This window comes from Hypanus sabinus, chromosome 6, assembly GCF_030144855.1.
Source record: "Hypanus sabinus isolate sHypSab1 chromosome 6, sHypSab1.hap1, whole genome shotgun sequence".
Taxonomy (NCBI): Eukaryota; Metazoa; Chordata; class Chondrichthyes; order Myliobatiformes; family Dasyatidae; genus Hypanus; species Hypanus sabinus.
Genome location: NC_082711.1, coordinates 134,809,792 through 134,881,880, shown reverse-complemented (window position 1 = coordinate 134,881,880; position 72,089 = coordinate 134,809,792). Strand labels below are relative to the sequence as shown.

Sequence of the window (72,089 nt, the reverse complement as noted above, 5' to 3'; positions counted from 1 at the left end):
CCTTCAGGCTGACAAAGCCACTTTCTCAGTGGGACAGACATGAGGATAGTTCAGAATGCTTGTTGTGAGCTGAGGCAAAGTTGACTTTGTCTGATCAGGCTGTGAATGCAGTGCAGATGCACTGAACTCTGCAGTTCACTTGGACATACATCTTTGATGTTGGCTGACTGGTATGGGTTCATATTAAATAGATGACATCCGAAAATCCATTGTCTGCTTGGCAGCTGCATGGTTAAATAATGAGCTGACACAAATTCAGTCATGGCTGCAAGAAAGCTTACACATCAAAAGTCAACATCAAACATTCATCTTGGGTAGTGCTGATACACAGAGATTGTTTGAACTGGCATTGCTTCGGGTCTATCATCTCATCGCTGAAAGAAGCACACAAAACGTTCATAAAAAGGAAATGGACTCATCATAGCAATACCACAAGAGGAGGAAGTTTATTCAAATATGTTCATCTAAGAAAATAGCCAGCAGTTGTAATATTTCTGGAATAATACTTTGGACTGTGTCCCATGACCAAAGTAATCTATAATTCAGATAATACTTCATATATTTACTGTTTCATTGCATTGAATTTTGGCAGCCTTGGATCTTTTTTGTTAAGTATTCAGATATTTCCTGAACAAAAACCTGAGAACAAAATTTAACAATAGAGTTGCAGATTTAAAAAAGAAAAGGAAGGTTTGAAGCATGTTTTTAATGACAGGCAAAGATTGTAATCAATCTATTGAGGGATTTCTCTGTGCTGTTCTCTTGCTTTAAGTCAGTAGGTTGATTTTGAAAGAGTTGATGGGAATATGACAGGCAATTGATGTTCGGTCCCCTGCTGTGAAGACTCAGCTAACCTTTGTTCTGATGTGGGTTGACAGAGTTCCTCCTTATTTCCTAGGGGTTCATGTGTTGAAACATTTCATGTCAGCACAGAAGGCCAGAGGGACATTGTATGATTGCTGTCTGAGATCAATGCTAGAATAAATAAGGTTATTTTTGTGTGTTCTAATGTACGTGCTTCAAGGTTATTGATCAACACATTTATAGAAGGACTGTAATATAGCAAAATTCCAAAGAAATTCCCCAAGTGCATTAAAAACCCAGATAAGACAATCAATAAGCAAAAGTTTGATTAAATAATATCAGGAGGGTAAAATCGGTGAGGTAAAGAGGTTAACCAGGGGAATTCTTGCATTGAGACAAGTTTGCCTACCATTGGTGGAGTAGCTGTATACAGGAATGGCAGAGCACAGGGTTTCAGACAATTACAGGACAAGCTTACTGTGGATAAGAGGAGCAAGACCGTTCAGATTTCAAGACAAAAGTTTCGAAGTTGCTATATTGTCAGACTGGGGTTCCAGTATGTTCAGGGATAATAAAAGAAAGGGATTAAAATTTAGGCCAGGCTACTTAGATTCTTGTGTTGAGGCATGCATTTTACATTACTGAGCAATTACACTTTAATCAATGTCAGGTCAAGGCCTTGCCTTGCTACTGGTACCATGTAGCTCAGTACTACCTGTCTCTGGTCGGGTTGTCGGTGAATCAACCAGCTCACCTCCTGGTGCACTTCGGTCAACCAGGGAGGAGGGTGTGTAGGCATCCAGTAGAACTAAAAACAAAACCTGTCAAAGGGCAGATGAACTCCTTGTGAGTCAACGGCCACCTACTGTCTGTGTGAGGAGTGGCACACCACACAGTCTTTTGTTTCACACCTTGTGAGGCATAAGGCAAGGCAATGTCAGTGAATGTATGCAGTCAGCAGAGGTATAAGAAGTTGGAATGGTATTTAATGGTACTGAAGAGTTTGCACTGACTGGCACATGGAAGCAGCAAGAGTGGGAAACCATCCTGGAGGAGAAAATATTGTAGATGCTTATCACGCGTTTAGCTTTATTTTATTTAGTCACATTTATAATGAAGCTTCCAAAACATGTTGCACATCTCCCTCTCTCTTTAATATCAGGATTTCCATTTATCTTCCTAGGCAAGATTCTATCAGCATTTTGTATCAGAGCTGATAGTGTGACTGACTAGCACCATTTCTGACACCATTTTGGATGTGGAGATTTAATCTTTTAATGAATCTTATTTATCCAAGATGAGACTGGATATGAAACCGTGTGTGTCCTACTCCCCACTGGTGAAATCAAAGTATATTTATTATCAAAGAATGTATAAATTACACAACTTTGAGATTTGTTTGCTCACAGGTACCCACAAAGCAAGAGACCCTATTAAAGAAAAAAAGAATAAAAATAAAAATAAAAAACCAACACCTGATATACAAGAGAAAGAAAAGAAAAAAACAAATCATGCAAACAATTGAAGCAAACAACAAAAATTTGAACCAAAATTGAGTCCTCAGATCCGAAAACCGGAGTAGGTCCAAATCCTCATTTATCAAGTCAGGTCAAGTCAACTTTTGTTGTCATTTCGACCATAAATGCTGGTACAGTGCAGAGTAAAAATGAGACAACGTTTTTCAGGACCATGGTGTTACATGACACAGTACAAAAAACTAGACTGAACTACGTAATAAAAAAAAACAGAGAAAGCTACACTAGACGACAGACCTACACTGGACTGCGTCAAGTGCACAAAAACAGTGCAAGCATTAAAATAAATAATAAACAGGAGAGTAGGGCAAGGTGTCAGTCCAGGCTTCGGGTTTTGAGGTGTCTGATAGCTTGGGGGAAGAAACTGTTACATAGTCTGGTCGTGAGAGCCTGAATGCTTCGGAGCCTTTTCCCAGACGGCAGGAGGGAGAAGAGATTGTATGAGGGGTGCATGGGGTCCTTCATAATGTTGTTTCCTTTGCGGGTCAGTTCATCATATTAGGGGGCATGGAACACAACATCTGGAACTGTCTTCATAGCCTCAGTGCCATAGAGAGAGAGAGAGAGAGAGAGAGAGAGAGAGAGAGAGAGAGAGTAGAGGAGCTGGAAACCTGAAATGAACCAGAAAATATTGGAAACACTCAGCAGGTCAGTCAGCATCTGGAAACAGAGAAACATTTAGCTCATGTTTCAGTTAACGTTGTGTCATCAGATCTCCTACCATCTCTGATGAAAATCCAATGGCAAAATTCATCTTTCCGCTTTCTCTCAAATTGACAGCTGCTACTTTAAATCTGTCATCCTCATCACCAGAGGTGATGCACCGTCAAATTATCTAATGGAGGACAGATTGATGGACTATCATGTCACCTTGCAACCCCTTTGGGTCACTAGTGTCTGGAGCTGTTGTGGCAGCAACATTACAAAGTTACATTACTACATTAAAATGTTGGTTAGCTTCTTGTGTTGAAATGGGAGCTGAGATAGGGGCATTAATTGCTGCTTTATGGCTGACTATTGTGTGGGCTAAAGGAGCACTTCACTGCTTCCATGCTGGAAAAGATGGGTTCCAAGCCCTATGTAAGTTTATTGATGCTCCTTAACAATGTACTGTCTTGCAGACCTACCAATGAATAGACACTTCACTGTGCATGTCTAGCATTGCTCTTCTGAACCCAGAATGACAAAGACTAACTGTTATAATTGCTGTAAAACAGGGTGTCACGACAGTGTAGCAGTTAGCATAATGCTTTACAGTGCTAGCAATCAATTGGGGTTCGGTTCCCGCCATTACCTGTGAGTATGTATGTTCTATCTGTGACTATGTGGGTTCTGTCCAGATGCTCTGGTTTCCTGCCACATTCCAAAGGTGTACAGGTTGGGATTAGGGTCAATACATTGTGGGTATGTTATGCCGGAGCCGGAAGCATGGTGACTCCCCCAGCACATCCTTACACTGTGTTGGCTGTTGATGCAAATGATGCATTTCACTGTATGGTTTGATGTTTCAATATACACGGGACAGAGAAAGCTAATCTCTAATCTTGCCCTGATGTTCAGTTAAATGAACTGAACGGGTAGGGGATTCCGCAGTCTGCTCTGGTCTCTATTACTCATATTCAAAATGGGCAATTTAGTTCCCTACAAGTCAGTGAGATGTCTGATTCAAAGGGAGGCAAGAGCAGTATTACACCATAAATTTATGCATAAATTTGTATTGGTATCAGTTTATGATTGTCACGTGTACTGAGGTGTGCACGTTTTGCAGGCCATCTATACAAATCATCTCAGGAACATAAGCACTTTCTGGTAACACAAAGGAAAAGCAGAATATGCACTCAGTGGCCACTTTATTTGTTACCTCCGGTACCTAATAAATTGGCCACTGAGTGTGTGTTTGTGATCTTTGCTGCTGCAGCCCATCCACTTCACGGTTTGACATGTTGTGCATTCAGAGATGCGCTTCTGCATGCTGTTTAAAGCATGGTAATTTGAGTTGCTGTCACCTTCCTGTCAGCTTGACCCAGTCTGACCATTCTCCTCTGACCTCTCTCATTAACAAGTCATTTTTGCTACAGAACTGCCGCTCACAGGGTTTTTTCACACCTTTCACTGTAAACTCTAGATACTGTTGTACACAAAAGTCCCAGGAGATTTGCAGCTTATGATGTACTCAAACCACCCCATCTGGCACTAACAATCATTCTATGGCCAAAGTCACTTTGGTCACATTATTGCCCTCCTTCTGATGTTTGGTCTGAACAACAGCTGAACCTCTTGGCCAAGTCTGCACGCTTTTGTGCATTGAGTTGCTGCCACATGATTGGCTAATTTCATATCTGCATTAATGAGTAGGCGTACAGTGTGTCTGATGAATTAGTCATTGAGTGTAATGTTACTGTTACAATTACAGCAGAGGTGTAGTGGTGGTAGGGATATTCAATATATGAGAGATTTATTTAAGCATCTTTTGACAGAAGGATGGAAGTTGTCCTTGAGCCAGGTGGTATATGCTTTGAAGCTTTTGTATCTTCTGCCTGATGGAAGGTTCGGGGGGGGGGGGGGTGTGGTCCATAGAAGAGAGAATGTTGGGGGTGGGAGGGCCTTTTCTTCCCTGCATCAACTATCATGTACTCAACAAGATCACTATTCAGAACCACTAGCCTCTTCACTTGATGGATAGAGCACTTGTAATGCTCTGCAGGGCCCAGACCATCACAAACCAGATCTACAGAGTGCACATCTACATGGGGAATGAGAGGAAGACTGCGGTCGTAACACCTATTGGCCATTAGGAATAGTTGGAAATGTCTTTTGGACTTCCCAACAGTCCAGTCATTTTCCAAGCCTTCATCAATGAGATCCTCCAGGGCATGCTACACAGGTATGTGATTCTACCTCAATGACATCCTGAGCTTCACTTCTCCAAGGCATGCTACATTGGGTATGTGTTTGTCTACCTCGATGGCATCCTCAGCTTCTCCAAGACACACTACAATGGGTATGTGTTTGTCTACCTCAATGGCATCCTCAGCTTCTGCAAGGAAGCCGCAGGACCACGTCTGTCACAACCATTCAGTCCTTTGGTGGCTCCTTGAAAACCAACTGTACAGCAGATTAGAGAAATGCCAGTTCCATACCCAGTCATTTCCTTCCTGGGATAAGTCCTTTCACCCCAACGAATAACCATGGACCCAGAGAAGGCACACAACGTCATTGAATAGCCTCGGCCATGCTCCCTCAAACAGCTACAGCATGTCTTGGGCTTCTCCAACTTCTACCGTGAGTTCATCAGAAATTACAGCCAAATTGCTGCTTCTCTCCTCTCCCTCACCAAGTCACCTACCTCACGGATAACCTGGCCTGCTGCTGTGGCCCATGATTTCGAGGAGCTCAAGAGGCACTTCACCTCCACTCCCATTATTCGCCATCTGAACCCCTCCAGACCTTTTGTGACTGATATTCTGTTATAGCCCAGAAGAAATGAGATTGACCCAGCCCATCATTGCATCTGCTCAGATCCTCACCCCAATTGACTGGGATCTTAAGATCTAGATCTGCCAGGCCCTACTGCATGAGCCTGCTCCAGCTGACACACCCAACAACTTTATGTCTGTGCCAATGGCTGTGTGCTCTGATTCATTCCAGTGGTCCCCCCTCTCACCCCTCTCTGGCCATCCAAGCATTCAAGGATCCCTGGATTTTCTACGATGCCAGTTCTGGTGGCCCACCATGATTGATGTGCTGTATGTCAGTTCTTAGCTGCCTGTCCACCTTGTGTCCAGTCCAACTCCTGCAACCAGTGACCCTCTGGGCTTCTGCAGCCCCTAATGGTCCCTCAAACCCCTGGAGAGCCTTCTGCCCCCACCGCTTCACCTCCGTGACCTTGTTCCATGGCCCTCATCTGCCGACCGACTGTCAGTCAGAAAGAGCCAACCAGTTAATGGAGAAGTTTCTCTGATCATTTGTCACCTCCAACTTTTCCACATGGAAGAAGTATCTGCTCTGGGCCATGTTGTCCCACAATCTACACCCCTCCTCTGCCATGGGTATGTCACCCTGGAAGTGCTTCATGGCTACTAACCCTCTTGTTCTCTGTGGAAGAGCCAACAGTGGAGGTCCCGTTCAACTGTGCTCTGGGTTGCTGCTCACACAAAATGCCGGAAGAGCTCAGCAGGCCAGGTAGTATCTATGGAAAAGAGTAAACAGTCAATGTTTCGGCCCAACTGTCCTTTTTTCCATAGATGCTGCCTGGCCTGTTGAGTTTCTCCAGCATTTTGTGTGTTGCTTGGATTTCCAGCATTTGCAGATTTTCTCTTGTTTGTGTCTGGTTTGCTTGGAAGAGGGCACAGAGGACAATCCTAGCTGCCAATTGCTGGCAGTGCCTAGCCAGACTATTCCGACCTAGAGACCGTGTCTGGCTGTCTACCTGAGATCTACCCCTGTGCACTGATTCCCATAAGCTCTCACTTCGGTTCATTGAATCTTTCAAGATTACCTTTTGAATCAATCCAGTCACTTACAGTCTCCAGCTGCCAGCATCCCGCAGGATAACACCTACCTTTCACGTGTCCTGCCTCAAGCCCATTGTCCGTGGTTCATGGTTCACTCAGCCCACGTGAGCCCACACCTCAGAAACCTAGGACAGTGAAAGCTAGTCCAGTGAATACGGTTCGTCGGTTAGTGGATTCTCATTGTTGTGGACAGGGTGTACAGTACCAATTTGACTGGGAAGATATGGCCTGGAGGAGAGGTCTTGGGTGCCATCTAGTTTCATACTGGATTCTCGGCTTATTGAGGAGTTTGATCGGACCCATCAGGATCATCCTGTCTCATTGATTTGTTGGCCATGTTGGGGGGGGTGGGGGTGGTCCTAGCAGGCCTGCAGAGGAAGACACCTCCCAGTAAATAGGAGTCACCTGCCACTTATTTCCAATTCATTACCTGCAGCCTATTTAAACCCGGCTCTCATCCACACGGCCTTGTTCACTCATCAAACCAGCCTCAACCTGAGCTCAGCATTGCCCATAGTGTTTAGAATCTGTTCTGTGGTTCTTGGGGCTTGTTATTTTGCAGTTTATTATTTAAGATATTTTCAGTGCTGACTCCTCTCTGCTGCTCTGCTTTTGGCCCAAGTCCCCTCAACACTTCCTGACAGAATCGTACTTTAAAAACAACATCACAGGGTGAAAATCTCTGCAGTGTTTAAGTGTGTTATATAAAGGATAATCAATTGTGGTCAGGGGGCATAATAAAGGATGACAAACAGCTGGCGCTGGGCTATACAAAAGGTTAGAAATTACACAGCATGGTAGAGTAATGATACAGAAATGGCTCACTGTATTTGTGGGCACAACCCTAATTTTCATAGTGACAATCTATCTTGTGGAAGCTTGTGTGTGAGAGAGAGAGAAGGAAGGAGGGAGGAGAAGGCAGAGAGGGAGGGGGGAGAGAGTGAGGGAGAGAGGGAAGGGGGGGAGGTGGTGGGGAGAGTGCAAAGGGAAGAAGAGAGAGAGGGGAGAGAGGTAGGGAAGGGGGAGATGTGGAGATAGAGAGGGAGAGGGAGAGAAGGAGGGTGAGAGAGAGGGAGAAAGAGGGAGAGGGGAGAATGAGAGAGGGGAGAATGAGGGAGGGGGAAATGAGGGTGAGAGAGGGGTGAGAGCAAAGAGAGAGAAAAGGCCTCACATATGGAAAGTAACAAGGCCTTTAGGAAGCAGTCATTTGGGCTTGGGTTAATTGATGAAAGTAGGATGAGGGAAATGGTCACAAGAGAAAGATGGTTTTGAAGTGGTAGGTCTAGACAGGTCAATGGATAGATTAGGATTGGTGTGGAAGACTGTTAATCGGGTGAAAGTTGAGTGGAATGTTTGCTGAGAAATCTGATGGGTGGTGGTAATGGTAATGCGAGTCAGCAAGATGACTAACTTTGGTCAGGAGATGATCTGGGGGTCAGCAGGATTTAGAGGAAGGGTGGAAACTCAGCAAAATATGTATTTCAGACACTGCATCAACAAAATAATGAATCAATTGTAACTAATGCTGAAACAAGTCTGAATGCTGCATTTAAGGCAGAGTTCAATGCGTCAAATCTATGGTGGACAATTCTGTGGAAATAAAACCAAAATATTATTAAGCACAAAAGACAAATAAGGAGACTGCCGAAGTGTGGTCGTAGATATTTGATAAGATAATTTGTAAAGTAACCAGAAATATTGCACTGTGCAACAGATTTTCAGTCAAAACTAATTGAATCATGGGTTTCAAAGGATTGATAAATGGATGATAGCTTTGTACAAACAGATTATATAACACTGTTGCTAGCCATGAGAGGTATTGAAAGAGGTTCTTTTGTGTGGATCAGTTAAGAAATTTATTCCATTGTTCTTTTGCATTAGTAGTTTCCTCTTGCATCTCTCTAATGGACAGATGCATGTGATTGTAACTAAATAACTCCAGCAGAAAACGCTTTTTCAGATAGATCGTGCATCTTGCTAATGCAAGGAGCTATTGAGTAAATAACAAAGATGCAGTTAAAGATAGCCTTGACACGAGAGGAAAAGAAGAGAAACATGATGAACATCGATACCAGCACAAAGCTTTTATGCTGAGTAGCCTGATTCCGTTCCTTCAATTGAAGAGATTCAAGAGACAACAGGTGATAGAATCTGGTGCAACGAAACACTTTCCGGATGAGCACAGCCTCTGTGGGGAGAAATGGATTGTTGAATTTCAGGTCAAAACCTTTCACCTAATGTCTGGTTGTAATATTTTTAGTTTTGTGACTATGCATTAAATAGGATCAGAGTCTTAGAAAAACACAGCAAAGAAACAGGCCATTCAGCCCATCTAGTCCATGCCAAACCATTTAAACTGCTTGTGGTGATATCACATACAATGATGTGCCAGTTGGAGAACACTGAGCATGTGCGAGGTTTGCCAGAATGATTCAGCATGTAGCAGGGTTAAGATGCGTTTGTTTATTTCTGTAAATAAAAGTTCTCTAATTCTTCCAGAATATGATTCTTTTTTGTCAATCCATGTATGTTTAAAATGAAGTAGTATAACACTGCCGACTCCCATTGACCTGCACGGGGACCCTTGCCCTCCATACCTCTACCCTTGATGTACCTTCCAAATTTTTCGAACCTCTCATAAAAGTTGAATTCTAGCTGGCATGCATCACTTGTGTTGGCGGCTGGTTCCACATTCTCATGACCCTCTGAGTGAAGAATTTTCCCCTTGTGTTCCCCTTGAAATTTTCACCTTTCACCCTTAAGCCATGATTTTACTCACTGTCCACAATCTCCGCTCATCTCTTCTGAGCACCAGAGCCTTTCACTGTTCCGTTGTTTTGTCAATTTGAATGCCGTCCTGGATAGATTGAGAAGGCAGTGTGTCAGTCGGGACAAGAGGTGATTCTTTCATTCTCTGCAATGTTCATCTCCATGGCACTAAGTCTATGAAGACTGCCCCGGCAGCTGTACTCCATACCCACTAATAAATAATTTGACTCCAGGCTGCTCCAGGATTCAGATCTGAGGACACAGATCTGTTTTGGAATGTTGTTGTTCACTTCAATTGTTTCCATGATTTATATTTTCTTCGCTTGCACGTTGAGTGTTGGTCCTTTATTTTTATTTTTATTTTTTTCTTAAATTGGATTCTTTTGGGTTTCCTGCTTTGTGGCTACCTGTAAGCAAACAAATCTCAAGGTTGTAAAATGTATACGTTATTTGATAATAAATGTACCTGAATCTTGAATCTTAAGACTTGACCTCTAGTCATAGCCCCACCCACCCAACCTCAGTGGAAGTTACCCTACCTATACCCCTCATAACTCTGTATACCGCTATCAAATCTCCTCTCTATCTTCTAAATTCCAAGGAATAAAGTCCTATTCAATCTTTACTCATAACTCAGGTCCTCCAGGCCTGGCAAGATCCTTGTAAATTTTCTCCTTACTTTTTCAACCTTATTTACATAAGGAGATAATGCAGCAGCAAGTGAGTTATATAAAAAAGAGTAAATAATTAAGGAGTGTGTTAAATGAAGGCCAATAAACAATTGAAAGGTGGGCTATGTAATAAAAGATTGTGCAGTGGGTTATAAAAAGAGTAGTAGGGAGTTTTCAGTGTGTTATTATAAAGTATAATAATAATTCTGGCATCAAAGATAATGGACAGTAGACAGCGAGTTTATAGGGTATAATGTTAATCTGATCCATGAAGGGTGAAAACTAGTTGCTAGTAAGTTATAATAAAAGTAATAAGTAACTATCAGTCAATTATATAAAAATCTAATAATTTTTTGCAGCCTGTTTTATTTTGGACTGAGCTGTCAACACAATGGATTTTGTGTGCTAAGAAGCTGATCGGTGATCGGCCAGCGCACGTTGATGGGTTGGTTACCCGGTGACAGGGTTTGCCTTTTGTGAGCTCCGTTTTGACCGCTCCCACTCCAGTCATTCAAACCCATGACCCAGCACCAACACCATGAGCCTGCAGATTAGTTATGTCCTTGTATGTCTTTCTCAGATGTCTCTTGGATTTTTACTGTAATTGATCACTTTGTAGAATATTTGAAATGCATCACTTCTGTGTATGTCTGTCAAGGGCATGTGCTGAAATAAACATCATTTTGATATTGATAATGTTGCACAGCTGAAGAACAGCAGGGTTTGGAATCCTGCCCTGGTACATACATCACTTTATAAAGGCAGTGCTGATGAAAGCTGTCAAGATCTAAAAGTGAGGCTGAGAAACCCTGAATACCATTACTATTAAACAGTGTAGGTGATATCTTGTAGACACCAGCCTCTTCATTTGGTCAAATGCCAAAATTGGCACTGATTTCAGAAAGCAAGCATCATTGCATTCAGTCCTGGTCATTCCATTACAGGAAAGAATTTGAGGATTTGGAGAGGGTGTGGAAGAGGTTTAACAGGAGGCTGCCTGATTTAGAAGCTGGATAAACTTGGGTTGTTTTCTTTGAAGCACTGGAAGCTGTGGGGAGATCTGATAGAGGCTTATAGGGTAGAGGCAGAATAGTCAAGGAGTATCTGTTTCCCAGGGTTGAAATGTCTAGTACCAGAGGCACGCATTGAAAGTGAGGGGAGGTAGGTTCAAGGGGGATGTGAGGAAGAAGTTTTTTACTCAGAGAGTGGTGGATGCCTGGAATGTGCTGCCTGGTATGGTGGTAGAAGCAGATACATTAGAGGCTTTTACGAGATGTTTGGATAGGCACATGGATGTGGGGAAGATGGAGGGATTTGGACATGGTGTAGGCAGGAGGGATTAGTGTTTGGGTGTTTTTGATTTGCTTTTTAGCTGTTTCAGCACAACATTGTGGGCTGAGTGGCCTGTTCCTGTGCTGTACTCTTCCATGTTCTATGTCTGAAGTTACCATCAATGTTGACACTACAATTCCTAGACAGGAATAACCTATTTTTTCATGAATTGTTCATAATCATCCTTTTGACAGTAGGTTGAAAATGAATTTGAGCTGTATCAGATTGACGAACAGCCTAAACCTTGGGCCTCCTTGAGAAAAGGGATCTGGAATTCTTCCTGCACTCACACTTGTAAGGCAATCAGAACACGGTCATTGGTGACATGAATAGCAGACCTCAAATAGCCCCAGTCAGCCTCTATAGTGTGGACATCAGTTATTGGTTTGTTTATGATGTTACTAAGTGCTTGTTATGAATAATAGATGGGGAAATGAGGTTTATTCTGGACAATACAGTATGAATCATTTTTAGAAAAGCAAATGTAAGAAATGTATTATTTTAGAGCACAGCTAGCTGAAGTGATGTTTAGTTCAAAAGGTCAGGGTGACACAGTATATAGAATGGTAAAAGAAAGACGTTAGAAGCATTTAAAATAATAAAGGTAGAATATGAGAAAACTTAGCTGGTCAGTTGGTGCATGAAATCTGTTCAAATGAGGAGGTACACTGTACAACTCACAGCATTGCCTAAGGGCACAGTTCTGTTGGACACTTTCTACTGAGGGGAATATAGAGATGCACAGTGTAATTGTCCTCCCTAATCATGAATATTACCCCTGTTGTTCACTCATCGATGCCTCAATAAATCTGACGTATCCATTACATTGAAGTATTTACGTTTTGGTATAGCATGAAATGAAGCCATATTATTTCAGGCTTATGTGGTTAATGATATTACTTTGCTTATTTAATATTAATTTGAAGTCTGTCCTAAAACTATCAATAATTACTTCCCTGTCATAATCGTCCTCTTTGATTTAGTGCACAAAGCCCTGTGCTGCTGGTGGCTGTGATCATACTAATCTAGTGCTGAGCAGGAGGGAATCTACAATATAGCTCAAATCATAATTGTCAAACACATTGTGCTGCCCTCGTCCAGACAATTGGATTAAGCCCTCTGGAAAATAACAGGAGGCTTAATTTTTCATGAAGGCACAGAAAAGAAGTATTGGCAGCCCCACAAAGGGTGTTATTGCAGGGATCCTGATGTGCACTTATTAGCTAAGTTGCAGAACAACTTCAAGACAAAAAATGTTTTCATTGGCTACAATGCACTTTGGGGTTTGGAAAGGTAGATTTTCTTTCCTTGCTTTGGTTAAACCAGCCAGCACAGAAGAGGGAGTTTAGGCCAGCCAGTCATCACAGCTCAGCTGTAGTGAGTGGCTGTCCTAAGGTTTGGAGAAAAATCTGAGAAAAACATAAGACAAGAGAGACTCTGCAGATGCTGGAAATCTTGAGCAACAATCACAAAATGATGGAGGAATTCAGCAGGTCAGGCGGCAGCTATGGAGGAAAATGAACGTTCATCATTTTGAGCTGAGACCAGTTGTGTCATTCCTGATGTGGACCTCTTAATGTGTCTGGTCAGGAGGGGGACCTCATTTTACATGGCTGTTTCATAGATTTTAAGCCTGACACAGTACTAAGTATAAGTGTGGCACTCTACATAAAGCAGCAGTTTGATAGGAGGGTGGCGGCACTAAAATCTTTTGGTTGACCATGTAAAAATATAGCACAGCTAGTATAGCTGTCAGACTCAGCCACTTGTTCAAAGTTCAATCCATATCTTGTTCAAAGTACATATATCATCTAAGTATGAATGAATTTTACATTTTACAACCTTGAGATTCATCTTCTTGCAGGCAGCCACAAAACAAAGAAACCCAAAAGAACCCACAAAAAAGAGACCATCAAGCACCCAATGTGCAGAGAAAATAAAACAAATCATGCAAACAATAAAAGTAAGCAAATAGCATTCAGAATGAAAGTGAGTCCATAGAACTGAAGCTCGGAATAGCTGGAGCAGGCCTCAGCCTCAGTTCAGTGCAGAGCTGAGTAAATATCATGGAGCCCGGAGCAGGCCACAGCCTCAGTTCAGTGCAGAGCTGAGTAAATATCATGGAGCCCGGAGCAGGCCACAGCCTCAGTTCAGTGCAGAGCTGAGTAAATATCATGGAGCCCGGAGCAGGCCACAGCCTCAGTTCAACATAGAGCTGAGTAAATGTCACGGAGCAGTGAGCAGAACTGGCCGGACCCTTGCCTCTGGTCCTGACATGCTGCCCTTTCAATTTGGCCCAGAGTTGAAATCGTCCAAACATTGGGTCGTTCCTCACTCTGTTGCTTTGATATGCTCTGGGCCTTGACCCCTCTGCCACATTTTGGCCTGTACCCAGATCTTTCCAAATCAGCCTAGCGTTTAGATTAATCAACCTTGCTCTTGGTTTAGATGAACTCTTCCTCTTGTCCCAAATTGGCCTCCCCTTGAATCTGCTTCTACCTCGCCTCAACTTCACCTCGCACACACTTGCTTTGACCCTTGACTCTGCCTCGCCTCTCCATTGCTTGCAGTGATCATTTACCAGGAATTTTGCCATAAAAAGTGTTATTAATTAAGTATTTAGTTGTGTTCTTTGTTCTGTTCTGCATCGATAAGTAGTCGCTGGGCATCACCAAAACCATCTTAGAGCAGAAGTTTAAGATGGTGCCGGTGCAGTTCCAACAACTCTAAATCAGCACTTGGAAACTCTCCTGTGGATTCAAGTTCCTAAAGCACTTAAATATTACAGCAACGTTTTCTTCTATAATGAGAATTCAGTGATAAACCCACAGAAAACCCCTCAAACAAGCCCCGGCATAAATGGTGACGAATGTTCAACTCTGATTAAATGCCTCCAAGGAATGTCACTGTCAGCAAAGAGAAAGAACAGCTTATCTCCTACAAAATGGTGTTATCTCAAAGCAGCAACTAGATTAGCTCAGCTCATGGCTGTTGTTTAGGGTGCATTTAGCAGCTGACTTATCAATGTAAACGGCTGTCAGTGCTACAGCAGGAGCCCTCCTTTCCCCTCTGATTTACAACCTCCCACAAGCTTAGGACATCCTTATGCAGTTTAGATCCAATTAAATGCTTCTGAAATATAATTAGTGTGCTGAACCAATTTGTACACAGGCATGATATCTCCTTCGCAAGCAATTACAATATATTACTTCTTTGTTCCAGTCTAGTATGCTGAGAGATAGATTTCTGAGCAAGGCTCTGAGACTTCCTTCTTAGTTGCACTTGAATGATCAATCTTCAGACTCAGGGACATGAGGCTCCCACTAGCAGCAACCGAAGTACAATGAAACAGCAAGACAGTAAATTATCACAACACATAAACAATTCAGCTGTTAAGGGACTAGTGTTCAGTATTTCCAGAAGATGTTAACTGAGAATTAATGTTACACAGGGACAAGCACTTATGGAGCCTCTGCACCAAAAAGGAACTGATGATCTTGTAACTCTTCCTAAAGAAATGGGCATCCGATCATTTCACTGGAAGCAGACCCATGATCCTATTTTCAGTGTGCAAAGTTATATATATTAGTAAAGTGCATTTGGAGATAGTGTCTGAATATAAGGGAGAGTGCAGAGGAGGAACGGATGAGGTGAAATGTATATTTGGTTTGTAAATTTAATTTAGTGGCTCTATGGAGTACAACAGCACTGAACATTTGTGTGACCTGAATAAATTCAGGATAGTCTAACTGCATGGAAAACAACTCTGGATTCTTTTGAGGCTCAGTGCCTCCGGGCTATGCACTGAGAGCTCCAATGCTTCATAAAGACCAGCATTTAATGTAAAGCAATATTCAGCACAATCTGAGGACATGTCCTTTCATACAGACAAATTATCTCCCAGAGCAATACTTGCAGGAGGTTCTCCCTTCCCTCCAACATAACCCTCCATTTTTCTATCATCCATGTGCCTCTCTATGAGTTTCTTAGACGCCCTTAATATATCTGACTCTACCACCACCCCTGGTAGGGCGTTCCATGCACCTACCACTCTCCATGTAAATAACCTGCCTCTGATTTTCCCCCCCCCAGACTTTCCTCCAATCACCTTAAATTATGCCCCCTTGTAATAGCCATTTCCACCCAGGGTAAAAGTCTCTGACAATCCACTTTATCTATACCTATGATCATCCTCAACACCTCTATCAAGTCACCTCTCATCTTCCTTCGCTCCAAAGGGAAAAGCCCGAGCTCACTCAACCTATCCTCATAAGGCATGCCCCTCCTGATAAATCTCCTCTGCAGCCTCTCTAAAGCTTCCACTTCCTTCCTAATATGAGATGTCCAGAACTGAACACAATAATTAGGGTTTTACAGAGCTGCGATATTACCTCATGACTCCTGAACTCGAACTCCAGACAAATGTAGGCCAACAGACCTTACACCCCAAAAGCAGGGGTCCCTGAACATATCCCAGTGAAACACCACTGCTCTCTGACCTCCAAGCAGAAAGCAGTTCATCTACAACCTCCTTCTGCCTTCTAAAGGCAAGCTAATTCTATATCCACACTCCCAAGTTTCCCTGGATCCCATGTTTCCTGACTTTCTCAATGTGCTTACCATTGGAAAATTCATCAAACACTTTACTAAAACCTAGCTACACCACATGCGCTGCTCTACCATCATCAATACGCTATGTCACATCCTCAGAGATTCAACCAGATTTGTGAGGCACAACCTGCTCTGCACAAAGCCAGGCTGACTACCCCTAATCAAACTATGCTTCTCCAAATGCTTGTAAATCCTGTCTCTAAGAATCTCTTCCATAATTTTCCCACCACTGAAGTAAGACTCACTGCTCCATAATTCCCAAGGTGATCCCTATTCCCTTTTTTGAACAAAGGAATAACATCTACCATCCACCACTATCCTTGTGGCCAGGGAGGACGTAAAGATCATTGCCAAAGGTACAGCAGTCTCTTTCCTCACTTCCTATAGTAACATGGCATAGATCCCATCTGGTCCCTGGGACTTGTCTATTTTAAATGTTTTACAAAAGTTTCAGCACACCCTTTTTCTTAATGTTGACATGTTCTAGCATATCAGCCTGTGTTATGCTATCCTTGCAAATGTCAAGGCCCCCCTCACTGGTGAATACTGAAGCAAAGTATTTGTTAAGGACCCCCCCTTCCTCCTCCAAGTCCAGGTACATGGTTCCTCCTCCATCCTTCATGCTTCAGTGTCACCGTTTACAGCCGCCCAGGAGACAGTGGGTGCCAGAAGGCAGTGTGGCACAGCTGGGGTCAGTGCTGCGCTCCAGAGCTTGCTCCGTGGAAGACAATTTGGACTGCGTTCACCTGTAGACTATTGCAGACGTGCTCGTGCCAACAACATCCCTGTACTCAGGGGCTTGGGCTATATTGTATTTTTCTGTGACGGTATGATTATGCTATCTTATATGTGCTATACTTGCCTCGTGTTCTGTATATCTGTTGGTACTGTGTCTTGCACCTTGGCCCTAGAGGAATGCTGCTTCATTTGGCGGTATTCATCTATGTTTGAATGACAAATAAACTTGATTCTCTCCACATCCACACTACAATATTCAATATTTTCAATATTCAATAGATTTCAGTGAGGTCCCCCATTCCTCTAAACTCTAGGGAGTACAGGCCCTGACCATCAAGCACTCTTCATGCGTTAACCCTTTCATTCCATGGTCATTCTTGTGAACTTGCTCTGGACCTCTCCAAAGCCAATAAGTATTTTCTTACATAAGGGGTCCTAAACTGCTTTGTGTGGTATGACCAAGTACAATATCCTCCAAGATTTCCCTAAATGGACTGGGAAAATGAAACGGGTATTGCTAAATTAATAAATAAAATGAAACAAAATATTTGTGTAGCCCTGATGCAAATAAGCAAGCTGTTTTATTTCATAAGTAACATACTAATGCAAAGTAAATATAAGAAATTATATTTACTCAACTCAATTCCACCTCCTTCAAAAATATTAAAAAAAATAATAAATCATAATGATAGTTAAGTTGCTTTCCATAGCATGTCTTCCTTCAGATTTTTGAGTACAATGACTGAACTTTCACTTATTTTTGTAATTTATTTTTTTATTGAAGTTCATCAAACAAACATTTCCATAAGATGTATTTCAGACATTGTACATATACATCATATAATCATATATATCACAAATTTTCACAAAGTATTTATCTGGGGTATACACTTATAGAAAAGAGTGGAAAGAAAAAACAAGCAAAAGGAAAGAACTATGTACAGGTAGGGAGAGATCTTTTTATTTACAACAGATTCATTGATTTGTGAGAATAAAATCAGACCTATGAGGCATTATGTAGTTAAACCATTTTTCCCAGTATGAATCAAATTGTTCCAGCTTATGATTAACAGATGTTGTTATCTTCTCCTTTTGTAAATGTCCATTGTAATTTCCATCCCTGTATTTAAAGTTGGGCTCTCCTGTGATAACCATTTCCTAGTAAGAGTCTTTTTACCAGCCACCAACAGTATATTCATTAAATATTTATCTCTTTTCAACCATTCTTGAGGTATATATCCAAAATATATGGTGTTGCTCTCCAATGGTATTTCACATTTAAAGATGTCTTGTAGGACATTGTGTATCCCCCTCCAATAGTTTTTGATAACAGGGCTGTCCCAAAAAATATGATAATGATTTGCATTTTGATTTCCACAATTTCTCCAGCAAACAGGGAGGTTACTATCATAATGGGATTTCTGAGAGGATGTAATAAAATATCTTATCAAGTTCTTCCATTCAAACTCCCTCCATTTCTGTGAATTGATACACTTCCATTGATATCTCCATATTGTTGTCCATTCTTCCTCAGATATAATTATCCCTCCTTCCTTCTCCCATTTTGTTTTAATGTATGAAGTCGAATGTGTTTTAAGATTTAGCAGCCCCTTATACATGCTTGAAATGATTCTACTACCATTATCTGAATTATATGCTTTTCTATTTATTTATTTATTTATTTATTTATTTGGTGTAAAATCCGAGTCATATGCACACCATTTAAGAATTGCAATATCTCCCTCTAGGTTATATTCTTTTATAGTAGTTTTCCATATTTTAAGAGTCAATTTCACCCATGGGTTATCAATAGTATTTATGTACCTTTGCAGGTTGTTATCAGCCAAAATTGCTTGTACGGGGATGGGAAGTACCCGCTCCTCAATGTTTTTCCATTGAGCGTCATATGATGGGTTGCACCAACATATCACAGCTCTCAACTGTGCTGCAGAATAATAATCTCTAAGAGAATGCAAGCCCCATTCCCCCTTTTCCTTTGCTAATTGCAAAGTTTTGAGATGAACTCTAGGCCTTTTACCCTGTCAAATATACCTTGATAGCATCTTGTTCCATTCATTGAATTGATTTTGATTAATCTCTATCGGTAGGGTCTGAAAGAGATATAACAGTCTGGGCAGTATATTCATTTTAATAGACTCAATCCTTGAACTGAGACTGAAAAAAGGAATCAGGCTCCATCTTGCCACATCTTTCACTTCTTTATGCATCATCTTCAGTTCTACATCTTACCAGAAGATGCTTGATATCACCTGCCTCCCCCCCCCCCCCCACCCCCGTGGAGTTTCCTGTCTTTTATGTTACAGAAGTTTCAAGGTGAAGAGGATTGTGTCTGTAAAGCCTTGCCTTGGAAGTTGCTGGAAAGCCAGTCAAAAGCCAAAATCATTACCTTCGGATTAAATCCTGAACACACTTTGTGAAGAGTTCACAGAAAGAATTTATCTTCAACCATGGGCGTGAATCCTTGGTTGGCGCAATGATCACTGGACCATGGAAATTGGCAGAGTGGATAGAAAGGAGAAAGCATACAATGTCCTCATTGGCTCTCCTTAGGTTTGGCTACCAGTTCGCCCAAACTGACTTGTCTGGCTTTAAGCATCTGTGTCTGTGCCCTCTTTAAACCGTGTAAATCAGTTTGACCAACTCAGTACCAGGTTCACAGAGGAAGTACGACTTACCATCCCATAAACATAAAATATTCGGCAAATGCTGAAAATCTTGAACGCACGCAAAATACTGGAGGAAGTCAGGCGGGAATAAACAGTTGATGTTTCAGGCCTTTATCAGGACTGGAATTGAAGCGGGAAGAAGCCAGAATAAGAAGGTGGTGGGAGGGGAAGAAGTGCAAGCTGCCAGGTGATAGAGGAGACCACCTTTTTTCCTCACATGTCCATTGCTTTCCTTTGGTTCCCCTCCAATATCCCTTTCTTCCACACCCACTGTCCTCTCCTATTAGATCACTTCAACTTCAGCCCTTTAACTCTTCCATCTTTCCCAACCCAGCTTCTTACTTCATTGCTCCTTCCCCACCCACCCACTCTCCTCCTCACCTCATCTCAACTTCTACTATGGTTAAAAATTGGCTGAATGAATAACTTGTGTATGGTAATTCCACACCCAGAGAGTGTCCCAGGAAATTAAATATATAACCGGACAACTTATGTATGATTATGTACCTGCTATGTGTGTGGTTTAATGTATTTTTTCAATTTGCATCTGCATCTGAATTTTGGATACATCTGCTCACCTGCTATAGATGCATGTATGTATGTGGGCATGTTTATATGTCTGTGCATGTCAGTGTTCCGAGTGTATGTGAGATGCTGACTTGTTGGGGAGAAAGCTCTGGATAAATCATAGATAGCTGCAGGTGGTAGAATTGAAGGTGTGCTTTGTACTTGGGCTTTTAGATGAGTTCAGTCATTCAAGATTTCCAAAATTCCCATCTCAGTCTTGAATTTAACATTAATCATCATTTAATATTAATTGTGAAATAACCTATTTTTGAAGAGGTAGGAATATTTTGTATTCTAACTCTACTTTTCAAGGATTGGTTACATAACTTCATCCCGTATTGCTTCAGTACTTGAAAGAAAGCAATTAAAAAGTTTTCAAGAGTAAACTCTGGCCTGGTGAAAGGAGTAATTTCTCGACAGCTCTGCATCCAGTAAAATATGCCAGGTGGAATATCACTGCTTGTGCTTTCAGGGTAGAATTGTGCGTCTCACCTTTGCAGATTCCACAAGGACTTTTTGCATTGTGCTCTTGGCGCAAACAATGGCAGCAGTTGGGAACGGAGCCCTCCCACGTCAAAGCAGCTGTCAGCACAAAGGCTTTTAGCACCTGCTCTAACCAGTTGATTTCAAGGACTTGGCTTTTAGGTTGACTTTTAATCATATGATGCTCCTGAGTGGATAATGAAAAAGTTGAAAGAAGCCTGATTGGCTGCTGTGCTCTGACCACATCTGTCGCCATGGCAACTAGATCTTACATTGACTGCCCCTAGGTTGATGTTTTTCTCGTACAAATTGATTCTGGAAAAATATTAACCCTATGAAGTCTTTTCTTTATTCATTTTGATTTACATGGTTGAAGTTTTACTTAGGATTACATAAGATTTGCACAGAGAAATAGACGATTTATTCACCAATACATGCTTGTCCATGCAGAACATACGTCTCAATTCATCTAATATCACCGTTATAAACACGAGAATTTCTACCGATGCCGGTAATCCAAAGAAACACACACAAAGCGCCAAAGGAATGCAGCAGGCCAGGCAGCATCAATGGAGAAGAAGAAACAGTCAATGTTTTGGGCCGAGCCTCTTCAGGATTGAGAAGGAAGGGGGAAAATGCCTGAATAAAAAGGTGGGGGGGGGGGTGTGGAAAGAGGCTTGTTGGAAGGTGATAGGTGAAGCCAGGTGGGTGGAAAAGGTCAGGGGCTGGAAAAGAAAGAATCTGACAGGAGAACAGAGTGGACCTTAGGAGAAAGGGAAAAAGGAGGGGACCCAGGGGGAAATAGTAGGTGGGTGAGAAGAAGTAAAAGGTCAGAGAGGGGAGTAGAGGAAGGGATTTGGAATTAGTGTACCAAAAGGAGAAATCAATACTCATGCCATCAGGTTGGAGGGTACCCAGGTGGAATATAAGGTGTTGCTCCTCCAGCAACAGTGGCCTCATCTTGGCACTAAAGGAGGCCATGGAATATGAATTAAAATATTTGACCACCTGGAAGTCTCACTTGTGACAAATATTACGGAGGTGCTCACCCAAGCGGTCCCCCAATTGACGGGTCTCACAAATGTAGAGGGGACCTCATCAGGAGCTCCGGACACGGTGGACGGCACCAGCAGATTTGCAGGTGAAGTGTTGCCTCACCTGGAAGGACCATTTGGAGCCCGCGAGTGAAGGTGATGGAGCAGGTGTATGGAAAGGATCAGTTCCTTCTGTTCCTATTTCCTTTCACACAAATACACATAGTATTCAACGAAAGAGGTAAATTTGATATAAAATTGAGACACAGGAGACTAACAAATAAGATGTTGATGGAACTAGGGGAGTGAGGCAGGAAAGTCGTTTCCACTTGTAGAGTGGCAGAGAAGCTGTTTCCATTGGTAGGTGAGACTAGAGACTAGGTGGGACATAGCCTCAAAGTTCAGGGGAGTAGAAATAGGATGGAGATGAGGAGGAACTGCTTTTCCCAGACTGTGGTGAATCTGTGGAATTCTCTGCCTAATGAAGCAGTGGAGGCTACCTCAGTAAATATATTTAAGACAGGGTTGGATAGATTTTTGCAGAGTAGGGGAATTAAGGGTTATGGGGAAAAGGCAGGTAGGTGGAGATGAGTCCGAGGCCAGATCAGGCATGATCTTATTGAACGGCAGAGCAGGCTCGACGAACCAGATTGCCTACTTCTGCTCCTATTTCATATGTTCCTGTGTTCTTATCAGTGGAGGGAAATGGATTGTCAATGCTGGGACCTTTCATCTGGACATAAAGATAAATGGGAGATAGTCAGTGCAAACAGGTGAGGAGAAGCAGTGGAGCAAGAGCTGGCAAGTGACAGGTGGATCCAGGTGAGGAGGAGTAGGAAAATGCGAGGGGCAGTAACAACAGGGAAGGCTGAGAAGTGGTAGGTGGAGGCAACCAAGGTGGGATCTGATAGAAGGGGAGTTGGGTCATGGAACAATGAAGATGAGCAGGGTCGGCAGATGAGAACTGTGGGGAAGGACCCATTGGGAAGATTGTGTGGGTTCATGGGGAGAGGAGGGGAAACTTGGAAAGAAGCAGGGTGATGAGGGGCTGGGAGGGGAGAGAGAAAGGACAGAGAAAACTGGTGCAGGAGATAGAGTATGAGACTTCTGCTGACCGGAGAACAATAGTGCGGGGACAGGAAAAGCTGTAATCCTGAATGAGCAGATTCAAGCCCCAGAGACCCATGGCCACACTATCCTACCCCGCCACAGAATGCTGTGAATCTCCAAACCCTTTCAGTCACTGGAATCCACAATGATAGTCAGACCTCTCACTGGAGCATCATGCCTGTGTTGCAGTGATGATGTGACATCAGTCTTTGTGTTCACGTGAAGACGGCAGGTAAGTTTGAAAATGGACTCCCAGAAGTATTGTACAGGCTTTCTCGCAGACCGGCCAATGTCCCGTGTATCTCAATGCTTATTAACTCTGTGTCTGTCCATTGCCCAGTATGGCACAGTTACAGACTCTTCAGCCCATTGACTCCATGCTATCAAACAGCCATTTTACACAAACCTCTTCCTTTTATCACTCTCCTTGCTTTACCATCATCTACCCCAGATTTTACTGCTCAACACTCACCCACTAAAAATGACAATGCAGAAGGATAGGGTAATAAATCACCTTTGAGGACAAACCCTTCTCGTTACTAGCACTGAGGAGGAAGTAGAGGAGCCTCAATAATTTAGGAATCGTATCAGATTTCTGAGCAGTCCATGAATCCATGAACAACACTTCTTTTTGGAGCAAAGGAGAATGAGAGATGACTTAATGGAGTTGTGTAAGATTATCAGAGGCATAGATAGAACGGACAACCAGTGCCTTTTTCCCAGGGTTGCAATATCAGTCGTCATCATTAGGTCACATCTTGAATTTTCCAGTTGGTGGACGATTTCCCTCCACGCCGATCTGACATATTGGGAAATCGTGTATGTGGCAAGGTACAACAATAGTTTGCCTTTGCCTTCTGCCGGGTGAGTTTTTTTTAAGAGATCACCAGCTCTTAACCCACCACGGATGGAGAGCGTGCAAGGGAGCCAGCTGGATTCGAGCTTGGGACCTCTCATCCCAAAGTCCAGCACTGATGCCAGGATATCCAATTAAGGTTTGTTTTTGCAGGGAAATGTACTATGGACATGTGGTCGATGTTCAGGGATCTCTTGCAGGATGTTAGGGATAAATTTGTCCCAGTGAGGAAGATGAAGAATGGTAGGGTGAAGGAACCATGGGTGACAAGTGAGGTGGAGAATCTAGTCAGAAGGAAGAAGGCAGCATACATGAGGTTTAGGAAGCAAAGATCTGATGAGTCTATTGAGGAATATAGGGTAGCAAAAAAGGAGCTTAAGAAGGAGCTGAGGAGAGCAAGAAGAGGGTATGAGAAGGCCTTGGCGAGTAGGGTAAAGGAAGATCCCAAGGCATTCTTCAATGATGTGAGGAACAAAAGGTTGACAGGAGAGAAGATAGGACAGGTTAGAGATAAAGGTGGGAAGATGTGCCTGGTGGCTGTGGAAGTGAGCAAGGTCCTCAATGAATACTTCTCTTCGGTATTCACCAATGAGAGGGAACTTGATGACGGTGAGGACAATATGAGTGAGGTTGATGTTCTGGAGCATGTTGATATTAAGGGAGAAGAGGTGTTGGAGTTGTTAAAATACATTAGGATGGATATGTCCCAAGGGCCCGATGGAATATTCCCCAGGATGCTCCACGAGGCGAGGGAAGAGATTGCTGAACCTCTGGCTAGGATCTTTATGTCCTCGTTGTCCACGGAAATAGTACCGGAGGATTGGAGGGAGGCGAATGTTGTCCCCTTGTTCGAAAAAGGTAGTAGGGTTAGTCCGGGTAATTACAGACCAGTGAGCCTTATGTCTGTGGTGGTAAAACTGTCGGAAAAGATTCTTAGAGATAGAATCTATGGGCATTTAGAGAATCATGGTCTGATCGGGGACAGTCAGCATGGCTTTGTGAAGGGCAGATCATGCCTAATGAGCCTGATAGAGTTCTTTGAGGAGGTGACCAGGCATATAGATGAGGGTTGTACAGTGGATGTGATCTACATGGATTTTAGTAAAGCATTTGACAAAGTTCCACACGGTAGGCTTATTCAGAAAGTCAGAAGGCATGGGTTCCAGGGAAGTCTGGCCAGGTGGATTCAGAATTGGCTTGCCTGAAGAAAGCAGAGGGTTGTGGTGAAGGGAGTACATTCAGATTGGACGGTTGTGACTAGTGGTGTCCCACAAGGATCTGTTCTGGGACCTCTACTTTTAGTGATCTTTATTAACAACCTGGATGTGGGGGTAGAAGGGTGGGTTGGCAAGTTTGCAGATGGCACAAAGGTTGGTGATGTTGTAGATAGTGTTGAGGATTGTTGAAGATTGCAGAGAGACATTGTTAGGATGCAGGAGTGGGCTGAGAAGTGACAGATGGAATTCAACCTGGAGAATTGTGTGATGATACACTTCGGAAGGACAAACTCCAAGGCAGATTACAAAGTAAATGGCAGGATACTTGGCAGTGTGGAGGAGCAGAGGGATCTGGGGGTACATGTCCACAGATCCCTGAAAGTTGCCTCACAGGTAGATAGGGTAGTTAAGAAAGCTTATGGAGTGTTAGCTTTCATAAGTTGAGGGATATAGCTTAAGAGTCGCGGGGTAATGATGCAGCTCTGTAGAACTCTGGTTAGGCCACACTTGGAGTATTGTGTCCAGTTCTGGTCGCCTCAGTGTAAGAAGGATGTGGAAGCATTGGAAAGGGTACAGAGGAGATTTACCAGGATGCTGCCTGGTTTAGAGAGTATGCATTATGATCAGAGATTAAAGAAGTTAGGGCTTTACTCACTGGAGAGAAGGAGGATGAGAGGAGACATGATAGAAGTATTCAAGATATTCAGAGGAATAGATAGAGTGGACAGCCAGCGCCTCTTCCCCAGGGCACCACTGCTCAGTACAAGAGGACATGGCTTTAAGGTAAAGGGAGGGAAGTTCAAGGGGGATATTAGAGGAAGGTTTTTCACTCACAGAGTGGTTGGTGCGTGGAATGCTCTGCCTGAGTCAGTGGTGGAGGCAGATACACTAGTGAAATTTAAGAGACTACTAGACAGGTATACGGAGGAATTTAAGGTAGAGGGTTATATGGGAGGCAGGGTTTAAGGGTCAGCACAACATTGTGGACCAAATGGCCTGTACTGTGCTGTATTGTTCTTGGTTCTCCGTTAAGGTGAGTGAAGGGAGGTTTGCAGGGATTATCAGAGATAAGATTTTTACACAGAGAATGAGTGGTAGGTTTTAGTGCATATTCTGGACCTGGGGTATATAGCAAAATATTAACTTCAGTAACCAATCTTTAGACCTGAGCATGGACTGTAGTTTAAATTTAAAATGCAGCCCTGGATAATAGGTTCCTAGAGCTGTGAACAGCAGTTAATTACAAAAGCAGATAATGCTGATTAACATTCATTTTTAGTCTCTGGAATGTGGGTGTAAAGAAGGAGGTGAAAAAGTTATATGTAATTCAAAGGAAGCATTGTAGTTACATTGTAAATATAGAATTCTCCTTTGATCTTCAGCATTTAAAATGTCATGCAATATTAGGTCAAGTAGGCCTCTCCTCCAAAACAGTCTCATAATGATGTCTGTGGCTCATTTTTGTTGAATAAACCACTTCTGTATCCATTAGCTCAGTCTCTCTCTCTCCGGTGACTGTTCACATCCAACAATGAGTGCCTGGAATGCACTGCTCAAGCTGGAGGTAGTGGCGGATACAGTCAGGATATTTAAGAGACCTTTAGATAGGCACAAGGATGTAAGGGAGGTTTATGGGTTATGAAGGAGGGAAGGGCTGAATCGATCATGAAGTTGATTGATATAGATCAGCTCGTACTTTTCCATAGTGTTTTACGTTCATCATTCCTCTTAGTGCACTATTTACTTTTAATTTATAGTCTTCTTTTGTATTTGCACTGTCCTGCTGCTGCCAGACAAAAAAAAATTATTACAAATAAGTGATGATAAACCTAATTCTGATTTTGAATAAGGTGCACAATTTGATTGCCTTCATGGGCAGGGCCATTGAGGATGAGAGTTGGGCCATCCTGTTGCAAATGTACAAGGCAATGGTTAGACCTCATTGTAATACTGTGTCCATTTCTGGTCACCACAATGTAGGAAGGATGTGGTAGCACTAGAAAGATTGCATTAGAGGTTCACCAGGACATTGACTGGAACGGAGGGCTCTAGTTACAAGAAGAGATTGGATAGACTCAAATTGTTCTCATAGGGGGATGAGGGGTGACCTCACAGAGGTTTATTAAATTATGAGCTGAACAGATAGGGAAGATAATCACAATCTTTTTTTCCAGGGTAGCGTGCCAAATATTAGATGTTTGCAAGAAACTACAGGATGTAAGTTCTTTACGGGGAGTGGTGGGTGCATAGAATGCCCTGCCAGCGGTGGTGGTAGAGGAAAGTACATTAGGGGCATTTAAGAAACTCCTAGATAGGGATATAGATGGCAGAAAATATGGGGGGTTGTGTAGGAGAGAAGGGTTAACTTGATCTTAGAATAGGTGAAAAACTCAGCACAATATTATGGGCTAAATGGCCTGTAATGTTCTACCTAAGCTTAAAATGAGAGGGGAAGGAATTAAATGGGATCTGAGGGCCATGTTTTTCACTCAGAGGGAGTTGGGTATATGGAACAAGCTGCCAGGGAAGGTGGTATAGACAGGTACCATTTATAAAGCATTTGGGCAGGTGTGTATATAGGAAAGGAATAGAGGGATATATGCTAAATGCATGAAAACTGGATTTTGTTGATAGGTATCTCTATTGGCATAGATGAGCCAGATGAATCAAGCTGAAGGACCTGTTTCTGTGCTTTACATTTTTATGGTCTACAAGGGGGCAAAGCACAAAGGCAAATTAACTTTACAATTACAATGTACTTGGGTTTCCAGAGGAAATTGGAGCAAATCCATATGGTCACAGGGGAAAACACACAAATTTCAAACAGGCATAATCAGAGGTCATGTTTGGACCTAGGTTGCTGGAATCATGAGATAGTAGCATTACGTATTGAGGCAGAATGTCATTCTCTGATCTCCACCATCCATAGAATGTGTACCAACTTATCCCCCAGAGTAAAGCATGACTTCTGCTTTGCCTCTAACCTGTCATCTCATTCTTGATGTCTCATATTGTCTTTTAAAACAAAACTTCCAGAGACCAGGTTTTGAAGGATTGTTAACGAGCTCAATCTTGTGTTAACCCTTCTGACTATGCCAATGTATGGAAATTCTGATAACAGTGGAGACATTAATGATAGAAATATTACCTTTTCAATTACAGGATTGTTGGAGTTGATGCAACTCAAGATATTGCTAGTTGTATTTTGGAAAAACTTTGTATCAAACCCTGGAAGAGAAACCCACTTGTTTCAGATGGAAGAGCTTGAAATAGAAAACTAAAAGAAAGAAAAAAAGCAGGAAATTGTCCAGAGTTCAGCTGGTCTCTGAATGTTAGCTTGGTGCTTTTATGATAGATTCCCCTTTCAGATGTGAATAGTTCTTAGAACAGTCACAGATAAAATTATTAACTATATCAAATATTGTACTAATACAATGATTGTTTTTTCTTCATCATTAATTTTATTAATAAAGTTCAATGCTGATTCAAAAAAATATCTTTGTTAACAGATCTATATGATTATACCAAAGCAAAAAAATACACAAGGGCAGCATGGAAACATTGAATATGCAGAGTGAACATGATCAAAAACCGCTGCCTGTTAGGGTGGTGCTAAATTACTCAGAGCTTCTAAGGCACTTGAAAGAAAAGAATCATCTCTGGTGTTATAAGGTTTATGATTCTAAATTTGTATAATTGCATCTTTTTGCTAAAGTTAAAAATATAAACAGAAAATATCTTATAATCTGACTACATTAAGTATGACTAGCTCAAAGCTAGTTAATTGCATTGGGTTTAGGTTGTGGTGATGCTTATCTATTGTGGTATTAATCTGGTTATCTGGATAGCATTTTTAGCATTGTACTGATAACTTTGGATCTGGTCAGTGTGTTCTGGTTAATTTGATGTAGTGCCTGCTATGAGTGCATACTTCTTTGCTACTCCAGTCATTTCTTTGTAGCTTCATTTGCCTTCTTTGAATCTGGCACTCCGATCTGGGCTGTAGACTCGTAGGTAATTGGGATGGTGACCTCTGAAGATTGCAGAGCTGGCTTGGCCAGTGGCGCTTCCACTGTCAGCACACCAGCGGGTGACAGTGTTGAAGAAACTACACCGGCATCAATGCCTTGTGGGAGGCTGAAATGATGAGGAAAGAAAGGTTAGACAGAACAATATTATTAATGGCACCAACGGAGAGAAACATAGATTGAACTTAATGACAAACATTCAGGTGTTAAAATCATATTTTGAGTAAGGTGTCATTTGGTTCTGATCATTTTTTGTTATGTGCTGTGTCATGACGTGGGCGATCAAGGTCTTTCCATGACCATGATCGTTCCTGGCAAATTTTTTTACAGAGGAGGTTTGCCATTGCCTTCTTCTGGGCAGTGTCTTTACAAGACAGGTGACCCCAGTCATTACCAATACTCTTCAGAGCTTGTTTGCCTGGCATCAGTGGTCGCATAACCAGGACTTGTGAAATGCACCAGCTGCTCATATGCCTGTCTACCACCTGCTCCAATGTCTTCACGTGACCCCAACTGCAGGTGCGTGGGGAAGAGGGAGTAAGCAAATGCTATTGCCCAACAGTGACCTTTTTTTAAATTCTAATAGCTAAACCTTTAAGCCAATTTTTAAGCTTTCCCTTAAAAGAGTTCAAGACTCTGTGGAGACATTACCATTCTGATGATTATGGATTAGAGTAGACTCCATTCCTACAAATAAATAACTGCTCTTGTGAGCCAAAAGGGAATCTCTGGAGAAATAAAACTATGTCACAACTATTTCATGAAAAAAACAATCAAGCAACAAAACAAATATTCTTTATTGTAAATTATGGACCTTCTACATTGAGTAGCACGCATAGAACATAATTGTTTGGAGAAATCCAATACAAAGATGTTCTGGCCATTCACCAACTGACCTGCATCCACAGATTGATGGAACAGTTCACACAGTTGTAAATAAAGTTTGAGAGAAATGTTTCTGGCAAACACCCCAAACCCAACATGCAAAGGGTTGGCTTTGTTCCTGAAATAATTGCAAAAAATCTGGGATAGCCTAATGGCATAATGGTTGACATAATGCTGCTACAACTCCAGCAACCCTGGTTCAATTACCGGCACTGTCTGTAAGAAGATTGTATGCTCCCCTGTCAATGCGTGGGTTTCCTCCGGGTGCTCTGGTTTCCTCACACACTCAAAACGGCACTTGGGTTAGTAGGTTAATTGGTCATGTGGGTGTAACTGGGCTAGAAGGGCCTGTTACCCTGATGAATCTCTAAATTAAGCAAATAGAATAGAGAAGTGGATGTAGATCTTAAAATGGAATTGGGGCACAAATGAATGAGTGAAGTCGAAATGAACAGGACACATCGGGCTGAGCAATAATGCTCTTCCCCAGACAGAAGTGGAAGCACTTACTTTCAAAGGCTGTTTAGAGAACAGCTTGTGGAGGTCACTTCAAAGACCAGTAATTAAAAGGTCTGCATCCAGTTCCAATAAAGACACAACTGCTGGAATGAAAACTGACTGCATCCCCATTTCAAAAGGAAGATGTATTTTCCAGGTTTGAGGTTTAAAAATCAAATAGTGCTTGGCCTGAAATAGTGCAGGGGGTTTATTTGATTCAGCCACCCCTTTCGCAGGAGGTCTGACATTACGGCAGAGGTTAGAAAGCAAGGCAGTTTGGTGTGTTCTGGAAGAACCATGCTTTGAAATCTGAAATGAGTCCTACATGTATGTGTAAGTTTACATCTACAAGAGTTTTCATAGTTAAGGCTCTACACATAGACAAGTTTACATGTGGTCCTGATTTTAAATAATACAGACAAAACCCTGAAATGGGAATGACATTTTAAATTTGGCTGGTAAAGTTTATTTTTGAGAAAACTCCAAAATGCACAGGAATCTAGTGATTAGAAGTGACTTAATGTTTTCAGGAGAAACATAACATAGTAATTCCATTTGTTAACACTTTGGATTCTGAAGACCTGTGATTTTAGCTTGAACTGAAAGTGCAGCTGCTGAAAAGCCATGCTTATTGAGAAACTTAAATGGGGCTGTGGTTGAGTGTTAAGTTCACGCTGGTCTGAAATCATCTGGTAAAAAAGGATATTGGAATGACACTAACAAGAAGACTATTGGTTTAAAGAAACTCCTGTTTAGATGGAGGGAGCGTGACAGTAGGTCCAATTGAAAGTCTGAGTCAGTTTCAGCATCTAATGCAGTGGGGTGGAGTAGGATGGGCAGACAGTGGAGGGGGAGAAGGTGGTAACAGAATCTGTGGCTAGAATGTGGGACTGTATGTTTAGGTGGTCATGGGGTAGATATTAATTGTGGAAATGATGCACATACATTGGTAATGAGATGCTAGTCAGATGCTGGTCGCAGATATTTAGTAATCATTGGGTCAGCGTTGTTGCACAGGTTGGCATCTTGGTGTTTGAGGCTTAAGAAAGGTGAGCTTAGGAATGTGCTAGAGTACACTGGAAAAGAGTAAGAACTTTGATAGACACCCATAATATTTCAATTCCCCATGTACCCTTTAAGTCAAGCAGAAGCAGTCCTATAACTTGGCAAACAAGAGAAAATCTGCAGATGCTGGAAATCTGAGCAACACAGACACAAAGCGCTGAAGGAACTCAGCACGCCAGGCAGCACCCATGGAAAAAAAGCAGAGTTGACAATTCAGGTTAAAACCCTTCGGCAGGACTGGAGAGAAAAAAAGCTGAGGAGTAGATTTGAAAGGTGGGGCGAGGGGAGAGAGAAACACAAGGTGAAAGGTGAAACCTGCAGGGGCAGGGATGAAGCAAAAAGCTAGGAAGCTGGTGAAAAAGACAGAAGGCCATGGAAGAAAAAAAGTGGGGTGGATGCATCAGAGGGACACAATGGGCAGACGAGGAGATAACATGAGAGAGGGAAAAGGGGATGGGAAATGGTGAAGGGGGGGTGATGTTCATACCACCAGGTTGGAGGCTAGCCAAGTGGAATATAAAGTGTGGTTTCCAAGCTTCCCAAGACTTGGCATATGTTTATAATAGAATGATGTATAACATAATTTACTTACAGATATTTTCGAGTAAAACACCTTGAAATAAAACCATGTTCATCTTGTCTTTCCTCGTGTTTGCCTATGAAGGATAATTATTGAACCAATATTAATAAAATAAAATCTTCAATGATAAAACATAATTTTAGCATGCCAGATATTTTGTGATATTGTTGATACCCACTTAGATAATTATCAGCAATCATGTGTTCATTAGTTGTTATCTGGGTGATGACTTCACTTCAAGAATGATGGATGCAAATGCAATAAATTCCTGCATATTCATTTAACTTCATAACTTCCAGAACAAAACTACATTTTAGTTTCAGAAAAATAAAAAAAACATTTTTGATGTGCCTTCTGACACTGAAGGAAAGATCATCTCTGGAATTCAATATTGCAGAATATAGCACCTTTACTCCAGGGACTAATGTCTAGGAAAGGTAATGTGCCCAGAGCAGTGATGCTCCAATCCCATGGACTCTAATGCAGATAATCTTCAAACCCTGTACTGTGCAGGATAGGTATAGCCTGGGAACCTGTCTATCACTCAGACAATTTGCAGTCAGGCAAATCCAAATATTTTCATGGAAGTCTTCAATGGTGGCACTCTCATTATTGAGTCAGAGTGTTGTGAGTTTGTGACCTAATCCAGAGTAAAAGCCTCTGTTAAAACATCAAAGCTGTTGTGATGAGTTGCTGTTTTGAAGGAGTTGCCCATTCTTCTCTCTCCAATGGACACAAAATATCCCAGGACACCTCACAGGCAATGTCCAGCAATTCCATCTAACGTTCTTGTTAATATTCATCGACTTATTAAGGATGGGTTATCTGGACACCTTTGTATCTGAGAGATCTTGATCTGTGTGGTTATTCTGTTGCATTGGGCTTTTGGGTTTGTGTGAAATTATGAACTTTGGAGTCAAACAGTACAGAAACATGTCCTTTGGCCCAACTCACCATGCCCCAACCCAAGCTTGGCCCATTTGCCTATGTTTGTTCCAAAAAGTCTTGCAAACATTGTCATTGAACCCACCTCTACTATTTCCTCTGGTAGCTCAGTCCATGTACCAATATGGCTCATATTAGAGACTCTGTGCTGTTAAGAAATCCACACAGAAATCCCTTGTCTATCGTGAGACGCATTATCAACAAAGTTATTTCATGTCATATTTCACCATTTCATTTACTTATCACCTGGGGAAGGAATCACTGAGAAATCATTGGAGTTAAAGACATGAAAGAAAACATGTATTTATATTGCACCCTAGCCTATCTTAAGACATCCCAATATGCTTTACAGCCTTATAATTGTCACTTCACCATTACAGTGCAGATCTATGGCAACCAGTGAATGATTCTGCATTCTGTTTGTCTCTTATGCACTGCACACATTGCTTCCCCTGGCTGGAATCAATAGTAGAATCATCTAAGGAGAGGTGTTGATATCGTGCTCTGAAAGTCCTCACAATCTGAAAGGACCTTACAACCAATTAAATTATTTTGAGGAAAATAAAGAAAACCACCAGATGTGAGTCTGAGATCAAAACAGAAAATGCTGGAAGAGCTCAGCATGGTGTTTTTCAAATGTTGGTATATTGGGAACAGTGAAGGCAGGGCTGGGAGGGAAATGAGTGACTACAGCCTGCAGTGCTAGGCGCCCGGAGCTGACTGCCAAAAAGAATGATTCAGTCTGGGACTTTGACAGTGAAACAGAGTGAGGGAGGGGTAGGAAGTTTCAGCTTTCTTTATAAATTCCTGCTCTGCATTCACCAAAGGCACTTACAAGAACTTTTTTTTTCTTGTGAATACAAGCCAAACAGCAAAAACTTTCACAGCGCCTATAACGAATGTAGCAAGAATTTGCTCCAATCAGCTGGACCCCTAACTTTTCAGAATCAGAATCAGGTTTATTATCACTGACATACGTCGAGAGACGTGTTCTGTTGTGGCGGCAGGACAGTGCAAGACACACAGAACAAAAACTCCAAACACGAGGAAATCTGCAGATTGCTTAATCCAAAGCAATACACACAAAATGATGCGGGATCTCCGCAGCTCAGGCAGCATCTATGGAAAAGAGTGAACAGTCGACGTTTCGGACCGAGACCCTTCTTCAGGACAGTGTGGAAAAACTACTGTGTGACAATACAAATAAATAGCGCAAAAGAGGAACAGCGAGGCAATGATGATGGACCATTTAGAAATCCTAACTAACTCTGATTAAAGTTTCCCCACTCTTTGTCCCCGTCGCTCACCGTGGATCTCTACATAGCCATCCTTGGTTTTGACGGTGATCTCTTCAGGGGCGAAATGGTTGACATCCAAGCTGACCTTCCACTTGTCAGAAGTGACCTTGATTTCCGAGATACCGGTGCTCTGCTGGCGGTTGAGGGCGGCACTGGAGGCGGTGGCTTGGTCGGTCGCTTCCGTAGCCCCGGCTGCGGCTGGGGCGCGGACGCTGGGCAGGTGAAAGGGGCGCAGGTAACCCGGCCACTCGGGACCCCAGTCGTAGGACAGAGCCGGCGGCATGCCAAAGAACTGGTCGAAGAGCCGGCTCGGGTAATGCCAGTCCCGAAAAGGTTCCCAGCTGGGGCTGCGCAGGAAACTGAAGGGGATCCGCCGCTCGGACATCCCGGGAGAGAGAGGCAGGCGCAACGTGGGGAGGACTGGTTGGGACGCGTGCTCTGCGCGGCACAGACTGCGGCTGGACTCTTGGATTCTTATATCTGCCGGATCGTCTATATATGGAACGGGTGTCCCATTATAGGGGAACAGTCACCACTGCGGAATGTAACAGTCTTCTAGAGCATTCCCAGTGGGAAGTCGCCAACGTGCTCTTTAATTGTGTGGGAAGGGAGGGGGAGAACATAATCAAGCGCGCCTTTCACTTGAGCAGTATACTATTTTTAAATAACCCCCGTGCTTCTTGTATGAATGCTGTCCCGTAACTTTTGGATCTGCTGTAATAATTATTTTCATTTCCCCTCCCCTGAGGTGGGAACCAGGCTGAAATCTTGATCAAAAATCGAGCTGCTGGAAGAGCGGGTTCCACACGGTCTGAAAGGTCGTTTGTCCGTTTCCCTCCGGCAGTGCATGTTTGCTTCCCACCCCCACGGTTCTGCTTGCGCGTCCTGCCGTCTCAGCTTTTGTTTGCTTCCTTATAATTTCGCTTCGCCCACCAAGCAGCATTGCTACCCTACCCCCTCCAACGCCTCCCTCATCACTGCACTAGTCTTTGCCCTGATTCTGAGCTTGACAATGAGAATTGCAGAAATCTAAAACAGTACGAGAAAATGCTGGAAACTTTCAGCGGTTCTTCATCTTGACCATCCCTATCCTACTTCTGATAAGAGTTCCTCAGCGTGTTTTGGGGATCTAGGCGGGGGCTGCGAACAAGACCGACAGCCGAATTGCTCTTGAGAAAGTGTGGGCGAGTCACGCCCTCCAGCTGTTGCAACTCTTCTGGAGAAGAGAATCTCGCAACGATGTTTGGTTTGGGATCTAGCCGTGATGATAGACTTTCAAATTAGAGTGCTGTGTGACTTCACGTAGAAAATAGAGGTCAGAGGAACCTGTTCCGCCCTTCAGCATATTCCTGGCCGATTATTCTAATTCAGTACCCTCGGGTTCAAGTTTAATTCTCATTGAACCATACATGAATACAGCCAAACTAAACAGCGTTACTCCGGGCGCAACGTGCAAAACACAGGACCAACAGTCATACACAGCGCAAAGCACCTATAGCACATATCAAATATAAGTAAAATACAGACCATACACAAAAAATGGTCCAAGTACCTTACATCATGAATGCGGCAGCATAGAACATAAAAATCTACAGCGCATTACAGGCTATTCGGCCCACAATGTTGTCCCACCATATAACCTACACTAGAAACGGCCAAGAATTTCCCTACCGCATAGCCCTCCATTTTTCTAAGCTCCATGTACCTAAGAGTCTCTTAGAAGACCCTATTGTATCCACTTCCACCACCATTGCCAGTAGTGCATTCCATGCACCCATCACTCCCTGATATCCACTCGGTACCTATTTCCAGCATCTTAAAACTGTGCCCTCTCATGTTAGCCATTTCAGCCCTGTGGAAAAGCCTCTGACTATCAACACAATCAATGCCACTCATCATCTTATACACCTCTATCAGGTGACCTCTCATCCTCTGTCACTCCAAGGAGAAAAGGCCACGTTCACTCAACCTTTTCCTGTTAGACATGCTCTCCAATCCAAGCATTCTTGTAAATCTCCTCTGCACTCTTTCTATTGTATCCACATCCTTCCTGTAGTGAGGTGACCAGAACTGTGGGGTCTGACCAACGTCTGTAACATTACCTAACAGCTCTTGAACTCAATCCCACTTTGATGAATGCTAGCACACCATATGCTTTCTCAACACCATTGTCAACCTGTGCAGCAGTTTTGAGTGCCGTACGAACACGAACACCAAGATCTCTCTGATCCTCCACACTGCCAAGAGTCTTACCATTAATACTATATTTTGTCTTCAAATTTGACCTACCAAAATGAACCACTTCACACTTATCTGGGTTGAACTCCAGCTGCCACTTCTTGGCCCGGTTCTGCATCTTATCAATGTCCCACTGTAACCTCTGACAACTCTCCACACTATCCACAACACCTCCAACATTTGAGTCATCAGCAAACTTACTAACCCACCCTTCTACTTCTTCAACCAGTCATTTATAAAAATCACAAAGAGGAGAGGTCGCAGAACCGATCCTTGCGGAACACCACTGGTTACCATCCTCCATGCAGAACATGAACCATCCACAACCACCCTTTGCCTTCTCTGGTCAAGCCAATTCTGGATCCACAAAGCAAGGTCTCCTTAAATACCATGCCTCCTTACTTTCTGAATGAGCCTCACATGGGAAACCTTATCAAAAGCCTTACTGAAATCAATATACACTACATCCACTGTTCTATCTTCATCAATGTGTTTTGTTACATCCAGCTGTCTGCAGTCAAACACAATACAGCTTGTCTTCTGCTGAGCGAACACTGGAGGGCAGCACTGATCCCAGCATGGGTGCCGCAACTCATCGACCCTGGCACTCCGGTGGAGTGGCCAATTCCCGACACCTCCTTCTGGGCGATTGCAGATAGTCACTCACTGTTAGACTACACACCACCCCGGTGCAAGGTTGGAGAGGATTGGTCCACACAACAGCAATGGCAATAACCTGGCATCCAGAGGGCCTTGGTGCTGGATTAGCCAACTTTACAGACTACTGGATCTTATTCCTACTAATATTCAAGCACTTTTAATTCACTTATTTTTAGGTGTTACACAGTATTATAATAATATTTCCAGTGAGCCAAGAAGTTTAAAGAGAGCACAGGAGGTCGGATCCTCATATGTTTAAAGAACTACAGTAAATTTGATGAGAACAAGGTACCAGCTTCCAGTGAGTTTCCAGGGCCCAAATGACTTTTCCGGATGTGTGGGAACTAGGGTGCTGGTGGGTGTTATAGGGGACAGGAACCAGGGGCCCAGTGAGTTTCAAAAGAGGTGGGAATCAGGGGCCTGGTGAATTGCCAAGATGCATGGAACCAGGATCCGGGTGAGTTTCACAGAGAGGTGGGAACGGTTGGGAGGGGGGAGGTAATGATTTTACAGAGGAAGGGAACCAGGGTTCCAGTTCAACCCAGATAAGTGTGAAGTGGGTCATTCTGGTAGATCCAATTTGAAGACAGAATGTAATATAATTGGTAAGAATCTTGGCAGTGTGGAGGATCTGAGAGAGCTTGGCGTCTGTGTCGATAAGACACTCAAATCTGCTGCATGGGTTGACCTTTGTTAAGAGGGTGTATGGTGTGTTGGCTTTCATCAACCATGGGATTAAGTTCAAGAGCCGTGAGGTAATGTTACAGCTATGTAAGATCTTGGTCAGACCCCACCTGGAGTACTGTGTTCGGTTCTGGTCACCTCACTACAAGAAGGATGTGGATACTATAGAGAGAGTGCAGAGGAAGTTTACAAGGATGTTGCCTGGATTGGAGGATGCACCATATGAAAATAAGTTTAGTGTACTTGACGTTTTCTCCTTGGAGTGACAGTAGATGAGAGGTGGCCTGATAGAGGTGTATAAGATGATGGATAGCTAGAGGCTTTTTCCCAGGGTTGAAATGGCTAGCATGTAGTTTTAAGGTGCTTGGAGATAGGTTCTGAAAGGATGTCAGGGGTAAGTTTCTTATAAAGAGAGTGGTGGGTGTGTGGAATGCATTGCTGGGGGAGTTGATGGAAAAGTGGCTACAATAGGGTCTTTTGAGAGACTCTTAGATAGGTACGCGGAGCTTAGAAAAATAGAGGGCTATGTGCCAGGGAAATTCTAGGCAGCCTCTTGAATAGGTTACACAGTTGGCAAATTTTTGTGGGCTGGAGGGCCTGTAATGTGCTGTAAATTTCTATGTTCTATGTTCTTTGTTTCTGAAACTTACCGGAGGTTGGAACTAGGAACCTGCTGAGGTTCACTGTGGCAAGGCACCAGTTAGTTTGTAAACCATAAGATGAATTGTCACGTTTTCTAAATATTTGGTTTATGGTGCCCACTGGAGTTTAAAAGAGGAAGAAGTGATTTCATTGAAATTTCAAGAGGGGCTGATTCTTCTGGCTGGATATTTTAGAGTCAAAGTATTGCAACACAGAAGGCAGCCATTTGGCTCATATCTACGTGGCATAAAATTAAGTTGCTTAGGGTCAATCCGTGTCTTTGCAGGCTAAAACACTACAGATGCTCATTCAGGGACTTCAGAATCAGGTCTCAGACCACATAACCATAAGACATGGGAGCGGAATGAGGCCATTCAGCCCATTGAGTCTTCTCCACCATTCCATCATGGCTGATCCCGGATCCCACTCAACCCCACACACCTACCTTCTCACCTAGCCTTTGATTCCTGACTGAGCAGGAAATGATCAACTTTCACCTTAAATATACACGCCGACTGAGCCTCCACTGTAGTCTATGACAGGTCATTCCACTCTCTGGCTAAATTAATTCCTCCTTGTCTCTGTGCTAATGGGTTGCCCCTCAATTTTGAGGTGATGCCCTCTATTATTACAGCAGACGATGCAAAATGTGTTATGTGGCAACAGTGCTAGACATTACTTTGTTACAATCAGTAATAGTGCCATGAGGGGATAATGAGGGAGTGTTCATGGTTTCATTGACCGTTTGGAAATCTGAGGGGAAGAATATGTCTGAAGGTTCTCACTCATCCAGGTCATTGTATATCAAGGCAACTGGACTTGCTGTGTTGTCTGGAAGATTTTTGGCCACTTATCTGAGAGTGGCAAGCTCATTACCTCTATGACTGTTAAAGACCCTCATTTGATTAATATACCTTTAATCAACTCTCAGAGTTCATTAGCCTGAAAACTACCCACCATGGATTGGAACTGAAGAAGCCTCTCAGATGAGTGGTGAAACGTACTCTAGACAACACAGCATGTCCAGTTGCCATGATTTGCTACAGCTGGATACACGGAGGGGTAGAAGTTGCTTCTGAATGACTGAGTGTAATCTACAGACTCCTGCACCTCCTCCTCAATGGTAGTAATATGAAGAGGGCTTGACCTGAATGGTGAGGGTCCTTAATGACGGATGCATCCTTCTTCAAGCATTGCCTTTAGAAGATGTCCTCCGTGGTGGGGAGGATTGTAGCCATAGTGGTGTTAGCTAAGTCTACAATGTTCTGCAGCCTATTTAAATTTGAAGTGGATTCCTGCCTCCAACATTCTCAAAGGGAGTAAGTCACAAACTACTATTACTTTTGGGGTGTTTTTATTCTTCCCCCCCCACCACTAATTGACAGTTCCTATGTTTCTTTGTTACTGATTTTTCTGCAGGGAAGTAGTCCATTCCTGTTCACCTTGTCTAGACCTATTATAATTTTACAGACTTTGATTAAATCTCTCCTTTGTTCCAGAGAAATTAGCTCCCACCTAATTGGCCTTGCCTCATGACTATAATTCTCAACCCTGGCACAATCATACATCCCTGCTTCCATGCTAGTGCTGTAACATCCTTCTTGTAGTGTACTGGGCAGCACGATAGCACAGTGGCTAGCTTTAGAGTACCAGCGAAGTGGGTTCGATTCCCGCTGCTGTCTGTAAGGAGTTTGCACGTTCTCCATGTGACTGCGTGGGTTTCCTCCCACAGTCCAAAGACAGACCAGTTGGTAGGTTAAGTGGTCATTGTAAATTGTCCCATGGTTAGAGTAGGATTAAATCGGGATTGCTGGGTGGCGTGGCTCGAAATGTCAGAAGGGCCAATGCTGCACTGTTTCTCAATCAATCAATAAGTAAATAAATATATAAATAAAATGAACACAATGTTGTAGCTAATATTTTATCCTTTTTTAATGTGACACAATTAAAGCTAGGGAGCACAACCTTGGGATAAGTGAATACTTCTTTAAGCCAAAGGTTTCAAATGTCTGAATTCTCTTCTTTAGAGTGCTTTGGCTGCTCAGTCAAGGAAATTTTCAAGGCTGAAATCCCTAGATGCTAAAGAAATTGAGAAGAAGTGGACTGTGATGGAGGACTAGCAGAGATGTGGAATGGTGGATCACGCTTGAGGACTGCTTATGGCCGGCTACTCCCTGTGCCTATGTTCTCTTGAATTTGGGAGAAACATCTCTAACCAAAGTGCATGTAGGATGCGGAACTTTATACCATGAGGTACGTTTGAGGTAAATACCTTGGATTCATTAATGGGAAAGCTGGAGAAACACAGGAGCTAAAATTGACGGAGGCTGCTGAGCCAGCTGATATAAAATTATGCATTTATATATTAAGGAGAAGCTTTCTGTCCAGAAAACATCTTGGGCACCTCTAGCCTGTTACTTCAATACAGTTCTTCACAGATTTTCATTACAATGGTGCATTTAATATGCAGAACTGGTGTTTTGAACCATTCCCACTTCTCTAATGCATTACTAAAGATTTGTGGATTCATAAATGCAAAATCAAAAATTAAAAACCCATTTCCCTGAAAGGGTTCACTCCCAGTGCATATTTGTACTTACAGTTTTTTAAGCTTCATCTTACAGTCAGTCATAGAGGATCCTGTAACTGATGCATAGACAATTTGTGGAGCATCCCTAGAGAAAGGGGAACAGACATCGGACTCCCAAGTCAAAGTACATCTGGTTCAGAAATCAATGCTAGTACATAGTTATCAGTTTTGAGTAATACAAACAATTAATAATTTTTTGTTACCAGGCGACACATACAAAATGCTGGAGGAACTCAGCAGGACAGGCAGCATCTATGGAAAAAAGTACAGGCCGAAATGTCAGCTGTTCTTTTTTTCTATAGATGCTGCCTGGCCTGCTGAGTTCCTTCAGCAATTTCTGTGTGTTGCTCGGATTTCCAGCATCTGCAGATTTTCTCTTGTTAATAATTTTTTGATGTTTGTTATTCCTTTCCACATCTTGAGGCACATCAGGTGGCAAATGCTTTAGCATTTTTGTCTGTTTTTTTTTGTGAGACTGAACTGCTCGCTTGATGCTCAACCCAACACAGATGGAAAGGCTGCAAGGAGCTGGTTGGATTCGTACCTGGGACCACTCGTCTCAAAGCCTGGTGCAGATGCCACTACACCATTGGCCGAAATTAATATATTTTTCCTTTGTCACTGTTTTTCCTGTGTTATTGATTTTTTTTATTTTGTAAAAATATAATAATATATACAGTATTCTAAATACAATTTTAAAAATTACTAATTAAAATATATTCTAAATATATGATATTTTACTTAAACAGTATAACAGAAAAAATATCAGTAACACTGGAAAAGCAGTGACTCAGGGGAGAAAGATGATCCATCAGGTTTGCACTGGTTATCCAAAGACCTATCCTACCTCTCCCATCACTCTTTTATTTCCCTAAACCCCCTCAACTTATTCCCTTTTGCACATCAACTCGGCTTTTTTTGTGGTCTTGCTTTGAAGGGTTCATTTGTAATTAACCTACCAAATAAGATGACAGTTGTCACAACTGGAAGTGGGATTTGTGTAAGTTCAACCAGAACAGAAATCGCAATCTGGATATTTTGAGTCAAGTGCAGTCCTTTGCTTGTGGAATGATAGACTACTCAATTAATGATGAGTTTCGTTGCCCCACCTCTTATTTCCTTCCGGAGATCTGTGATGCATTGCCGGTGATAATAAACCTGATTCTGATCTACGGCCATTTTACAAGATGTGGGTTTTGCTTGCAAGTTCATGAGTTACTGACCGAGTCACCATTGATAAGCCATCTTTTTGAGGTACTGAAGTCCTGTTGATGATGGTACTTGCAGATAGTGTAAAGGAATCTCCAGGATTTGCAACCAGAGGATGATAAATGCATGGCAAAACATATTCTAAGTAAAATGATGTGTGACTTGTTGGAGAACCTGCAGATGATAAAGCGCTTTTTGTGTCCTTCTCAGTGTTAGAGGTCACGGTTTTAGAAGGTGTGAAAGCAGCTTAGTCGAGAACTTCAGTGAAGTTTGTAAATGGTACACATTACATCTATGGTGCCAGGGTCTTGGTAATGAACGTTTAAGATAGATGGATAGTAATCAAGTAGGCTGCTTTACGCTGGACGTTGTCATGTTTCTTGTGTGTTGAGCTGCATTCTGAGATGCAAGTGATAGGCATTCCATCACATTTCTGCACTCTGCTTCATAGATACTTTTTGGAGTCAGGATATGTGTCCCTCACTGCTGGCTATCTGTTTCCTGACCTGCTCTTGCAGTTAAAGCATTTCTATTGGCAGTACAGCTAAGATTCTGGTCAGTGGTGATCCCTGTATATTGATCGTGGAAGACTTTCTGCTATTGCATGTCCCAGATTGGATTTCTTCTTCTCAGTGATGGTCACTGCCTGGTATGTGTGGCATAAATGTATTTGCCTCTTCCCCACACATGCCCAACGTTGTCTCGATCTTACTGCATTCAGGTATGGAGTGATTCATTTTGTGAGGAGTCATGAATGGAATTGAATATTGCTCATCGTACTTTTTCTGCGCCTCAGACCTTACAGTGGAAAGAAGGGCTTTGATGTAGCAGCTGAAGATAGCCGGCCAAGGAAACACTTGCAGTGAAGTCCTGGGGCTATGCTGAATGACCTCCAACAAGCATGAAACCTTTTTTGCCGAGTTTGACTTTTCTCAGTTGAGGATTCTCCCCTTGATGCTCACTGCTTTCAGTTTTATGTAATGAAAGGTTAGTGCTCACTGGCTTGTGTGTTCTATGATCTGAAAAGCAGGGCTGTTTGCTGGCTGTGAGGTGGGACATGAGCAACTTTAGTCAATTATAACTCCACCTCCTACTGACTTAAGACCTGTGCTATTGTAAGCCAGGTATTGTGTTAGAATCAGTGCGTTATCACAGCATACCACCTCCTTACAAGCCAGTGTCACTGAAGAGCCACTCAATAGAAATGAAAACTGCTTTATTCTAGTTTTTTGTGGAGCATTCTCCCTGAACACAATTGAAAAGATGTATGTAGCAATTAAAGGTTTGGAGCTAAGCTTCTGTACACATTCAATTGATTAATTAGATTTTGCTGCTGAGAATTGCATATCAGTGCACCACACAACAGCCACAGTGGCCACCATGGGGTATCTAGGATTTTGACTGACTGGTGCCTCTGTGAATAGCATAGCTATGATTCTTGTCATTGGATTATTTTTGGCTTTGCACAGTAAGTGCATAAGTAATGGAGCACTTTAATCCTTCTGTCCAGTGGGGGAACCAAGTCAGCGAGTCATTTTTGAATATCTCAATAAAAGGCCTGTGCATTAACGGTAATGAAAGTTGTAGAAGTTAACAAAGAGGCTAAAAATAAAGTTTAGTCACTCCAATATGCTTCCTATCCCCAATGGTTTCTAGGACATGAACTATTAGCCAGTGATATCAGGTTAATCATTAATACATGTTTCTGCATTGTTATAATATATAATATCTGTATCGCTTACAGATAAGGTGGAATATTGAAAGCTGTTATGTAATTGCAAAGATCTATATTTTTATTTATTTATCTATTGAGATACAGCACAAAACAGGCCCTTCTGGCCCTATGAGCCATGTCATCCAGCAATCCTAGCCTAATCACAGGACAATTACGATGATTAATGAACCTGCTAACTGGTACGTCTTTGGACTGTGGGAGGAAACTGGAGAACCCAAAGGAGGCCCTCACACTCACAGGGAGAATGTACAAACTCCTTGCAGGCAGCGACAGGAATCGAACATGGGTTACTGGTGCTGTAAAGCTAACCTCTATGCTACCAATTTTGCTTGCATCCTTCCCTACTTCCAGTAATTCCTTATTAATAGCTATATGCGTTCTTTTAGTAGAGTGGGGTCAGGAGTTAGGAACAATGGGAGAGAGCAGCGGTGGGTGTACAAAAGGTGGCATAGACGGACGGTCTGCAAACAGTACCAGCACTCCTGCAGGCTGCTGTGTGATTGTAGTTGGAGCGGGTGCCAGATGTAAAACTGCACAACGGTTGGGTGCTGGTACAGAGCTCGGGAATGAGATTCGTCACCTTTCCAACAGACATCACCGTTCCACTTTTCCCCCTACCATACCTAGTCACCTCCTCCACATCATTTAACAGTCTACCAACCGGGTGGCAAACCTAGAGTCAAAATAGGTTTCAAAAGTACATTTAATGTCAGGGAAATGTATACAATATACATCCTGAAATGCTTTTTCTTCGCAACCATCCACGAAAACAGAGCACTGCCCCAAAGAATAAATGTCAGTTAAATGTTAGAACCCCCCATTTCCCCCTCCCATGCATAAGCAGTGGTCACCCTCCCCCACCAGCAAAAAAAATGCTTCGGCACCTGCCACCGAGCACTCAAGCATGCAGCAAAGCATCAATAAAGACACAGACTTGCAGACTTGCACCCCAAAGACTCTCGTTCACCCAGTAATTCAACATACCACAGCCTCTCTGTCTCCCTAATAAGGGAAAAAGAGATGTCCCCATTTCACAGCGAGAGGGGAGACATAACAAACAACCTACTGACTACAATGTTAAAAGTCTGTTGCGTCACTTTTTCCGAGCTCTGTGCCCAAATAACTCGGGTCTCGGGGCACACAGACAGCAGCCAGCTTGCTGCTTTCTATCTTCTGTGTACTCCCAAGACACACCAGGCCGCGACACCGACCTCGAGTCCACTCGCCTCCAGAGCCATGAAATCCCAAAACTCCAAAGATGCACTAACCTTTTAGGTCACGTCCTTGGTATATCGAATAGCGGCCAGTCGTGAGACCCCGAGAGCTGGTCCCATTCCCGCAAAGGACCAAAGTCAGCGTGTAACTCCAGATCAGGGTCTTCAAAAGAACACTGAAAGGGAAAATTAGAGATAGAAATAGAGCCGTTTCTGAAGATGCGAGCAAAGGAGTCGCCGCTGGGTGCCATCGTCTCCTTTCACTATATCCTAATAATAAAATTGTAAGGGTGAACAAACTTCCCCTCTGCCATCAAATTCCTAAATGGACATTGACCTTATGAGCACTACCTCAGTACTTTGTTTTTATTTCTGTTTTGCCCTACTTATTCTAACTTAACTATTTAATATACAGGTGATATTAAACCTGATTCTGATTCTGTATAGACCAGACTGGGTGTGGTTGGTAGACTTACTTCTTTTAAGCACATTAGTGAACCAGAAGTGTTTTATGGTGGTTACTTTTAACTGAGATGTGCTCTATTTTAGAAATCCCTGGTTTAATTTCACTATTAAGTTCCTCAGTTGCCATGGTGGAGTATGAAGTCTTGCCTTTGGATTAAAGGCCCAGTCTGGCTGCTCTCCAGTATATAGCAGCTACACAGTGTTGCTTATCGCTGCAGGCTTTGGTCTTGGGATAAGTTCCTCACTGGGACAGGTTTATCTAATCTGACCTTATTTTGGCTGAGCAGGCAAAGTGCTTCACTTCTCCCTGATCTTGTGATCTACAGATGACCTGCATGCCACTCCCTTGCCAGATTCCTCATTCCTGGCCTGACTGCTGGGGCCAAGGAATCACTGTGTGACATGGCCTATGCTTTGGTGAGATTTTCTGCTGCTGCAACTCGGCAGTAGAACTCTGCCCTTAGAACCCAGTTAGACTGCTAGGTGGATAGGAAAGGTTTAGAAGGTTATAAGCCATACAGTAGCAAACAGAACTAGATTGGATGGGCATTTTGGTTGGCGTGGACCAGTTGGGCAGGTTTCCATGCTCTAGGCCTCGGCCTATTAGTCCACTAAACCAGCTGTGAATATTGTCTTTCTGCCGCTGAGCCATGAGGCTCTTGAACCAAATGGGATAACTTCACTCAATATCACTCGCTTCATCATTGAAATATTCCCACAACCTATAGGCTCACCGTGAAGGACTCTTCATTTTTTTGTTCGCAATGTTTATTTATCATTATTATTATTATTATTATTATTATTATTATTATTATTATTGTTATTTCTTTCCTTTTCCATTTGCACAGTCCGTTGTCTTTTGCACACTGGTTCAACACCCAAGTTGATGTGGTCTTTCATTTTGGTTATTATTCTATTATGGATTTATTATGACCACAAGCAAATGAATCTCAAGGTTGTATATGGTGATGTATATGTATTTTGATAATAAATTTACTTTGAACTTTGAAATTGTTGGTGTTGTGGTTGGAGGAAGTGGGCATAATTGCGAGTGGCTATTTGGTGCTGGAAGTTGTGTTGAGAGAGTTGAGGGGACAGGGGGATGGTGGTGGGAAGCTGATTGTGAGAACTATTTAAAGCCAGGTATATTCACTTTCCTGATATATAACCTAACAGTAAAAATTCAACATTGAAAAATGAAATCAATGTTACTGCTTTCTCTTGGTTCCTACAGAACTTAATCACTTCCCGGGGCTAAAAATGATCACTTCCATTTTAGCTTAATCTGGAAGTTATTGACAAAACCACTCTGTTTCTAAAGAGCCTTTGTGTGTGTGTATTGTCTCTCCAAAGGGAAATATTACAGCTCTGGCCCACTTAATGGATTGGACACCTCAATGACAGCTTCCTTTTGTAACAGTGATTCAGAAGGCACAGATGCTGGAAGCAGAGCAACACACAAGATGCTGAAAGAACTCATCGAGTCCGACGGCACCTGTGGAGGGAAATGGACAGTCGATATTTCAGGTCAAAACCCATTATTGGAACTGAAAGATAAGAGTGCAAATAATCAGTAGAAAGAGTTGAGGGGAAGGGCTGGTGCAAGAGCTGGCGAGTGATAGATGAATCCAGGTGAGGGGAGGTGACAGACTGATGAAGGGAGAAGAGTGGACATCCTGTAGTGACAGAGGCTGGGAGATGATAGGTTGAAACAACAAAAGACTTCAAATGATGCATTTGGGTAGGTAAGAAAGTTGGAATAAGGAACCAAAATAAGAGAGGTGGGGTGGACAGATGTTAATAGTAGGGGGAAGGGACAGAATGGGAGGAGTATGAGGGTGATGGGCACATAGAGGAAGGGGAAGAAGGGAAAGAAACTGGATGACAGCGAACTGTGGAGGAGGATGGGTGTAGGAACTGGAAAGATCAGAAGGAGTGAGAAGAGAGACACAGGGAGACCATTTTACCTGAAAACGGTGAATTTAATGATTTGTCCCCCTCTTCCCCTTTTTTCTCTCTTCCTGATCTACCTAGTTCCTCCTACACCCAGTCCATCACCTTGTTTTGTTCTCTTTTGGAAACAATTCAGAGAGTGTTTACTGGACTGATAACTAGAATGATGCAATTGTCTAATGAGGAAAGGTTGGACAGAGTACCCTTGTATCTGCTGAGTGAGAGAGAACATGATTAAAGCATACAACATCCTGAGAGATCTTGACAAAACAACTGTCTACTCTTGTAGGTGAATCTAGAACTTGGAATCACTGCCTAAAAGTAAAGGGTTACCCACTTAAAAACAGAGATGAGGCAAGATTTAATTATCTGAGAAGTAATGAGTCTTCCTTCAAGGATAGTGTAAGCAGAGTCTTTGAATATTTTTAAAACAGAGGTAAATTCTTGGTCATCAAAGAGAAAGAAGTTTTTTTGAATAGATGAGAATGTGGAGTTGAGATTTCAATCAGATTAACCAGAACAGACTTGAGAGTCACACACCCTTCTCTTGAATTTGGACAAGGCACACATGGAGTCATAACCTTGGTAAAAGCCTGAGTATTTCACAGAGGCCTGACAGTACAAGGACTATTTTGGGAGATAAAAGAAGTGAATGCAGCTTTGGTTAAAGAACTGAGGTTTAAATCACCTTTGAAAATGCAGAAAGAGCTAACAGAGTCTTTCAAAGTGAGAGTTGAACTCGCTGAACAATTCAAGATTCAAGATTGTTTACTGTCATTCCCTGTACACAGCTTAAGGAGGATGAAATAGTTGTCACTCTGGATCTGAAGCAGCACCAAAAAACACAAAAGATAAACAACACAATAATAATATCGAAAAAAATAACATACTATATTTATATACATAGATTGATTGTATGTCCATAAAGTGTCACTAGGCTGTCCATAAGATAAATGAAGGGAAATAATAAAGTAGCGGGTGGAAGCGTTGATCAGTCTTACTGCTTGGGGAAAGAAAATTGTTGCTAAGATTTAGAAGACACATGAGTGTCTAGGTTCGAGTAGAGCCTTTGATTACAGTTAAGGGGAGCGGGGCAAAGTTTAATCTGATGGTGGAGGGCTAGAGGATTGAGAAGGATTGTGAGGGACTGCAGGCTGAGATCAAGAAAACAAATGCTTAACGTAATTAAAACTGGGGCTAAGAGGGTAGGGGGAGCAGACAGAGAGAGAAAATCAAAAATAAGTATACTGTCTTGGATACTGTTGGTGGGGATGACCTACCAGGAACAAGCTGCAGTGGTCCTGTCTCTGGCACTGAGGTTGGACCCTCGACTAGGAAGGGGAGGAAGGAAGAGAAGAGAGCGGTAGTGATAGGGGATTCTATAGTCAGGGGGGCGGATAGGAGATTTTGTGGGGAAGATCGGGAGTCTCGGATGATATGTTGCTTCCCTGGTGCCGGGGTCCGAGACATCTCAGATCGGGTGCAGGTTATTCTCGAGAGGGAGGGCAAGAATCCAGATGTTGTGGTCTATGTAGGGACCAATGACGTGGGTAGGATGAGTGAGGGGGTCCTGCGTAGGGAGTTCAGGGAGTTAGGTGTGAAGCTGAAGAGCAGGACCTCCAGGGTAACAATCTCAGGATTGCTACCTGTGCCACGTGCGAGTGAGGCAAGGAACAGAAGGATTATAACGATTAATACATGGCTGAGAGGATGGTGCAGGAGGGAGGGCTTCAGGTTTGTAGATAATTGGGCTGTCCCAGGGAAGGTGGGATCTGTTCCGAAGGGATGATTTACACCTGAACTGGAGCGGTACTAACATTCTTGCAGGGAAGTTTGCTAGTGCTTCTTGTGGGGGGTTTAAACTAAATTTGCAGGGGGTGGGGATCCAGAATGTGAGAGAGGATAGCGAGATGAAGAATAAAGGACAGGTAATGACTACACGGTTCCGGAATATTAAGTGTGTAGTAGAGGAAGGTGGGACGGAACAAGTGATAAGGAGGACTCATGTACAGAGGGATGGTCTGACGGAACATGGAGTTAAATGTGTTGAAAGAATAAGTAAATTTAGGAAGGACAACAAAATTCTAGGGGTGTATAGCCCAATGGGAGTTCAGGGAGCTGGGTTAGGCACAATAGGCAGCAATTCAGAGACAGGAGAAATGGGTTAAAAATTCTATATCTGAATGCACGAAGTGTCAGAAATAAGGCAGATGAGCTTGAAGCCCAGGTGCGAATGGGTAAATATGATGTTGTTGGGATAACGGAGACATGGCTGCAGGGAGATCAGACCTGGGAAATGAATGTACAAGGGTATACGTGCTTTCATAGGGACAGAAATGTGGGCAGAGAGGGTGGGGTGGCCCTGTTGGTGAGGAATGAGATTCAGTCGTAGGGTCAGGAAAAGTAGAGTCTGTGTGGATAGAACTGAGGAACAGTAAGGGCAAAAGGACCCAAATGGGTGTTGTCTACAGGCCACCAAACAGCAGCATGGATATTGGGTGCAAGTTGAATAGGGAGTTAACATTGGCATGTGGCAAAGGTAATGTCGCAGTAGTTATGGGGGATTTCAACATGCAGGTGAACTGGGAGAATCAGGTTGGTGCTGGACCACAGGATAGGGAGTTTGTAGAGTACCTACGGGATGCATTCTTGGAACAGCTTGTACGAGAGCCGACCAGGGACAAGACTATTCTGGATTTAGTGTTATGTAATGAACAGGATTTGATAAGCGATCTCGCAGTAAAGGAGCCATTAGGAGGTAGTGATCACAATATGATAAGCTTTTATCTGCAATTTGAGAAGGACAAGGGCAGCTCGGAGGTGTCAGTGTTGCAGATGAACAGGGGAAACTATGGAGCCATGAGGGAGGAGCTGGCCAAAGGTGACTGGACGGATATCCTAGCAGAAAAGACAGTGGAACAGCAATGGCAGGTATTCTTGGGAATAATGCACAAGGTGCAAAATCAGTTCATCCCCCGGAGAAGGAAGGATTCAAAGGGGGGAAAGGGCCACAGTGGTTGACAAAGGAAGTCAGAGATTGCATAGCATTAAAAAAAAGGAAATATGATAGAGCTAAGGTGAGTGGGAGGACAGATGATTGGGAAGTTTTTAAGGAACAACAGACTTAACTAAAAAGACAATACGGGGAGAAAAAATGAGGTACGAATGCAAGCTAGCCAGGAATATAAAGGAAGATAGCAAAAGCTTTTTTAGGTATGTGAAGAGAAAGAAGATAGTTAAGAACAATGTTGGGCCCTTTAAGAATGAATTGGGTGAAATTGTTATGGGAAACAGAGAAATGGCAGAAGAATTTAATGAGTACTTTAGATCTGTTTTCACTAAGGAAGACACAAGCAATCTCCCAGATGTATGGACGGGCCAAGGACACAGGGTAACAGAGGAAATGAAACAGATTGACATTGGGAAGGAAACGGTGATGAGAAGACTGATGGAACTGAAGGCTGACAAATCCCCAGGTCCAGATGGTCTGTACCCTAGGGTACTAAAGGAGGTGGCCCTGGAAATTGCAGATGCATTGGTAATCATTTTCCAATGTTCCTTAGATTCAGGATCAGTTCCTGAGGATTGGAGAATGGCTAATGTTATCACACTTTTTTAAAAAAGGAGGGAGGGAGAAAACAGAGAACTATTGACCTGTCAGCTTGACATCGGTGGTGGGAAAGATGTTAGAGTCCATTATTAAGGATGAAATAGTGGCATATCTAGATAGCAGTGATAGGATTGGGCTGAGCCAGCATGGATTTACCAGGGGTAAATCATGCTTGACTAATCTGTTGGAGTTTTTCAAGGATGTAACCAGGAAGTTAGACAGGGGAGATCCAGTGGATGTAGTGTACCTCGATTTTCAGAAGGCATTTGATAAGGTCCCACATAGAAGATTGGTGGGTAAAATCAAAGCTCAGGGCATTGGGGGGAAGACATTGACATGGGTAGAAAACTGGTTGGCAGATAGAAAGCAAAGGGTAATGGTGAATAGGTGTTTCTCGGAATGGCAGGTGGTGACTAGTGGGGTGCCACAGGGCTCGGTATTGGGACCACAGCTGCTTACCATTTACATTAACGATTTGGATGAAGTCATAAAAAATAACATCAGCAAATTTGCTGATGATACTAAGCTGGGTGGCAGTGTGACATGTGATGAGGATGTTAGGAGGATTCAGGGTGACTTGGATAGGTTGGGTGAGTGGGCAGATACTTGGCAGATGGCATTTAATGTGAATAAGTGTGAGGTTATCCACTTTGGGAGTAAGAACAGGAAGGCAGATTATTATCTGAACAGTGTAGAGTTGGGTAAGGGAGAAATACAAAGAGATCTCAGAGTCCTTGTTCATCAGCCACTGAAGGTGAATGAGCAAGTGCAGCGGGCAGTGAAGAAGGCTAATGGAATGTTGGCCTTTATTGCAAAGGGAATTGAGTACAAGAGCAAGGAAATCCTTTTGCATTTGTACAGAACCCTGGTGAGACCACACCTGGAGTATTGTGTACAGTTTTGGTCTCCAGGGTGAAGGAAGGACATCCTGGCTGTAGAGGAAGTGCAGCGTAGATTCACGAGGTTAATTCCTGGGATGTCTGGACTGTCTTACGCAGAGAGGTCAGAGAGACTGGGCTTGTACACACTGGAATTAAGGAGATTGAGAGGGGATCTGATTGAAACATATAAGATTATTAAGGGATTGGACAAGATAGAGGCAGGAAATATGTTCCAGATGCTGGGAGAGTCCAGTACCAAAGGGCATGGTTTGAGAATAAGGGGTAGGTCACTTATGACAGAGTTAAGGAAAAACTTTTTCTCCCAGAGAGTTGTGGGGTTCTGGAATGCACTGCCTCGGAAGGCAGTGGAGGCCAATTCTCTGGATGCTTTCAAGAAGGAGTTAGATAGGTATCTTATGGATAGGGGAATCAAGGGATATGGGGACAAGGCAGGAACCGGGTATTGATAGTAATTGATCAGCCATGATCTCAAAATGGCGGTGCAGGCTCGAAGGGCTGAATGGTCTACTTCTGCACCTATTGTCTATTGTCTGTTGTCTATTGACCCTCATCACCAAGAACATGTCCCCTTCTCATTGCAACCATCAGGAAAGAGGTACAGGAGCCTAAAGACACACACTCAACATTTTGAAGAACAGCTTCTTCCCCCGCCATCAGATTTCTGAATGAACAATGAACCAACGAACACTACCTCAGTATTTTTCTCTATATTTGCACTACTTACTTAATTTAAATTTCTGTTTAGTCTTTTTGTAAATTTCTAGTTTTTATTATTATGCATTGCTATATATTGCTATCGCAAACCAGCAAATTTCATGACATATTGTAAGCCAATGATATTAAACCTGATTCTGATTCTGAATCAGGCAGATAATGTATAGGTTGGGTCAACAATTCAAGACTGGGTTGGGCAGGTGACATGAAAATGATTAACTGGAATTGGGTCAGGAGAGGTGATGATAAATCAATCGGTCCCGGGGAGATGATGGAGAGGTTAGGTGTTTGGTGGTTTCAAAGCATGGGGGATGAATTGGAAGAGTGGTGGGAATAATAGACATCCGTTAGTCTCCCTTCCCATTTCCTTCCCCTTGTTTTTCATACACAGGAATATGCATCCATAGCACTAAATCTGGGAGCTCTCTCCCTCTCTTCTGCTGGTGTAGCTGCCTCGGGGACTGTGCCTTTAAGGGCAGATGCTCTGCTGGCATCCCTGTGTGCAAAGAGATGGCAGCTGTGTTACAGTAACTGTGGTCCTATTCGCAGATGTGGAGAACCTATTGTACAGTTGCTTTTTACCTAACAATATCTCAAATGGATATTTGACTAATTACATAATTCCTTTTGAAGCATTGGTGCTAAATGTAACAATGCTTTAAACAGGAAATACAATATGATGGAAAGGTCAGAGGAGTAAGACATTACTAAAATAGTATTGGACTAATGAATGCTGGTGTCAGAGGGATCTGCCTGTCCTCATACAAGAAACCTATTAGGGAAGTTTTAGAAGTCCTGGAATGTAGTAGGGCAGGTGATCTAGTAATCATAATGACATTAGTTTCAATAGAATTATGGAGAAGAATAGGTCTGGCCTTGGGTTGAGATTCTATAATGAAGAAAAGCCAATTTTGAAAATATAGAACTTAGAACATAGAATAGTACAGCACATTACAGGCCCTTCAGCCCACAATGTTGTGCGACCCTCAAACCCTGCCTCCCATATAACCCCCCACCTTAAATTCCTCCATATACCTGTCTAGTAGTCTCTTAAACTTCACTCGTGTATCTGCCTCCACCACTGAATCAGGCAGTGCATTCCACTCACCAACCACTCTCTGGAGTGAAAAACCTTCCTCTCATATCCCCCTTGAACTTTCCTCAACTTACCTTAAAGCCATTTCCTCTTGTACTGAGCAGTGGTGCCCTGGGGAAGAGGTCCTGGCTGTCCACTCTGTCTACTCCTCTTAATATCTTGTACACCTCTATCATGTCTCCTCTCATCCTCCTTCTCTCTAAAGAGTAAAGCCCTAACTCCCTTAATCTCTGATCATAACCCATACTCTCTAAACCAGGCAGCATCCTGGTAAATCTCCTCTGTACCCTTTCCAATGCTTCCACATCCTTCCTATAGTGAGGCGACCAGAACTGGACACAGTACTCCAAGTGTGGCCTAACTAGAGTGTTATAGAGCTGCATCATTACATTGCTTTTCTTAAAACCTATCCCTCGACTTATGAAAGCTAACAGCCTATAAGCTTTCTTAACTACCCTATCTACCTGTGAGGCAACTTTCAGGGATCTGTGGACATGTACCCCCAGATCCCTCTGCTCCTCCACACTACCAAGTATCCTGCCATTTACTTTGTACTCTGCCTTGGAGTTTGTCCTTCCAAAGTGTACCACTGATGCACCATCAATAACTCTCGGAGACGTGAGTTAAGGTAGGCTTTTATTGGCTGGAAGAAAGCACCATCAGCAGCAAGCGACCACCACACAACATCCTGGAGACTGAGGAAGGAGCAGTGGCTCCAATCGCCTTTATACAGGGGTCTGTGGGAGGAGCCACAGGAGCAGTTAGCGGGGGTGGGGGGGGGGGCATGTCCAGACAGGTACATGTAGTTCACCACAACCACCTGACACTTCTCTGGGTTGAACTCCATCTGCCACTTCTCAGACCACTTCTGTATCCTATCAATGTCTCTCTGCAATCTTCAACAACCCTCTACACTATCTACAACACCACCAACCTTTGTATCAGAAAGGATCTGGCAATTGTGGATGGGGATTGGTTGTTTTCAGGTAAAGTTGTGTTGGTAAGTGGAAGGCCTTCAAAAGTGAAATTTTGTAAGTATAGTGTTTGTACAATCCTGTCAGAATAAGAGGCAAGGAAAACAGGTTTAGCGAACCTTGATTTTCAAGAGATATTGAGGCCCTAGATAAGGAGAAGGAGGTACATAGCAGGTATATGTGGGAAAGGTTTGATTTTGGCCTGTTTTTGCACTGCAGTGTTCTATGATCTACGATCTACAACTATGACTCTAAAGACAGCTCGCTTGCAATTTCAGTAAGTAATTAGGAAAGCAGTTGGATGTTGTCTTTTATCACAGGCAGGGTAAATAGAAAGAAATATTTTATGTGCAATGAAAGCATTTGAAATACACTGATAGGTCTAGTTTCTTAGCAGCATTCTCCACTGATGCTGTATGATTATGAATTTGTACTCTTTGTGCTGCTCTTCAAATATTTCTTCTGTCGTACAGTGTATTTGTTCAGACTAATCCTGAATGATTTCTCCAGTTTTGAACTCTCTTGCTGGAACTGTTTTGCATTGCATTTCCAGGAACTGTACTGCTTCTGACTATTCTTAAGGAAATGTATTGTTGTAGACAATGTTAAAAGGTTTAACATTGTCCTACTTAAAAGAGCTACTTTGTCCATAAATGAGCTTTATTATTTAAAATTAATGCTAAATGAATATTGTGTTCTCTGGGAAGAGCAGCATTTTTCCAGTTAAAGAGGTGTTATAGAACACTTGAAAAATCTATAATCTTCTGGGAGAAATGACTGATATTTTTAAAATGTTTGCTATACTGCAATCTTGCAAAATAATGTGATTTAAAGATCCCACTATTCATGCATGAGTGAAGAATTTTAATTACCATTAGAATTAAACAATATTAAAATTATAGTTAAAATTGAATTGAAATAACAACGCTTCATTCTGTTATTGTTTTACCTTTTATTGCCTCAATGTGCTGTTGTAATGACAGGATCTTTATAAACAGAATACATTGTAAGTTTTTCACGGTGCCTCTGTACATGTCACAATAAAAAAAATCAATTTATCATTTTTATAGAAGAAGATTAAGAGTTTTTTGCCCTCAAGATCAGTCAGAATAAATGCTAATGAAATGTGTAAGATATAGAAAACCTGTTTTACATGGTGCCTCTGAAGACAGATGCTGGCACAAAGTGTGGAATGGAGAGAGTGTTTCGTTGTCAGGTGTGTCACCTTTTGGATGAGATGCTAAATCAAGGTCCTCTTTGCTATCTCCGGCAGACGCACTAGATACAGTGATAATCAAAGGTGAACAGGATGGTTACACCCACACATTGGGAACAATTTACATTGGCCAATTAACCTGCACATCATTGGGATAGGGGCATAGAGTCATAGACAACTACAGTCCATCTGGTGGGTGCCAAACCACTTAAACTGCCTCCTCCCATTGACCTGAACTGGAATCATTGCCCTCCTACCCCTACCATCCCTGTACCTTTGTAAAGTTCTCTTAAATTTTCAAATGGCGCTCGATTGCACAACTTGCACTGGCAGCTCATTTCAAACACTCACAACCGTCTGAATAAAGAAGTTCCCTCATGTTCTCCTTAAACTTTTTACCTTTTCCCCCTTAACCCATGTTCCAGTCGTAGTCCTATTCAACCTCAATGTAAAAATCCTGCTTGCATTTACCTTATCAATACCCCTCACCCTCTATCAAATCTCTCCTCAATCATCTCAATTCCAGGGAATAAAATCCTAACCTATTCAATCTTTCCTTATAACTTAGGTGCTCCAGTCCCAGCAACATCCTTGTGAATTTTCTCTGTACTCTTTCAACCTTATTTACGTCTTTCCTGTAGGAAGGTGACCAAAACTGCACACATTTCTCCAATTTCTGCCTCAGCAGCTTCTTATACAACTTTAGCATAATATCCCATCTCCTGTACAGGAAGAAAACCAGAGTGCCTGTAGGAAACACACAGTGGAACAGATAAACAGACAGGATCAGAGATCAAGATTGAATCTGGAGACACGAGACTGGAACATCACCCAACGTGCTGGAGGAACTCTGCAGATTGAACAGCATCTGTTAGGGGAGGGGAACAAGGAAGGAACTGTTGATACTTCTGGGTGAAATCCTACATCAGGATTAAAAGGAGAGGATATATGGTCAGTATAAAGATCGGAGAGGAACTGGTGAAACATGGCTAGAATCGATTGGTGGGCTGAGGAGGGGTGAAGGATGATGGACAGATCGAGCCAGGTAGGTGTGAGGAGAGGGATGGAGATGGGAAGCAGAGATGGGTGGAGTATAGATGGAGATAGACAGAAAAAAGTGGCACATGGAGCCTGGATGGAGGAAGTCGAGGCTGAAGGTGGAGACAGCACTGGGGACTACTAAGTAAGGAAGGTGGTGATGGGGAAGGACCACAGGGCAAGATTGAATCTAGGTGATTGAAATTGTGAGGCAACAGCTTACAAAAGGTTCAAAAAAACTAGGTAATGATAGAGATCTAGAAGATTATAAGGCTAGCATGAAGAAGCTTAAGAATGAGATTAGGAGAGCCAGAAGGGGCCATGAGAAGACCTTGGCAGACAGGATTAAGGAAGACCCCAAGGCATTCTACGTATGTGAAGAGTAAAAGGATTAGACATGAGAAAATAGGACCAATCAAGTGTGACAGTGGAACAGTGTGTATGGAACTGGAGGAGATGGCAGAAGTACTTAATGGATAGTTTGCTTCAGTTTCACTACGGAAAAGGATCTTGGCGATTGTAGGGTAGACTTGCAGTGGACTGAAAAGCTTGAGCATGTAGATATTAAGGAAGAGGATGTGTTGGAGTTTTTGCAAAGCATCAAGTTGAACAAGTTACTGGACTGGACGGGATATACCCCAGGCTACTGTGGGAAGTGAGGGAGGAGATTGCTGAGCCTCTGGCGATGATCTTTGCATCATGAATGAGTACGGGAGAGGTTCCCAATGATAGGAGGGTTGCAGATGTTGTTCCCGTGTTCTAGAAAGTGAGTAGAGATAACCCAGGAAATTATAGACCAGTGAGTCTTACTTCAGTGGTTGGTAAGTTGATGGAGAAGATCCTGAGAGGCAGGATTTATGAACATTTGGGGAGGCATAATATGATTAGGAATAGCCAGCATGTCTTTTCAAAGGCAGGTAGTGCTTTATGAGCCAGTTTGAATATTTTTAAGGATGTGACTAAACACATTGATGAACGTAGAGCCGTAGATGTAGTGTATATGGATTTTAGCAAGGCATTTGATAAGGTACCCCATGCAATGCTTATTGAGAAAGTAAGGAGGCATGGGATCCAAGGGGACATCAATATGTGGATACAGAACTGGCTTGACACAGAAGGCAAAGAGTGGTTGTAGATGGGTGATATTCTGCATAGAGGCCGGTGACCAGTGGAGTGCCTCAGGGATCTGTTCTGGGACCCCTACTGTTTGTGATTTTAATAAATGACCGGGATCAGGGATGGGTTAGTAAAATTGCTGATGACACAAAGGTTGAGGGTGTTATGGATCATGTGGAGGGCTATCAGAGGTAACAGCGGGACATTGATAGGATGCAAAATTGGGCTGAGAAGTGGCAGATGGAATTCAACCTAGATAAGTGTCAGGTAGTTCGGTTTGGTAGGTCAAATATGATGGCAGTATATAGCATTAGTGGTAAGACTCTTGGCAGTATGAAGGATCAGAGAGATCTTGGGGTCTGAGTCCATAGGACACTCAAAGCTGCTGTGCAGGTTGACTTTGTGGTTAAGAAAGCATATAGTGCATTGGCCTTCATCAATCATGGGAATGAGTTTAAGAGTCGAGAGGTAATGTTACAGCCGTATAGAACCCAGGTCAGACCTCACTTGGAGTACAGTGCTCAATTCTGGTCACCTCACTCCAGGAGGAACGTGGAAACCATAGAAAGGGTGCCAAGGAGATTTACAGGGATGTTGGCTGAATTGGGGAGCATGCCTTATGAGAACAGATTGAGAAAACTCAGTCTTTTGTCCTTGGAGTGAAGGAGGATGAGAGGTGACCTGATAGAGGTGTACAAGATGGTGAGAGGCATTGATCAAGTGGATAGTCAGAGGTTTGTTTCCCAGGGTTGAAATGGCTATCACGAGAGAGCACAGTATTAAGGTGCTTGGAAGCAGGTACAGAGGAGATGTCAGGGATAAGTTTTTTACATAGAGAGTGGTGAGTGCATGAAATGGGCTGCTGGTAGTGGGGGTGGAGTCGGAAATGATAGGGTTTTTTAAGAGACTCCTGGATGGATACATGGAGCTTAGAAAAATAGAGGGCTATGTGTAAGCCAAGGGAATTCTAAGCTAAAGACATGTTCAGCACAACTTTGTGGGCTGAAGGGCCTGTATTGTGCTGTAGGTTTTCTATGTTTCAATGGTGCCCTCATCTTGGCACAAGAGGAGATCATGGACCGACATGTCAGAACGGGAATGAAAATGGGAATTAAAATATTTGGCTTATGGGAAGCTCTGTTAGAAAGCACTTGAAACATGATGAATATGGAAGCTGCATTCCATGGTCTTCTGTTACACATAATTTTTCATTTGATCTTCGTTCTTCTGCAGCGACATTGCCCTGTTAGTGATACTGATGACAGATCTGATGTTATATTCTTACAGCCTGAACTGGAGATGAAGGATGAACCGAAGTCTCTATTTTTAGCATGTGAAGTGGATTGAGAAACATTTGTAACAGAAATGGAACAGGTCCAGCCTCCAGTTGCCAGTCTCCACACAACTAAACAAAACCTAAAATAAAAATAGAATGTTCTGGAAATGCACAGTAAGTGGATTGGCATCTGTCACTGAGGTTAATCATTAGGTTGAAATGTTGAATGGATTTCAGTCGTCAGATGTTCAATGGGGTTGCATTAGCCAGTGTCAGAAAACATAGTCGACAGTCTTCACTTCCCGACAAAAGGGCTTGAATAAAACATGACTGACTGTAAGCAGACATCTTCCTGTTCACTTAACCTTCCACACACTATCACCACAACTCTGAAGTAGTCTCACCCAATTACAATGTGGATTATTATTGTGTAAAAGAATCAGTCCCATCTTTCAGATGAACTTTCACTGTACTTTATCCATTCTCCCCATATCAGATTCTAAAAGGTGGAATTGGGAGCAGGTCAAAATATCTTCCACTAATAGTGTTTTCCATTTTGGAAATAGCTGTATGAATTTAAACCTGCACCATAGTAGCTAATTACTGATTCATAAACAGAGATATGATGGAAATAGAAAAGGTCAGGATGAGCTGACAATAGTGCTGAAAGGAGTTAGTGGGAAGCGAGGGGTTTGTGCCAATTTTCTGCAAGCCTCCCTCTTATCATTATGACATAAGACACCATACCGAACACCCCAATGGCATCTTCATTATCGCAGGCAATTTTAACTACCCAGAGACAGTCCTGCCTGAATTCCACCAGCAGGTTGATTTTGCTACTAGAGCTGAAAATACACTAGACCTGGTTTACACTTACATATCAGGTGCCTATAAAGTAGTCCCTCAACTGCACATTGGACTCTCAGATCAATTATCTATAATGTTAATTCCAATACACAAATGACTGATGAAACTTGTCAAACCAGTTGTAAAGGTGGTGAAAACCTGGCCTGAGGGGCAATCAGCACTGCAGGACAGCTTTGATAACACCAACTGGAGAATGTTCAGGGAGGCTGCTACCCATGATAACCATTGAGGAATATGTGGATTCTGTGACCAGCTACATAGGGAAGTATACTGAGGATGATACCATCACAAAACACATCCGGGTGAGGGCACATCAGAAGCCATGGCTGACTGCTGAGGTCCATGCCTGGTTGAGAGATCCTGGTGTGGCCTTTAGATTGGGGGATGCGACGGATCTCAGGGAAGAAAGAGCTGTGCTTTCCCGTTCCATCAGGAAGGTGAAATAGGAGCATTCTCAGAGAATTTACGCCACTTCTGTGATACCAGAGACATGAGGCACACCTAGCAGGGAATTCAGAGGATTACAGACTACAAGTCTACCCTGTGCACCAGTGGCCAGGATGCTTCACTCCCCGAGAGGCTTCTACTCCTGGTTTGATGTGCAGAACAAAGTGCTGGTGAGGAAGGCACCCCTCCCCTAGGGGAGCAGACACTCTGTCTGGCTGAAGCCAATGTGAGGAAGACCCTGGCCAGGGTCAAACCACACAAAGCTGGGGGGCCCGAGAATATACCAGGCAAAATTCTGAGACTGCATAAGCCAGCTGACAGTGTACTGATGGATATACTCAACATCTCTCTGGAACCATCCATTGACCCCTCGGTTTTCAAGGTGGCAACCATCATTCCAGTGCCAAAGAAGGCGACAGTAACCTGCCTAAATGACTATCGTCCGGTGGCACTAACATCAACCATATGAAATGCTTTGAGAGGCTGGTCATTGAGCACATTAAAGCCTTTCTCCTGGCTACACTGGACCCTTTCCAGTTCGTTTATCGCTCAAATTGATCCACTGACGATGCAGTGGCCTCTCTCCAGTCCCACATGAAAAATGGGGTCTCATGCCAGACTGCTGGTTGTAGATTTCAGTTCAGCATTCAACACCATCGTACCCCAGAAACTGGTAGGGACTCACTGGGTCCCAACACCCTGCTCTGCAAATGGATACTGGACCTCTTAACATTAAGGCCAGAGTCCATGTGGGCAGCAACATCCCATTATGCTGAGCACTGGTGCTCCCCAAAGCTGTGTGCTCGGCCTGCTGCTGTTCACACTGCTGATGCATGACTGTGTCGCAAGATCCAGTTCAAACCGTGACATCAAGTTTGCGGATGATATAAGAGTGGTTGCCTTTTCAAGAACTATGACACGATGGAGTACAGAGAGGAAGCGGAGCGACTGGTGGATTGGGGTGAGAAGAACAACCTAAGCCTGAATATGGAGAAGATAAAGGAAATCATTGTGGACTTCAGGAAAGTGTAGATGAACTATCTCCTTCTGTGACTACATGGCTCATTCATAGAGAGAGTATTATTAAGGATTCTACCCATCCATCCAGTATCCTCTTTGACTTTCTACCACCAGGGAGAATACTCCAATGCATAGAAACAAGAAAGGTTAGAATAAGAAACAGTTTCTTCCCCCAGGCCATTAGGCTTCTGGACTTCCTGCTGCATCGTACTTGAAGTGTCACTGGTTCATCTGTCCAGTACAATATTTAATATCAATGCACTTTAGTTCGTTGTTTATGTGCGATTCAGCTGTAGATCTTATCCATACCTTCATAAGTTATCATGTGTCATGTGTGTCACGCGTACTATCGTGCTTTACACCCTGGTTCGAAGAACCGTCTATTTTTCAATATATATTATATGGTTATATATGTTATATACATGTATATAACATAAATGACAATAAACGACTTAACCAAGGCATCACAATAGATTGGGCTTTGAGAGGTTCCTGTTCACATGGACTCACACCCACAGCAGAGAGCAGAATGCTTGGATTAAATCAGCTGGGGACAGAGGGAGAGGGAAAAGTCACAGGTAGAAGGAAGACAATTGAGAGAGCGTGTGGGGAGTCCAAGACCAGTGGACACAGCCAGAATAGAGGGACGTCCATTTAGAATGGATATGAGGGGGACAGTTCTTAAGTCAGAGAGAAGTAAATCTGTGGAATTCATTGCCTCAGGTGGCTGTAGAGGTCAAATCATTGGGTATATTTAAGGCAGAGGTCGATAGATTCTTGATTGGTCTGGACATGAAGGTATATGGGGAGAGGGCAGGAGATTGGGGCTGAGAGGGAAAATGGATCAGCCATAATGAAATGGTGGAGCAGACTCGATGGGCAATTTTGCTCCTCTACTTATGAATGAAGGAGAACAACTGATGGAGGAGAAAATCGGTTAGGGCAGAGAGAACATGTTACATAGAAAACCTACAGCACAATTCAATCCCTTCAGCCCACAATGCTGTGCCAAACATGTACTTACTTTAGAAATTGCCTAGGGTTGGGTGTTGTCAGTTTGGAAGTCACAGTGAAGTCTGCCCCTCAGCCCAGCTCGTCCATGCTCGTCGATGGTGACCCCCTCTGCCCATTCCATTTGCTAAGTTAGGCTCATATTTCTATAAACATCTCCTCTCCACGTACTTATCCAAATGTCTCTTAAATGTTGTTATTCTACCAGTCTCAGTTAGTTTCATTGGCACTTCACTCCATGTGTAAGATGACTCACTCAGAAAGAGACTAAAGGGCCCTTCCTGGAAGAAGAACTTCCATGTGACAACTGTCTAGGTCTTTCAAACTTCCCAGTCATGACCCAACTAAATGGGTGAAAGAAAGTTAAAGCCAGGTGTGCTGAGTTAATTCACTGACCTCCTCGCAAAGAGCAGTTCTTCATACATGATGAAAAAGTGAGTATTACCCATCATTTAAAATCTCAGGAACAGTCCCCGGTCTTCAGCTGAATGTCCTCCCAGCACTTGGAACAAACTCCAGAATTTTGGACATTTCCAAGATGCAAAAAGTATTGAGGTTGGCCACAGGGACTGATATTCACCCTACCTACCCCATATAGGATTCAAAGATTCAAGATACAAAGTACATTAATCATCAAAGAAAGTATAAATTATACAACTTTCAGATTTGTCTACTTAAAAGCAGCAACAAAGCAAGAAACCTGAAATAAACAATTTATAAATAAATGAAGACAAACACCCAATGCGCAGAGGGAGGAGAAAAAAAGCAAATCATGCAAACAGGAGCAACAGGATTCCAAACCAAATTGAGTCCTTACATCCGAATTCCTGGAGAAGCCCAGAGTAGGCCTAAGCCTCAGTCTCACTTCATCAAATTAGTGGGGCAAATCATCACAATGCTCCTAGATACGGAGCACGGCAGCCAGGGACAGCCTCACTGCCTCAGCATTGTGGAGAGAGGAGTGAATATTGTGCTGACCCTCACCTCTGGTCCCAACACTCAACCTTTCCAGCTATCTGGGCGAGCATTTAAATTGTCCAAATAGCAGATCCTGCTCCAAGCCTAGACCATGCTACCCAGTGATTCACTCTGGGACTAGACCTCAATGCCCAGCTGTACTCCAAATTGGCTTGGCACAAAGAGCCTTCCAACCTCGCACCCGGATTTGTTCTTTGGGCACTGAAACTCCTCTGCCTCGACTCCTTCACTCCAAATCACTCACCCCAACTCCATCTGCATTGATTTTGCAACACGCCAGCATGGCTCATCCATCGAATTTGCTTCACTTTTGCTTACCTCTTCATTGTTTGCGGAGATAGTTTACCACAATTTACTTCAGTAAAAGTATTATTAATAATGTTTATTGTTGAATTTCCTGCCTTTCCTACTACCAGTGAGCTCCCGCATGCCTTCAGTAAACTGAAAGTTAAACAGGAACCATAAGAAGACAGTTGAAAACAAATACCCTGTTAGGTGTGGTTTAACTGCCTGCATTCTTTGCCAATTAATTGGACGGTTTTCAGCTCAAGCCCCGCTTCAAAAGCTTGAACACCTGAGTTCTTGCTGATATTCCAGGATGGATTGAAGAAATACCACATTGATAACAACGCTCTGCTTTGGAATCAATGCTCTGTCCACTCTAGATGGGTCTTCAAAGATCAGTTGGCAAGTATGCCATCTGTGCTCACTGATACTTACCCTCGACGTTAGTAAAAACTAGTTTGGAACTGCTGTCCCATTGAGGGAGCTTGCTGAAACCAAACAGACCCAGCAAGTATCAGTGAGTGATCACTGTCACCAACTCTATTTAAGGTCACCAGATTACAGAGAATTCACTTAATTCAATGTACACACCTCTGAACGGCTGGGTGCCTGGGATGGGAGCCACCTATTTTCCAGCTGTCACAGGAGCAGCCCCGGGTATCCACAACTTTTGTAGGAGGCCAAAGAAAATTAGTTTGTGTTATAATCTTTAGTGTTCTGGTCTCCACTGAGGGTGAAATCACTTTCACTGGGAGGCATGGGACTGCTTTACCACAGTGTATCCACAGGGCCTGGGCCATTACTTTTCAGGTTTCAGTCTATAGGACACAGAATGATGGAGCTCCACAACAGGCCATGTTCACCAGTGTTTTACAAACAATTTAATTCTGATGCATAGACGCTGCTTCAATGCAGTAAATACTGAAACAGCAGTAAGTATTAAAATATGTTACATGTTCTTCCCCTTCCCTCCCAGTCCTGAAGCAGGGTGTTGACCCAAAGCATCGACTATTTATTCATTTCCATGGATGCTGGCGGACCTACTAAGTTCCTTCAGCGTTTTGTGTGTATTGCTCTGGATTTCCAGCATCGTGTTCACGTATTTCACTGGCCTGTGTGGAATCCTGCCGTGTGCGACGTCTTTCTATATTATAACAGTGACTACAGTTCACAATTATTTAATTGCACTGTGCAAAGTCATGAGGTAATGTTTATGGGTTAAATGAACATTGAGAAATCAGATGAGAGAGGAAAAGAAGCTGTTTCTGAATCACTGAGTGTGTGCCTTTGGGCTTCCGTACTCCTTCCCAACAGTAATAATGAGAAGTGTGGCATGGGTGGTGGGATCCTTCATGTCTGAATGGTAACCCTCAGTAAGACGGTCGGAGGAGTCATCCGTAAAGTGCCTCATGGTCTTTCACACTCACCTGAGAGGGTGGTGTCTCAACTGCAGTGTTTGTCAGTGCTGTACCATAAATTTGTCTCTGCGCTTGTGATCAAATATCTGGAGTGGGGAATGTACCCAGAACCTTCCAATTTGTAGACAAGAAATTTATCACTGAAGAAACATAAAAACATTCATGGTCACGTTACATAATGCTTGCGTAACGTGATAACTTGTTTCATTGACTATCGTCCTGTAGCACTTACATCTACAGTGATGATGTGTTTTGAGAAGTTGATAATGAAACATCAACTCCTCCCTGAGAAACGACTTGGATCCGCTCCAATTTGCCTACCGGCACAACAGGTCCACAGTAGATGCCCTTTCATTGGTTCTTCACCCAACCCTGGAACTTCTGGATAGAAAACTTGCATACGTTAGGATGCTCTTTATTGACTACAGTTCTGCAATAAATTATATAATCCCCTCAAAACTAATCAATAAGCTTCAAAACTTGGCCTTAATGTCTCCTTGTGGTATTGGACCCTCAACTTCTTCTCTTACAGACCCCAGTCAGTTCTGATTGGCAACAACATCTCCACCACAATCTCCATCATTATAGGTGCACCATATATCTGTGTGCTTAACCCCCAGTTCTACTTACTTTACACTTATGATTGTATGGCCAAGCACAGCTCCAATGCCAATTTTAAGTTTGCTCACAATGGTCCAACGAGAGGAGGGTTTGTACTGGACCTGGTGTTGGATAATGAACCTGGCCATTTAGTGGGTAAGCAGTTAGGGAACAGTAACCAAACACCTTAGCTTTCAGGTTAGCTATAGATAAGGATCAGTTTTAAATTGGAGTAGGGGATATTATGAAGGCATTTGGCAGGAAATAAGGGTTAACTGGGAACACTCTGGGCAAGTCCACATCAGACATGTGGAGGGTGTTCAAAGACCAACTACATAGAGTACAGGCAAGATATGTTCCTGTTAGAAGGACGGGGATGGAAAGATAAGAGAATTTTGGATGTCCAAAGAGGAGGTCAAGAAGAAAAAGGAAAAAACATGTAATGCTTCGGAAGTCAGGATCAAATGAAACACATGAGGAGTATAAAGAAACCAGAAAAGAACTAAAGAAAGGAATGAGGGAAGCCAGGAAGGGCCAAGGAAAGACCTTGGCAAGTAGAATTCAGCTGAATCCTGAGGCATTCTACACATACACCAAAAGCATGGGAATAACTAGGGAGAGGATGGGACCACTCAAGGATAAAGGGGGGAACATTTGCTTGGCTGCAGAGAATGTGAGTGAGGAACTTAATGAATACTTTGCTTCAGTATTTACCAAAGGAAAAATGTGGAGAACCAGAAGATCTGTGCTGAGTGTATAAATATGTCAGGGCATTTAGAGGTCAAGAATGAGGAAGTGTTGGCCCTCCTAATGAGTATTAAGGTGGATAAGTCCCCAGGGCCTGATAGGATTTATCCCAGGTTATTGCAGGAGGCAAGAAATTGTCATATGGGGGCATTGGGAGTGGACTCAACAGCAAGACACAGACACTGAACTACAAGGAACAGGACTAGACGTGAGAAGGAAGCAAGGGAAGTGAGGAAGAAAGGATGCTGGACATGACAAAGGCCCCGGACGAGACAAGGACTCCGGGCCTGGGCTAGGACTTGACGAGGATAGTGGAACCAGGACATGGAACTGGGGAATAGGAGCCTGGGCTTGGACACCGAGCCAGAGACTGGAAAAGGACCCAGAACTTGGGTCTTGACTCGGGCTAGGACCCCAGAACCAGGCGAGGAAAAGACGTAGCTACAGGATGAGGAGAGACACAGGACTGGACATGAGACTCCTGAACAGGATGAGGGAATCCCAGCACTGGGCTGGGCGAGGCACATTGACAAGACGAGAACACAGAGCCCTGGTCGAGGGAGAACAGGAACACAGAACAGAGCCTGGGGAGAGACAGGAACATGGAACACTCAGCCGGGATCCCTCCTTGGGTACAGGATGTAGGACAGGGACTAATTCCACAGAACGCTGAACAAGATGAGACAGTTTGCAACACTAGGTAGTGGCAAAACAGCCGGACCTACCTAGTGAAGGTGTGGACACGGACAGACAGTTTCAAACAGGGCAAGGCTCCAGGCGTGGGCAAGGCGGGACAAGGATCCAGGCGGGGGCAAAGATCCAGGTGGGGCGAGGCTCCAGGCAGATGCGAGGCTGTGGGGCGGGGCTCCGGGGCAGATGCGAGGCTGCGGGGCGGGGCTCCGGGGCAGATGCGACACGGGGCGGGGCGAGGCTCCGGGGCAGATGCGAGGCTGCGGGGCGGGGCTCCGGGGCAGATGCGACGCGGGGCGGGGCGAGGCTCCGGGGCAGATGCGAGGCTGCGGGGCGGGGCTCCGGGGCAGATGTGACGCGGGGCGGGGCGAGGCTCCGGGGCAGATGCGAGGCTGCAGGGCGAGGCTCCGGGGCTGATGCGACGCGGGGCAGGGCGAGGCTCCGGGGCAGATGCGAGGCTGTGGGGCGAGGCTCCAGGCAGAGTGTAGGTGAGGTGGGGTGAGACTCCAGGCAGAGGGTAGGTGAGGCGGGGCGAGGCTCCAGGCAGAGGGTAGGTGAGGCGGGGTGAGGCTCCGGGCAGAGGGTAGGTGAGGCGGGGCGAGGCTCCGGGCAGAGGGTAGGTGAGGCGGGGCAAGGCTCCAGACAGAGGGTAGGTGAGGCGGGGCGAGGCTCCGGGCAGAGGGTAGGTGAGGTGGGGCGAGGCTCCGGGCAGAGGGTAGGTGAGGCGGGGCAGGGCGAGGCTCCAGGCAGATGCGGGGAGGGGAAGGGTGAGGCTCCAGGCAGAGGGTAGGTGAGGCGGGGCGAGGCTCCGGGCAGAGGGTAGGTGAGGCGGGGCGAGGCTCCGGGCAGAGGGTAGGTGAGGCGGGGCAAGGCTCCAGACAGAGGGTAGGTGAGGCGGGGCGAGGCTCCGGGCAGAGGGTAGGTGAGGCGGGGCAAGGCTCCAGACACAGCTTGCAGGCAGGGCTTCAGAGGGAAGGAAGGGAACAGTCCAGCCTCAGGGTTAGGGCAATGACGATCTGACTTACCCCACGGAGGCACGGACCGGATACTAACAGGACAAACCCACACAGAGGCAAGGACATGATACTGATGAGACGAACCCAACAGAGACAAGGACAGAATACTGACGACAAACCAGCAACCAGTCTCAAACCCAGGGCCACTTAATTCCCGGCCCCAAGATGAGAGTCAGGTGCCTACGATTAAGTCCCAAATGAGACAAGGGAATGCTGGAATACCCAGAGTCTGGAGTCCGCGGACCGAACCGTGAGCTGGAACGCGGACTTCACAGACCAGACCATGACAGAAATGAGATTGCTGGGGCTTTGATCAGTATTGTTATGTCCTCTCCAGGCACAGGTGAGGTCCTGGAGCACTGGCGAATGGCTAATGTTATACTTCTATTTAAGAAGGGAACAAGGAGAAATCCTGGGAACCATAGACTGGTGAATCACCCGTCATTTGTAGGGAAATTGCTGGAGAAAATTCCCAGGGATAGGATATATGGGCATTTGGAAACTCATGGCTTAATTAGGGAGATTCAGCACCACTCTGTGCATGGCAGGTCGTGTCTTATCGACTTGATTGAGTATTTTGACAAGGTGGTGAGAGAGACTGATAAGGGTAGGGCAGGGAATATTGTCTATGTTGATTTCAGTAAGACGTTTGACAAGGTCCCTCAGGGGAGGCTAATCTAAAAGACTAAAATAGAAATTGGCTGTCTGGATTTCAATTCAATTTCAATTCTCTTTATCTCCCATGAGGAAATTTGTTTGTGCATTGGTAAGGACAACGTCACAGAGCTAAGATACACAGCACCACACTACATATCGTTAAACACAGTATAAAATACTCACAGTAGAGTTAATATGCATGTGATTTAAAATGCAAATATACATAATAAAACTGACAATTTTTACTGTCAAAGGTGCTATGCATACTATATATTCAAAATTGGGTGTTGAGGAGGTGAATGGAGTAAGGCTCAAAGCTGGATAAGATTCTTCTGATGCTGATGGGCTGTAGCAGTGTCCAGATGGCATGAGAGTGTAGTATGTGTGATGTGTATGTGTAATGTCCTCTACTGTTCATTCAGTCTCTTGTATTGTCCGTCTCTTGTGGATGCTGCTGAGTGATTCTTGTCCCTGGCTGATGATTATGAACTGACTTGCACATGGAAGACAGAGGATAGTGGTTGTAGGAACTTATTTGCGCTGGAGATCTGAAACTAGTGGTGTTCCACAGGGATCTGAGCTGGGACCACTGTTGTTTGTATGTATACTCATGACCTGGATGAAAATGTAGATGGCTGGGTTAGTAAGTTTGCGGATGATATCAAGATTGGTGGAATTGTGGATAGTGTAGAAGACTGACAAAAAACTACAGTGCGATATAGACCAGTTGCAAGTATAGGCAGAGAAATGGCAGATGGAGTTTAACACAGATAAATGTAGGTGTTGCACCTTGGTAGGGCAAATGCAAGGAGACAGTACACTGTTAAGGTCTTTAACAGTGTTGCTGAGCAGAGAGATCTTGGGCTCCAAGTTCATAGCTCCTTGAAAGTGGCTACACAGGTTGATAAGGTGGTTAAGACGGCTTATGGAATGATTGCTTTTATTAGTCAAGGCATTGAGTTCAAAAATTCAAGAGGTTATGATGCAACTTTATAAAATTCCGTGAGGCCTCATCTGGCTTATTGTATGCAGTTCTGGTTGCCCCACTATAGGAAAGATGTTGAGGCTTTGAAGAGGTTTACCAGGATGCTGCCTGGCTTAGAGAGCAGGTGCTGTCATGAATAAACTTGGGTTGTTTTCTTTGGAGCCGCAGAGGCTGAGGGGAGATCTGATAGAGGTTTATAAGATTAGGAGAGGCATGATTAGAGTAGACAGGGAGTTTCCCAGGGTAGAAATGTCTAATATCAGTTGGCATGTATTGGAGATGAGAGGGGGTAGGTTCAACAGGAATGTGAGGGGTAAGTTTTTTATTCAGAGTGTGGTGGATGCCTGGTATGGTGGTAAAGGCTTTTGAGAAATGTTCAGATAGGCATACGAATGTGAGGAAGATGGAGAGATATGGACATTGTGTAGGTAGGAGGGATTAGTGTTTTTGATTTGTTTTTTAGCTGGTTTGCTACAACATTGCTGGCTGAAGGGCCTGTTTCTGTACTGTACTGTTCTGTGTTCTACGTTCCACATAGGCCAAATCAAAGGTGGCAATGAATCAGCATATAAGATGGAAATCTGGCTGAATGGTGCCACAACAACAACCTCTTACTCAATATCAGCAGGACCAAGGAGCTGATTATTGACTTCAGGAGGAGGAAACCAGAGGTCCATGAACAACTCTTCTTTGGGGAATCAGAGGTGGGGAGAGGGTAACAACTTTAAATTCATCAGTGAAATCATTTCAAAGGACCTGTCCTGTGCCCAGCATGCTAGTAAAATTACGAAGAAAGCACAGCAGCACCTCGACTTCTTTAGAAGTTTGTTAAGATTTGGCATGACATCTGAAATTTTGACAAACTTCTATAGATGTGTGATGGAGAGTATATTGGTTGGCTACTTCACTGCCTGGTATAGAAACACCAATGGAAAATCCTGCAAAAGGTAGTGGATTCAGCCCAGTCCATCATGTGTACAGTCCATCATGTGTAAAGCCCTCCCCACCATTGAGCACATCTACATTGTCACAGGAAGCAGCATTCATCATCTTGACACCACCAAATAGGTCTCACTGCTGCCATCAGGAAGAAGGTACAGGAGCCTCGTGACTCACACCACCAGTTTCAGGAGCAGTTATTACCCCTCAATCATCAGGCTCTTGACCAGAGGGGATAATCAGAATCAGGTTTAATATCACTGGCAAATATCATGACATTTGTTAACTTTATGGCAGCATTACAATGAAACATATGATAAATAAATATAGAGAAAAAAACTGAATTACAGTAAATATATGTCTACTAAACAGTTAAGTTAATATAAGTTGTGCAAATAAAATAGTGAGGTAGTGTTCAGTTGTTCAATGTCCATTTAGAAATCGGATGGAGCTGTTCCTGAATCACTGAGTGTGTGCTTTTAGGCTTCTGTACTTTCTTCCTGATGGTATCAACACGAAGAGGCATGTCTTGGGCGGTGGGGATCCTTAATCATGGACACCACCTTCCTAAGGCACCACTCCCTGAAGATGTCTTGGACACTATGGAGACTAGTCCTATGATGGAGCTGACTAACCTTACAAGTTTCTGCAGCCTACTTCAATCTTGTGCAGTAGTCCAAGATAACCACTCAGCTTCACTAACCCATCACTGAAACGTTTCCACAACCTAAGGACTCACTCTTAAGGAGTCTTCATCTCATGTTCTCGATATTTATTGCTGATTTATTTATTTTTATTATTATTTTCTTTCTGTTTTTGCAAAGATTATTTTGCACACTGGTTGCCCATCCTGTGGGTGCGGACTTTCAT

At 43.3% G+C, this 72,089-nt stretch overlaps 1 protein-coding gene and 1 long non-coding RNA gene across 2 annotated transcripts; one reads left to right on the top strand and one right to left on the bottom strand.

The window, feature by feature from the left end:
• Nucleotides 1-28,366: 28,366 nt before the first annotated feature.
• Nucleotides 28,367-34,717, bottom strand: hspb1 (heat shock protein, alpha-crystallin-related, 1). The gene is made up of 3 exons (XM_059972976.1): nt 34,237-34,717; nt 31,997-32,060; nt 28,367-29,065 (listed from the first exon to the last, which is right to left on the bottom strand). Exons 1-3 carry the CDS (start codon nt 34,610-34,612, stop codon nt 28,876-28,878), a joined length of 630 nt encoding a protein of 209 aa, XP_059828959.1. The 5' UTR covers nt 34,613-34,717; the 3' UTR covers nt 28,367-28,875.
• A 151-nt stretch (nt 34,718-34,868) lies between these two features.
• LOC132395856 (uncharacterized) lies at nt 34,869-55,906 on the top strand. The gene is made up of 4 exons (XR_009512762.1): nt 34,869-35,045; nt 40,479-40,704; nt 47,018-47,191; nt 52,718-55,906. It is a non-coding gene; the product is annotated as an uncharacterized LOC132395856 (long non-coding RNA).
• Nucleotides 55,907-72,089: the final 16,183 nt, after the last annotated feature.

Excerpts from the sequence above, each read along its gene's own strand:
- hspb1 (XM_059972976.1), bottom strand. The coding sequence starts at position 34,612 with ATGTCCGAGCGGCGGATCCCCTTCAGTTTCCTGCGCAGCCCCAGCTGG. Across the intron at positions 32,061-34,236 it reads TGGCTATGTAGAGATCCACG|GCAAACACGAGGAAAGACAA; the intron begins GTGAGCGACGGG and ends TATCCTTCATAG. Across the intron at positions 29,066-31,996 it reads TGTTTTACTCGAAAATATCT|CCTCCCACAAGGCATTGATG; the intron begins GTAAGTAAATTA and ends TCATCATTTCAG.